The sequence below is a fragment of the Eulemur rufifrons genome, chromosome 30 (assembly GCF_041146395.1).
Source record: "Eulemur rufifrons isolate Redbay chromosome 30, OSU_ERuf_1, whole genome shotgun sequence".
In the NCBI taxonomy this organism is placed as follows: domain Eukaryota; kingdom Metazoa; phylum Chordata; class Mammalia; order Primates; family Lemuridae; genus Eulemur; species Eulemur rufifrons.
The window spans coordinates 18,617,995-18,679,855 of NC_091012.1; the positions used below are offsets into that span (position 1 = coordinate 18,617,995).

Sequence of the window (61,861 nt, forward strand, 5' to 3'; positions counted from 1 at the left end):
CTTTTATTCAACATAGTGCTGGAAGTTCTTGCTAGAGCAATTAGACAAGAGAGGTGAATTAAGGGCATCCAAATGGGAGCAGAAGAGATCAAACTCTCACTCTTTGCTGATGATATGATATTATGTCTAGAAAACCCCATGGATTCAACCAAGAGACTCCTGGAATTGACAAATGAATTCAGTAAAGTCTCAGGATACAAAATTAATACACACAAATCAGAGGCATTCTTATACGCCAATAACAGTCAAGCCGAAATTCAAATAAAAAACACAGTACCTTTTACAATAGCCTCCAAGAAAATCAAATATCTAGGTATATATTTAACCAAAGAGGTGAGAGACATATACAGGGAGAACTATGAAACACTAAGAAAAGAAACTGTAGAATATGTAACCAGATGGAAAAATCTACCTTGCTCATAGATTGGTAGAATCAATATTGTTAAAATGTCCATGCTACCTAAAGTGATCTACAGAATTAATGCAATCCCTATCAAAGTACCATCATCATTCTTTACAGATTTAGAAAAAATAATTATACGCTTTGTATGGAACCAGAGAAGACCTCATATAGCCAAAGCAATCTTAAGCAAAAAGAACAAACTGAAAGGTATCGATTTACCAGACTTCAAGCTGTACTACAAGGCTATAGTAACTAAAATAGCATGGTACTGGCACAAGAATAGAGACATAGACCTTTGGAATAGGACTGAGAATCCAGAGATGAAACCATCCGCATATTGTCATCTAATCTTTGACAAAGCAGACAAAACTATACACTGGGGAAAAGAATCCCTTTTCAATAAATGGTGGTTGGAAAACTGAATAGCTACATGCAGAAGATTGAAACTGTATCCTCACCTCTCACCTCTTACAAAAATCAATTCAAGATGGATAACAGACTTAAACCTAAGACATGAAACCTTAAGAATCCTAGAAGAAGATGTTGGGCAGACCCTTTCAGACATCAGCCTAGGCAAAAAATTTATGAAGAAGACCCCCAAAGCAATCATAGCAGCTACAAAAATAAATAAATGGGACCTGATCAAATTAAAAAGCTTTTGTACAGCCAAGGAAACTATCATTAGAGTTAATAGACAACCTACAGAATGGGAGAAAATATTTGCTCTCTACACATCCGGCAAATGGCTGATAACAAGAATCTATCTAGAACTCAAAAAAATCAACAACAACAAAAATCAAACAACACCATCAATAAATGGACAAAGTACATGAACAGAAACTTTTCAAAAGAAGACAGAATAATGTCCAGCAAACATATTAAAAAATGCTCAACATCTCTAATCAGTAGGGAAATGAGATATCACCTAACTCCAGTAAGATTGGCCTTTGTCAAAAAATCCCAAAGCAACAAATTCTGGCAAGGATGTGGAGAGATAGGAACACTCTTACACTGCTGATGGGACTGCAAACTAGTGCAACCTCTGTGGAAAAGAATTTGGAGATACCTTAAAGAGCTAAAAATAGAAATACCATTCGATCCAGCAATAGCACTATTAGGCATCTACTCAAATGAACAAAAGTCATTCTATAATAAAGACATCTGCACTCAAATGTTTATGACAGCACAATTCATTATAGCAAGGATGTGGAAACAACCCAAGTGCCTGTCAATTCATGAGTGGATTATTAAAATTTGGTATATGTATACAATGGAATATTACTCAATTATAAAAAACGATGGTGATCTAGCACCTCTTATATTTTCCTGGATAAAGCTTGATCCTGTACTCAGAAGTGAGGTATCACAAGAATGGAAGAATAGGCACCATATGTACTCGCCATCAAACTGGCACTGACTGATCAACACTAAGGTGCTCACACAGTAGCGATATTCTTTGAGGGTAGGGGACTTGGGGGTGGGTAAACTCACAACTAATGTATGCAGGGAGCATTGTAGGGGGTGAAACAGCATGTCTCAAAGCATGGTTGGGATGTGGCAAAGTTATAACATGTAACCAAAATGTTTGTACCCCATAATTTCCTGAAATAAAAAAAAAAGTCTCAAGTGTGACATCCAAAATATAAAAAGTAGATAAGGTGGAGTGTAAGTGTAGAGTTTTTTTATGTGACCAAAGTTGTTATCAGCTTAACATAGCCTATTATACCTAAAAGATTTTTTTTTTTTTTTTGAGACAGAGTCTCACTCTGTTGCCCAGGCTAGAGTGAGTGCCATGGCATCAGCCTAGCTCACAGCAACCTCAAACTCCTGAGCTCAAGCAATCCTCCTGTCTCAGCCTCCCAAGTAGCTGGGACTACAGGCATGCACCACCATGCCCAGCTAATTTTTTCTATATATATTTTTAGCTGTCCATATAATTTCTTTCTATTTTTAGTAGAGATGAGGTCTCGCTCTTGCTCAGGCTGGTCTCGAACTCCTGAGCTCAAACGATCCGCCCACCTCGGCCTCCCAGAGTGCTAGGATTACAGGCGTGAGCCACCGCGCCCGGCCCTATTATACCTAAAAGATTTTTTATGAAAGCTTCATGTAACCACCAAGCAAAAAACTATGCAAAAGATAAAAAGGAATCAATACATAGCAAAAGAGAAAATCATCTAATCACAAAAAAAGACAAGAGGAAGAAAGAAACAAAGGATCTATAAAAAAAAAAACAGAAAATAATTAACAAAATGGTGGTAATAAGTCCTTACCTATCAGTAATTACTTTGAATGTAAATGGAATAAATCCTCCAGTCAAAAGACATACTGTGACTGAGCTGATTTAAAAAAAAATAAGAGCAAACTACATTCTTCCTCCAAGAAACTCACTTCTTCTTTAAGGACACAAATAGAATGAAAGTGAAAGGATGGAAAAGATATTCCACAGAAATGGAAACAAAAATACAGCAAGGATAGCTGTAGTTATATCAGATAAAATAGGTTTTAAGTCAAAAACTATAGAATGAAACAAAGAAGGTTATTATATAAAGGGATTGATTCATTAAGAAGATATAATTATAAATATATACACACACAAGAACACATAAATATATAAATCAAATACTAATAGATCTGAAAAGAGAGATGGCAATATAATAATACTAGGGGATATCAATACCCTACCTTCAACAATGGACATCCAGACAGAAAATCATTAAGAAAACATTGGACTTGAATTATACTTTAGAACAAATGGACCTAACAGGCATATACAGAACATTCCATGCAAGAGCAATAGAATACACATTCCTCTCAATCACACATGGAACATTACCCAGGGTAGATCATAAGTTAGAGCATAAAAGAAGTCTTAACAAATTTAAGAACACTGAACTAATATAAAATATCTTTTCTGAGCACAATAATATGAAAGTAGAAATCAATAAGAGGAATTTCAAAAAATTCACAAATGTGCATATTAAACAACATGCTCCTAAATGATCAATGGGTCAAGGCAGAAATTAAAAGGGAAATTTACAAACATCTTGAGAAAAATAAAAATGGAAACACTACCCAAAGGAAAAAAGGTCATTCTGTAACAAAGACACATGTACCCGAATGTTTATAGCAGCACAATTCACAATAGCAAAGATGTGGAAACAACCCAAATGCCCATCAATACATGATTGGATTAGTAAGCTGTGGTATATGTGTACCATGGAATATTACTCAGCTATAAGGAATGATGAAGATACGACATCTCTATGGTTCTCCTGGAGAGAATTGGAACCCATTCTATTAAGTGAAGTATCCCAAGAATGGAAAAACAAGCATCACATGTACTCACCAGAAAATTGGTTTCCCTGATCATCACCTAAATACACATCTGGGAATGACACCAATCGGATATCAGACTGAGGTGGGGGTGGGGGAAGGGATGGGTGTATGCCTACACAATGAGTGCATTGCGCACCATTTGGGGAATGGTCACGCTTGAAGGTGCTGACTCGGGAAGGGGGGGTGGGGAAGGGAGGGATATATACCTACATGATGGGTGCAACACGCACTATCTGGGGATCAGACACGCCTGGAGCTCTGACTTGGGGGGAAAGGCGGTACATGGACAACGTATGTAACCTGCAATTCTGTATCCCCCATAACAATAAGATGAAATAAAAAAAAAATTATTAGAAACCAAATAGAGAACTTAAATATAATAAATGTATTCTTATGGTAAATTGTAGAGGTTGTTACAATTTAGGTGTTTTGTCAGTATTTGACTTAGTTTCAAGTCTCAATGCAGGTATTTCTGTCCTTAATGATATCAGTGCATTTATTCTGTCAAAATTATTTTTGTGATGAGTGAGTTGGACCTAGATGAAAATCAAAATAAATTTTAACAGCACTTTTAAAAATGACAAAATCCCCAGCTATCTTGAAAAATTGCAATGGGCTATAATTGATTTAAATATAACAGAAATTCAAAGCAAAAAAAAAAAAAACTTAAGGAATGAAGAAAAAGCACTTCTATCAGAGAGAAGTTTATACCAATAAACACCTACATAAAGAAAGAAAAATCCCAAATAAACAACCTAACATTACATCTCAGGAACTAGAAAAATAAGAACTAAGCTCAAAGTTATTAGAAAGAAGGCAGTAAAGATCAAAGCAGAAATAAATGAAATACAAACTAGAAAAACAATATAAAAGAACAATGAAACTAAGAGTTAGTGTCTTGAAAAGATAAAAAAACCTGACAAACTTTTAGCTAGATTAATTAAGAAAAAAGAGAGAAGACTCAAATAAAATCAGAAATAAAGAGGCGCTATTACAACTGATACCATAAAAATACAGATGATAAGAGACTGATGTGAACAACTATACATCAATAAATTGGATAACCTAGAAGAGATTAACATATTCCTAGAAATATACAAACTACCAAGATTAAATAATGAAGAAATAGAAAATCCAAACAGACCAATAACAAGTAAGGAGATTGAATCAGTAATTAATAGTTTCACATCAACAAAAAGCTCAGGACCTGATGATTTCACTGCTGAATTCTACCAAACATTTAAAGAAGAACTAAAATCAATCCTTCTGAAACTCTTCCAAAAAATTGGAGGGGAAGAAATATTTCCAAACTCATTTCACAAGGCCAGTATTTCCCTGATCCCAAAACCAGACAAGGACACTACAAGAAAATTACAGGTTAATATCCCTGATGAACATTCATGCAACTATCTTCAACAAAATACTAGCAAACCAAATTCAACAGCACATTAAAAGGATCATTCACTATAATCAAGCAGGATTCAGCGCTGGAAGTAAGGAATGGTTTAACATTCAAATTAAGAAATGTGACACACCACATTAACAGAATGAAGAACAAAAACCATATGATCATCTCAATGGATGCAAACAAAAGGCATTTGACAAAATTCAATATCCCTCATAATAAAAACTATTAACAAATTAAGTAAAGAGGGACTATATCTCAACATAAATAAAGGCCATATATGACAAGTCCACGGAGGACATCATACTTAATGGTGAAAAGTTGAAAGCTTTTCCTCTACAATCAGGAACAAGACAAAGATGCCTGGGTTCTCAATCCTGTTCCAAAGGTCTATATCTCTATTCTTGTCCAGTACCACGCTGTTTGGTTACTATAGCCTTGTAGTATAGATTGAAGTCTGGCAGACTGATGCCTCCCAATTTGTTCTTTTTACTTAAGATTGCTTTGGCTATACAAGGTCTTCTCTGGTTCCATACGAAGCGTATAATTGTCTTTTCTAGAATGATGATGGTGTTTTGATAGGGACTGCATTAATTCTGTAGATCCCTTTAGATAGTATGGACATTTTAACAATATTGATTCTGCTCACATGGAAGTAATACTTACTGGGTGCTGGACTGGAGGGAGGGATGTCGTGGGGGTGGGTAAACTCACTAATAATGGGTGTGGAGCACACTGTATGGGGGGAGAGCACACGTGAAGCCCTGACTTGGGCAAGGCAAAGGTATTATATGTAACCAAAATGTTTGTACCCCCATAATATTATGAAATAAAAAGAAATAAACAAATAAATGAAAAAAGAAAAAAGACAAGGATGCCCACTCTCATCATTTCCATTCAACATGGTAGTGGAAGTCCTACACAGAGCAATTAGTCAAGTATAATAGATAAAAGGCACCCAAGTCAGAAAGGAAGAAGTTAAGTTGTCTGTTTATAGATGACATGGTCTTATATATAGATACCCTAAAGACTTCACCAAAAAATTGTTAGAACTGAGACATTCAGGAAAGTTGCATGATACAAAAATCAACATACAAAAACAGTACCATTTCTATACACTACAATGAACTATCTGAAAAAGAAATCCAAAATACAATTCCATTTACAATAGCAAAAACAAAAATAAAAACGCCTTTGGGAATAAATTTAACCAAGGAGGTAAAAGATTTGTACACTGAAAACTGTAAAACATTGATGAAAGAAATTGGAGAAGACAGAAATAAATGGAAAGATATCCTATGTTCATGGATTAGAACAATTAATATTGTTAAAAATGTCCATACTACCCAAAGCAATCTATAGAATCAATGCAATCCCTATCAAATTTCCACTGACATTTTCTACAGAAAAAAAACAATCCTAAAATTCATATGGGACCAAAAAGACCCCAAATAGCTAAAACAATCTTTAGCAAAAAGAACAAGAGGTATCACACTACCTTATTTAAACATCAACTACAAAGCTATAGTAATCAAAACAGCATGGTACTGTAAAAAAAAAACACACACATAGACCAATAGAACAGAATAAATAGCCCTGAAGTAAATCCATACATCTATACCCAACTCATTTTCAGCAATGGTGCCAAGAACACAAAATGAGGAAAGGAAATTCTCTCCAGTAAATGGTGCTGGGGAAACTGAATATCCCCATGCAGAAAAATCATATTGGATGCCTATCTCACTCCATACATGATAATCAACTCAAAACAGATTAAAGACTTAAGTGTAAGACCTGAAACTATAAAAATTAGAAGAAAGTATAGGTGAAAAGCTCAATGACATTGGCCTGGGCAATGATTTTTTGGCTATGACTCCAAAAGCACAGACAATAAAAGCAAAAATAGACATATGGGATCATATCAAACTAAAAAGCTTCTGCATAGCAAAGCAAACAATCAACAGAGTGAAGAGACAACCTACAGAATAAGAGACTATATCTGCAAACTATACTATTGATAAGGGGTTAATATCCAAAATATATAAGAAACTCAAACAACACAATAGTAAAAAACAAACAAAAAAAAATCAACTTAAAAATGGGCAAAGGCCCTCAATAGATATATTTCAATACATACAATCGCCAACAGGTATATGACAAAATGCTTAACATCACTAATCATCAGGGAAATGCTAATCAAAGCCACAATGAGATATCATCTCACACCTGTTAGAATAGCTATTATCAAAAAGACAAAAGAGAACAAATGTTGGTGAGGATTTGGAGAAAGGGGAACCCTAGTATGTTGTTATTGTATCAATGTTAATTAGTACAGATCATTATAGAAAACAGTATGGAAGTTTCTCAAAAAATTATTAGAAAAACACAACTACTATATCATCTAGCAATCCCATTATTGGATATATATCCAAAGGGTATAATATCAGTATGTTGAAGAGATGTCTGCATTCCCTATTTATTGTAGCATTATTCACAAAGCTGAGATATGGAATCAACCTAAGTGTCCATCAACAGATGAATGGATAAAGAAAATGTAGAGTGTGTGTGTGTGTGTGTGTGTGTGTGGTTATTACGTGTGAAATGTCTGATTTCCTTAAGTATTAATTATGACAGTTGGTATCTCCGACATTTCACTTTGACACTTCTTGTTTTATGTTTATTGTGAAGGTACATCCTCGATCTTTTGAACGCACATTTTTTGACTTGTGATTATCCTTCAGATTTTTTTAGAGCAATTTTTGTGAAATCATGGATAAGTCAAAAATTCGTGTTATTTTTGAATGAGTTCCATCGTGGAACCAATGCAGCTCAGACAGCTCAAAATATCAATGAAGTGTTTGGGAAGGATGTGGCTAATGAATGCATAGTACGTCGATGGTTTGAGAAGTTCCGTTCTGATTTTAATCTTTAAAATGAGCCACGTGGGCGAACTGACACCAAGATGGGTAATGATGAGCTCAAAGCTGTAGTGCAAGTGAATCCATCTCAACCTACGCGTGAACTTGCAGCAAGGTTTGACATTACTATTCCAACAATGTTGGACCATTTGAAACAAATTGGCAAGCTAAAGAAGCTGGATACATGGGTAACACATGAATTAAATGAGCATCAGAAGAGAAATTGTTTCAAAGCTTGCCTTTGTTTGCTGTCACAACATAAAGGTGAACCATTTCTACACTATATTGTTACATGTGACGAAAAATGGATTATTTTTGACAATCACAAGTGTTCGGCACATGGTTGGATAAAGATGAAGTGCCAAAACACAGTGCAAAACTGAATATTCATCAAAAAAAAGCTAATGGTTTGCTTGGTGATCCAGCGCTGGTATTATCCACTACGGCTTCATGAAACCTGGTCAATCGATTACAGCAGATGTCTACTGCAACCAATTGGATGAAATGATGAGGATGCTTGCGATTAAGCAGCTGAGATTGGTCAACAGAGACAGGCTAATCCTCTTGCAAGACCATGTCACAAAAAACAATTCTGCTCAAACTATAGCAGCTGGACTTAGAAACTCTGTATTCACCAGACCTTGCACCAACTGACTACCACTTCTGCTAGGCTTTGGACCACTTCTTCCAAGGAAAGATAGTAAATTCTCAACAAGCTGTGGAAAATGCCTTTGGCAATTTCATGACCACTTGCTCTCCAGGCTTCTTTTCTGCTTGCATAAACAAGCTACAGTTAAGATGCCAAAACTGTGACAACAGTTTAGGTGCATACTTTGATTAATTGTACTGCTTCTTGTTTGAGATACAATAAACTACACTTTTGATTCGAAATCGGACATTTCATATTTAATGACCACACACACACGGAATGGGATACTATTCAGCATTAAAAAGAAGAAAATTCTGTCACTTGTGACAACATGGATGAACCTGGAGGACATTATGGTAAGTGAAGTAAGCCAGGCACAGAAAGACAAACACAACATAAACTCATATGTGGAATTCTAACAATGTTGAACTCATACAATCAGAGAGTAAAATAGTTGTCACCAGAGTCTGGGGGATGCGGTTTTGGGGTGAGGTTGGTCAAAGGACACAAAATTTCTGTTAGGAGGAATAAGTTCTAGAAATCTATTTTACATGATGGAGACTATAGTTGATAACAATGTATTGTATAATATTTGAAAATTGCTAAGAGAGTATTATTTTAGGTGTTCTCACCTCAAAAAAATGGTAGGTAATGCATATGTTAAATAGCTTGACTTAGCCATTCCACAACATATGCATACATTTAAACATCATGTACACTACAAATATGTACAATTTTTACTTATCAATTAAAAAAATTTTTAAAAATTTACACTTTTTTGTGTGTATAATTTTTTTTATTTTTTTATATTTCAGCTTATTATGGGGGTACAAAAATTCAGATTATATATATTGTCCATGCTCCCCCCATCCCCCCCGAGTCTTAGCTTCAAGCATGTCCATTCCCTAGACAGTGCACATCGCACTCATCCTGTAGGTATACACCCATCCCCTCCCCCCACCCCATCCCCCGGAGTCAGAACTTCAAGCGTGTCCATTCCCCAGACAGTGCACATCAAATCAGAGGCATTCATATATGTCAATAACAGTCAAACGGAGAACCAAATTAAGGACTCAATACCCTTCAAAAATAGCAACAAAGAAAATAAAATACCTAGGAATATACTTAACTAAGGAGGTAAAGGACCTCTATAGGGAGAACTACGAAACACTGAGGAAGGAAATCACAGAACATGTAAATAGGTGGAAAACCATACCATGCTCATGGATCGGAACATTGTTAAAATGTCTATACTGCCCAAAGTGATCTAGAGATTCAATGCAATCCCTATTAAATTACCAACATCATTTTTCATAGATATAGAAAAAATAATTTTATGCTTTGTATGGAACCAGAGAAGACCCCGTTTAGCAAAAGCAATTTTAAGCAATAAAAACAAAATGGGAGGTATTAATTTGCCAGACTTCAAACTATACTACAAGGCTGTGGTTATTAAAACTGCTTGGTATTGGCACAAGTGCAGGGACACAGACCAGTGGAACACAACAGAAAATCCAAATATAAAACCATCCTCTTATAGCCATCTAATCTTTGACAAAGCAGACAAAAACATACTCTGGGGAAAAGATTCCTTATTCAATAAATGGTGCTGGGAAAATTGGATAGCCACATGTAGAACACTGAAACAGGACCCACAGCTTTCACCTCTCACAAAAATCAAATCATGGTGGATAACAGACTTAAACCTTAGGTATGAAACTATTAGAATTCTAGAAGAGAATGTAGGAAAGACTCTTACAGACATTGGCCTAGGCAAAGAATTTATGAGGAAGACCCCTAAGGCAATCACAGCAACAACAAAAATAAAAAATTTACTCTTAAGCTGACTCTGAACCACTTGACTGAGAAGAAATTATTACCCCATGTAGTCCATGGGCTGAAGTAGCTGAGGATGTGAGAATTGAGGTAAAGGCAAGAGATTGCTGTCCACTGACCTTTTTAATTTTTATATTTTCACTCTCTAGAATCCACAGCTTTGATCTCAGGAAAATAAACTGACTCAGTCTAAGATGGGCTTACTCAAGGAACTAAAAAATCTAGAAGAAACTCCCTATTCGATCATTATCTATCTCCATATAAAGTGTTCCCAAAAGTCAAATAGAGTTGTCATACAATCAACTAAAACATAAAATTGTTTGAAAACCATGGTCAAGAGGCATGATCGTTTATAAACAAACTGCTCAAAAATACTGTGCACACCAGGTCCATCTTCTTTGTTTAATGTGGCTATAACCAAATCTGACATTAGACAAGAGAGGGACACAAACAGAAGTATTTTCTTTGAATTTTCATGTGCAGATGAAACCCTGAGCCATCTTCTGCTAACAGCCCAAACAAGAAAAGCAACCCAGTGCACATAATACATGAATCAATTTCTCCAGCCTTGGACACTTACAATCTCAAACCAGTACCTTCTCACAACTGGTCATGTAAGCAATTCTCCATGGGTGCATAAGAGTATTTATAGAAAATATCGTTGATTAGCAGGCCTATCTATCCTATGACACTGGTAGTAGTTATAAAATTTCAAAATAAAAAGTATAAAAGTGAAAAATTTTGTTGTTGCCTAGTTTTGGCCACAAGCCTGAAAAGCTTGTACTCTGTAACAACTTCGTAGTTTCACTAAATTTTTATAGCATCACTTGGTTTTGGGTTACAGACAAAAAAGTTTTCCAATTCATTAAGAAACTTTGGAGACTAACTGGACCTCCTGGCTGGTTGCCTTACTTTCACCTAATCCAGACAAAAATGCTTCCACCCAACCCTTTAAAATATCTGAACTATTACTACTACCTTTTCTAAAGTGGCAATTACTAGCTAAGAGGCCTTATAAAAGGAGGCAAGCCAATGTCAAAAACCAGGCCATGCAAAATCAAACAGGTTATGAGTGAGGTGTTTCAAACCCCTCTCTTTCAAGGTGTGACCCTGACCTTGGATTAACTTTCTAGCTTGGTTTCCCTGGAAACCTGATGACGGTAGACCATCAGCTGTGTGATTAGGAGAGCCTGCTTTTGGTACAACGACCTGGGAGGTATCCCTGTCCAAGCCGGGAGGGCTGTGAGTGAATGTAAACACATGCTAGGAGTCACAGCTAGGGCTCCACAAGTGCAATATACTTACTCTGCTCTTTCCTGGGTCCTGTCCCTGGCCAGGACCTGGGGGGATCCCGTATGCACAGGGCACTGTTAAAGAGGGAGTGGTCCCTTATGGCTTCTAAAGCCAGGGTGACTCCTGCACCCTTTTGTGTAGTCTGTAAGGACTGCTGTGGTAATTTCCACAGAACTGTGCCTACAGCTGCCTTCTGGTATGCTGTCTTGCTTGTCCCACGTCCTTCAGAGTAAACTAGTAACCGATGTGGGTGGCCTTTCCAGGTCTTGGGATTTTGCACAGTTAAACCCAGCACCAGCTGTGATGGGTGCTGCACAAGCACTCGATAGTGTCTTCAAAGGCAACCCCATCCCTCATTAGCACCAAACATGTATAGACATTGTTACAAAAATGGTATGGGATTAGAACCAATGAAGACAAACCTTTAAAAATGGTTTAAGACCTTCAAAGGTATCACTGATCTTTAGGGCTGAGAATAGCAAATACAAAGGGATTAAGTTTAAGTTAACATTTTTACCAAATTTATCTATTTATAAATAAAAGAACAAGGCATCATGATACAGAGGGAGGAAATTTGCTCACAAGGAGATGTGCCTCTTGTTCTGGCTGTGCACTGTGTGGTCTTGGATAAGGTGGTTCTCCCTACAGATGTCACTGTCTTTATATGGAAGAGGAAGAGTAGGAGCAGTAGGGGAAAAATATAAATTTGGAAAAATGTTATATAACAACAGCTAGAGGAAAGAAAACATCAGTTTGGCTTGTGTGTGTTTTAAAATGTCAAAAAGAACACCCAAAATTCTGGGCTTTTAAAATGAGAACTGAAACTTTTTTTTTTTTTTTTTTTTTTTTGCCTGTTGGTCTTAGTTAACAATGTTTCATTTCTCAACATACCTGAATATTCATCAGCCTCACAGCCTCTGTGTGAAACAAGTTGTACCTAACAAAATAATACTCTCAGTTAACCCCAGGTAATAAAATGCTATAATCTTTGACTCCATAATACCATTTTTGGTAATCTATTCTCAGGAAAAATACAAGAAATAAATATAAAATATAAGAAAAAGCCTTACATAAAAACATAAACTGATGACTTATTCACTTATGATAAAGATTTTAAAAACCCAGATGTCTACGTATAAAATGACAGCTCATTATGGTTCACCCATTAGAATACTACTATGAAACTAGTAAAATGATGTTTATGCAATAGCAATATATAATAAGCAAATTTTATGTTAAGTGAAGAAAAGAGGATTAAAATCATAAAGACAATCATTTCAAGTGTTTTAAAAAAAAACCTATGCATAAAAAAAAAGAAATGTTAATGGGGGGCTCAAAATAGAATTTAAAGTCTTTTTTTCCTGTTTTCTAAATTTTCTTAAATGAACATCTGTTTTATAATGCAAAGCAGTTAAATTTAAGTTGCATTTCCAACACATCTGTTACTCAGTATCAAGTTTTGTAGTCAAGCTTTTGCCCATATCCTCTTTTAGTATGCTATCATAATATTAAGCTTGAAAATACCATGTCAAATTAGGATGGTTACGTTATTCTGAAAATATAAACCACTATAACAGAAACAATCTGGCAGAGGCAAAATTTAAATATCTTTCGTTTCATTAATAGAGCCTAATACTATCCTGAACACATATTGGGTGTTCAAAAATATGTTAATTAACTTAATTTTTGTCCTGTAATTCGTATCTCTAAAGAGCTTTGTTTCTTCATATTTCTTGCAATTACCTAAACATTCATATTTAGACTCATAGACTTAAACTAAGACAAAATAAAGATCTTTGGAGCAAATCATTCCTGTTTTAATATTAACAGAGAAATTTTGTACCAATATACTTACCATAATAAAGTTTGAGGAAAAAAATAACACAGTATCTCAGGATGATTACAAACCTCAAATTCTAAATTATAGGAATTTAAAGTTATGAAAGAAAAACTGAATCAAGAAACATTTGGGCCGGGCGCGGTGGCTCACGCCTGTAATCCTAGCACTCTGGGAGGCCGAGGTGGGCGGATCGTTTGAGCTCAGGAGTTCGAGACCAGCCTGAGCAAGAGCGAGACCCCATCTCTACTAAAAATAGAAAGAAATTATATGGACAGCTAAAAAATATATATAGAAATAATTAGCCGGGCATGGTGGTGCATGCCTGTAGTCCCAGCTACTCGGGAGGCTGAGACAGGAGGATCGCTTGAGCTCAGGAGTTTGAGGTTGCTGTGAGCTAGGCTGACGCCACGGCACTCACTCTAGCCTGGGCAACAGAGTGAGACTCTGTCTCAAAAAAAAAAAAAAAAAAAAAAGAAACATTTGGTATCTTTTTGATTAACTTCTCAATTGTTCGCTTATCTGTATTCCTTTCAAAGAGATTTCGTGTTGTTTTCACAAATATAAGTTCTTCAAACATACTAGTTATATGTACAAGTAAGTAAATTACAAACATGTGAAAAGATCCATGTTAACTCTAAAAAAAAAAAAAATCTATTGTCTGAACATTCGTCTCACTCCAAAGTTTGTATGTTGAAATCCTAACCCCCAAGGTGATGGCATTAGGAGGTGGGACTTTTTGGGCAGATAAATCCAACATGAGGGCAGAGCCCAGGGAAGCTCATACATCCCCTTCCTCCATGTGAGGACACAGTGAGAAGGGACAACCTATGAACCAGGAAATGAGTCCTCACCAGGCATTGAATCTGTGGGTTCCTTAATATCAGACTTCCCAGCCTCCAGAACTGTGAGCAATAAATTTCTATTGTTTATAAACTACCCAGTTCATGGTATTCTGTGATAGCAGCCCAAATGTATTAAGACAAAAGAGTAACATGAAAAAACTGCTGTGCCAGTTTTAACATTACTGTTTTAATATCATGAAGTACAAGTACGAAACATTGTTGTACAAGTATACTTTTTATTACATGGAGATGGAATAATACATTTGTGTTTTTACCAGAATCTGTATCACCCAGTACTAGCCACTGTACCAATGGCTTTCCACAGGGATTTTTTTACTATTCCTAGGACGTTTTAATCATGAATAAAAAAGGTCACAACTCTTTTCAAACATTGTACATTTAATATTCCTGTTCAAGATGCTTTGGAGAACTGTTAATAAATACAAAATCACCTTAGCAAAGAGTTTTGAATGGGTAATATTACTTCACGTTGGCCAAGATCTCCCTTATGTTTGTATTGCAAAGACACTGTGCACTTACTAGAGGTTAGAAAAAGTGTTGTCTTAATAGCCCTCTTGCTGTGTAGGAAGGCAAATTACCATTTCCTGAAAAGTCCAGAATATCATAATAGATACTTATTGGTTAAGCAATAATTCATCAAACCCCATTTACAGAAGACAACTGCAATAGAGGACCATTAAATCCCACATGTACCAAAGGAAAACAAATTTACAAATATTCAAACTGCGTTTTCCCTACCTCTAAAATGGTTTAACCACACCAAGTGAGAATAACATCAGCCAATAAAGAAAAAGAAAAAGTAAACTGTGCTAGTGTCCAGCATTTGCTTCTATAGCATACCTCACAGTTTTCGGCCATTTCAGCTAAGAGTTTTCATATGACAGACAAAAATAATGATGAAAAGCAGCATCAACTTTTCTGAGAAATGTGGAAAAAAAATACTGCTAATTTCATAAAATATTTGAAACTTATTTTGTTTGTATAAATAAATAAAATGGTGTTTACATTTTTTAAATTTTTAATCATCTTGCTGTTAAAACATCAAAGTTATGTCAATCTTTAAGGATAAACAGGATATTTAAAATAATGTCTTGAAAACTGAACCACATTTTTAATTTCCAGCATTATGCTTTGTTCTTGGTAGAATCATCTTTGTTTCTTCTTTTTACATCCCAATTATAAACTCTGGCCATATCTGTAAGAATTGTCAAAGAAAATGCAAATGCAATTCTAAAGGTAACATATACAATGACTATACAGTCACACAATGAATCAACAACACAGAAATCATGCATACACAAATACTGGTTAACAACTAGTGTTGTAACACATCTTGCTATAATGTCAATTACTAATTAAATACAGGAATTAAATTCTACCAAAACCAAGTCAAGGCCTCAAATCAACAGTTGTTTAACATATCTAGTCAACTATGGTATCATCTTTAACAAATATGTGCTAGATACACTCTCAGAAGTTTTAAAGATAGTCCTCCATCCATGAAATTTCAAAGATCACTCAACCCATACTCTGCCATGTAATATTTAAATTAGTATAATTATCAATAATTTTATTTCTTACCCTCCCTTTGATATAACAGGGCATTCATTCAGTTTATTAAGCATCTACTGTGTTTCTGACTAGGCACTGTACAAAGCCTTGAGTAAAACAGGTGAAGTTTTTTCCCTCATGGAGCTTAGACTCCAGAAGAACAGTCAGTGTAGTAGAGATTGGATGCCCTAACTCCCTCAAATGTCTGCACACCTTCCTACCTTTTCCAGCATTAGCAGTAACAAATGGCATTTCTCTAGGTTTGTAGGACTCGGAATTTCCTTTCTTGGGCTCCTACAACTATCTAAGTCATTGGATTCTGTTTTTTCTCTCATATTTAATATCTTTTCCTTTCACACAGACCAGCCTTCCTAGGCCCTCGTCATCTCACAGCTGGATGAAGTCTCTACATTACCAGATGATGATCCCTGCACTAGGCCCCAAAAGTCCTGCCTTCCCTCACCAAAGCACTAAACACCTGACACATGCTAAACTGGAGAGAGAAGAGAAAAAGTACAGCTCCTACACTTGAAGAGCTAACAGTTTAGCAAAGGAAAAAAAGTAGTATGTGTAAAGTGCTAAGTATGTATAGAGGAACAACAAAACACCCTGAGAGAATTAGAAGATGTTCAGGAATGTTCTAATGCTTGAAGTGAGATAAGAAGGGTAAAAAGGAGTACCCCAGGTAAAAGGAAGTCATTCCAGGTAGGGGAAACAAAGTGTGGAAATGCAAGGGTGTGGTACATTAGGGAGGTGAGAATAACAGATTGGGGTTATTTGGAACCCAGGGTGCACCGGGGAAGTGCCAGAGCAGGAAGAAGACAGTGGCATGAAGTGAGACTGCCTGGAGATACTTCACAAGAGTGCTTGTATACACACCTTACATCCAACAAGAAACCACTGAAATATCATAAACAAAGTAATAAAAATAAGATGTATGACTTACTAAATTCATGCTGGAGATAGTGTGAGGAGAGACCAAAAAACTACTGAGTACAGGCAGGTTCTGGAGACCCAGAACAAGAGGCCCAAAACATGAGTAACAGCAATGGGCAGAGATTTAAGAGGGAAATTTGACAAGAATCTGGTGATTGGTTCACTCTTGGTAGTGAGGAAGAGAGAAGTATGAAGGATGATTTCCAGGTTTTTGTCTTGGGTGACTGTTACAGGAACTAGGAGGAAGAGACAGGTCAGGGAAGAAAGGCAAAGAGCTTGGTTTCAACATTCCTGCCCTCCCCCTTGACCAGAATATCCCACCCACCTCTACCTCTTCTCTCATCTGATATAAATCATACACTGCCTTTAAAAACAGCCTAAGTGTTCCCATTCCAAGATACACTGAAAAAAAAAGAAAAGAAAAAAAAATGGAAAAAAAAAGAACCTAAGTTTTATTTTCTTAATAAAGCCTTCTTTGAACTAATTCACATCTTTTCAAAATTTTAAATTGCCTTGGTTTTGCATATGTGAACTTACCTATAGTTTGCTATGAAATTATCATTTTGCTGTTTCACATGTACAGTTCTAACAGAGACAGACTTTGTCATTCTTTTTTTCATTGATTTCCATACCCCATATGGCTTAGCACAGTTGCAGAAAAAAGGAGACCCTTAATAAATGCTTGTGAAATTAAACTACTTGACTAGCTATAAAGGTATTGTGAACTAAAATAAAATCTTAAGCCCCCAGTCGACTGAATGGATCCCCTCTTGGCCAAAGGGAACCCCAGAAAAACCTTAAAGCTGAGTTGCCAGCCATGAGGAGAAGGCAGGTCAGACACGTCTAGTTATGCCCCGTCCCTTTTGGAGTTATTTTTTAAAACAATAAGATATTAAATCATTTACAGGCCTGAGGCCATGCAAGAGAACGCTTAAACCACATCTGTAGGCCATCAGTTTACTTAACAGATCACTTGAGTTTGAGTTTCAGTAAATGTCTGACTTGTCTCTGATTAACAGACATCCTTATCTTAAGTTAAAACATTCCAAGCCTTTAGACAAAGCTTCATTTCTTTAACCAATTACAAGTCAAAGAATCTTTCCACCCAGCTATAACCTATAACCCTTCACTTCGAGATGTTCTGCCTTCTTGGGCCAAACCAATATATGCCTTCCAAGTACTGATTTATAATTTTATGTGTAATTCCTGTTTCCCTAAAATGCATAAAACCAAACTGTAACCCAACCACAGAGAGACCACTTGCTCATGGCTTCCTGGGCGTGGCTCTCCAGGCCATTGTCACACACATTCAGCTCAGAATAAACCTCTTTAAATTATTTTACAGAGTTTGGATTCTTTTAAGAAAATGTTTGGAAGAAAACACTCATTCACCAAGTGAATTTACTGTTTCTACAACTTCACATTTCAAATTTATTAATCTATCTATAAACTTATTTAAGTATTAGTTCCAAATACATTATTTATCAAGAAAACCTGCAACCTCACATTAGCCTAAGAACAAAATAAGGACATTCTTTCCAGTAAAGCAATGCAAGAATGTTTTTTTAAAGAATATTTTTCCTTCTCTCCCTCTGCCTTTTATTAAAGAAAGGATACTGACTTCTGTGGTAGTAAATTGATCTCGAAGAAAGTCGAGGTCTTCCTCAAGAGAATCAAGATTCTTTGTGGCAGTCGATAAATTCTTTTCCAATAATGCCTGAGCTTCATCAATATCATATTCAAGCATTACATTAGCCTGAAGAGAGAAAGTCATGACAATTACTCAACATTTACACAGTGCTTTATAGGTTAGAGCAAGTATTGGCAAAATATATTGCTGCCAAATCCAGCCTACTGTCTTTTGTTGTGAGTTAAGATTTATCAGAATCCAGTTACTCTCAAGTCAGGTGTGCTTTCATGCCACAGTGGCAGAGCTGAGTAGTTGGGGCAGAGACCATGTGGTCTACAAATTCCAAAATATTTGACCTTTTACAGAAAGTTTGCTCACCCCTTGGTTAGAGAATAAGTTTACATGCATTGTACCATTTATTCCTCAACTCTGGTGAGGCAAAGTTATCTTCTTTATAGTTAAGAAAATATTCAATGAAAAGTACATCTTTCCAGTCCCAGACCCCCAATCTCATTCTTCAGGGTCAATTACTATTGTTTCCTATGATTTCTTTTCCAGAAATTTTCTATATTTTGGTTACTTTTTACAAGTAAAAACTAGAATATATTTAAAACACCTCATTCATGTCAAAAAACATCCATTATTCATTCAAATATCCTATGCCAAGTATTTCTCCTTAGTTGATTCACTCCTCAAACACTGCCTTCTCAAGCTCTTCACCTGACAGACAGCTCAAGATTGACATGCCTAAAACACAACTCCAACTCACCCTGCAAACTTGGCTCCTGCCCTATTCTTCCCCAGTTCAGTAAATGGCACAGTTATCCACCTTGTGGCTCAAATACTAGGGGTCATCCTCCTTGGTTTCTCTTTCCCTTGGCCCACACTGCATCCGCACATGAGGACAAGATAATTCCATAAATGAGGCTGGTACAGCAAGGAGCTAGCTCTCTGGTAAGAGGTACAGCTGGAGCCCACCTTACACCTCACATGAAGATCACACGTTTACATGGAAATAATGACACCAAAGTACCAGGCCAAGTCATAGATAAATTATTTTGTAAACCTAGGATAAGGACAGCTTTTCTAGGACACAAAACCCAGAAACCATAAGCAAAGTCAAAAGACAAACAATGAAAAATATTTGTAACTCATATCATAGGCAAAAGACTGATTTTCCCAAATATAGAGAGCTCCACAAATCTTTTGTAACCAGCACCATGAAGAAATTTCAATGACCCCTATATATATATATATATATATATATATATATACACACACACATACACACACATATTTTTTAATCCCTTCCGTTAACTAACTACTTGACCTTTTGAGTTGTTTCCCAGAAATGGTAGATTTTCTGCTAGACAAAGGAGTTGAGATTCTGAAAGCCCCTGGGCAGACTACCACACCATTCCCCACAACCTGCCTCCAATGCATAGCCCCTTGTTAGTTACACCGCAACCTACAGTGACCTGAAGTCTATAGTGACCTAAAGTCGCGGAGATGGATTTGAGGCAACTTCTCTCATTCTTCCAATGTAACAGAGGTAAAGGCCTGAAAAAGGGTAAAATGTACTGTAAGTTGTCTCTTTAAAACCACCCCCTACTCTTTAGGGAATTAAAATCTGCATTCCTGCCCTAGGCCAGTAATCAGAGGGGCAGAGGAGTGTTCTTTGTTTTATAGTATTTTAAACCACAGGAGATGGCTCAATGGTGTTGTCCAGGCAAAGGTCATGAGCACCAATAATGTCAACCAGGACCACCAACCATAGTTAAACAACAATAGCCAGAAGCTGAAAACCTTCCTTAAAAGCTCTGTATTTCTGCTTAAAGAGAGGACAATGGTTCTTTAAGAGGACAGTCTGTCATCCTCTTCAATTGCCAGCAAGTTAATAAACTTCACTTTCCTTTTCCTCAAACTACTTATCCTGGTTGTTTTTTTTCTTGGCCATGGAGACAAGTACCAAACTTTCAGTAGCACCAACAAGATGTCTTTCGTATTTAAAAAAATCGTTTCTTCCTTGGCAATCCTCCTTGTCTCAATAATTGGATCTTTGTGTGACGAGCAACAGGACCTAGGCCAAAACCCCCCTGCGATTTCAATAACACTTTAAGCAAAAGGCCAGTAGTCCATAATCCAATAGCAAAACAGGCAAAAAGTATGAGCAGAGTTCACAGTAAATAAAAATAGCTCACAATCATTATAAAAAGATGCTCAACTTCAGTCATATATTAAAAGCAACACAAATTGAAAATAATGTGAACAAACATTGTTCACTTTCAGACTGACATAGATTTAAAAGTTTGAAACACACTGTGGTACCATGAGGGTGACAATATAGGCATTAAAATTTTGGCAGTGAAAATTGGTGGTCCCTATGGAGAGCAACTTGACAATATACATGAAAATCAGCCCTTTAAGCAGGCAATTCCACATACCATGCAGTTACACATTTATGCAGAATCCATATGGACTAGAAGTACTGCTATAACATCTGCGAAAACAAAACCCAGAACCCAAGTGTCCATCAATAGGGGACCTGTTAAGCATATTATGACATATCCACACAATGAACTGTTATGGAGGAATGGAAAATAACAACGAGATGCTTTCCTCATACTGATATACAAAGATCCTCAATACACACTGTGAAGTGAAAACAGCAAACGGCAGAACAGTACACATAGTATGTCACTATTTGTGTAAAAAAGGAGGGGGGAAGGATACAGTCTTATTTGTCTATGTATGTGTAAAATATCTCCGGAAGGATACCAAGAAATTAATGTTAATTGCTTAGGAGGAGAGTATGCAGGGCTAATGATGGGAGATGCGCTTTTCACAGAATATTCTTTTGTATCTTTTATTCCTTTTTTTTACGCTTTTTTTTAATTTCAGCATATTAGGGGGGTACAAAAGTTTAGGTTATATATATTGTCCTTGCTCCTGCCCCCCAATCAGAGCTTCACACGTGTCCATCCCCTAGACGGGGCACATCGCACTCATTATGTATGTATACACCCATCCCCTCCCCTCCACATCCGCCCGACACCTGGTTAATGTTATTCCTAAATGTGCTCTTAGGTGATGATCAGTGAAACCAATCTGATGGTGAGTACATGTGGTGCTTATTTTTCCATTCTTGGGATACTTCACTTAGTAGAAGGGGTTCCAGCTCTATCCAGGAAAATACAAGAGGTGCTGTACCACCATGGATCTTTTGTATCTTTTTAATTACAAACCAGGTAAATGTATTACCTAGTCAAAAACTGTATTAAAAACAACAACAAAAAACCTAACAAATAAAACTCTGCCCCCCAAAAGAAAAAGAAACTAATTTGAAAATGGTTTATCAAACTACATATGGATTATTGTGCGACCATTCGAAAGTGAATGGAAAACCAGCAAAAGGAGGTCAGTTCTGCCACTTCTAAAACCCTTCAATAGCCTCCTATTGAATTTACTATAAAACCTCAATTCCTTACCATAGCTAAAATCACTACCCTTTGTCCCACCATCTATCATTGTCACTCTCCATTGCAGAACCAAAGCCACACTGGCCTGGCCTTCTTTCTGTCTCTTCAAGCTAGGTTCTGCTTTGAGGGCCTCCTCCTACCGCTTTGCATAAGTAGCTCCTCTGGACATTGATCAGGAATAAACAAACAGAACAAAGGAACAGAAGAGAACCCAGAAATATAATAGATCCAGGCAGAAGGCAAACTCAATCTGCAGGGTGAGAAGAGATAATTGAACAAATGGTGCTGGGACCATTAGCTACCCATTTGGGAGGAAATCAAAGTTAACATTCTTCCTTTGTGGTATTTATTAAAATAATTTCCTAGTTAATTAGGACACTAAATTAAAATATAACCAAGCAAAATCAGAGGTTTTTAGGAAGATGATGGCTGCAGTGATTGTTGAATCTCCTTAAGTCTCTTAAAAAACCTACACAAAAAAACATTAAAAACTTGGACAGATATATACCCAAGAGAACTGAAAACATACATCAATACAAAAACTTGTAACCAAATGTTCATTACATTATTCACAATAGCCAAAAGGTGGAAACAACCCAAATGTCCATAAACTGATAAACAGATAAACAAAATGTGGTATATTCATACAATGGAATATCATTCAGCAATAAGTGAATGAAGCTCTGATACACGCTATGATGTGGATGAACCTTGAAAACATACTCAGTGAAAGAAGCCAGACCACAAAAGACCATATATTGTATGACTCCATTCATATGAAATGTCCAGCATAAGTAAATCCATGGAAAAACAAAGTAAATTAGTGGTTGCCAGGGGCTGGGTAAGTAGAAGGAGGAATGGGGAGTATATGTTAATGGGTATGAGGTTTATTTTGGGGATGAGGAAAATGTTCTGGACTTATGTAGAGGTGATGGTTATACAACTCTAGGAATATACTAAAAACCACTGAACTGTATACTTTAAAATGGTGAATTTTATCTTGACAAAGGCGTTTAAAAGAAAGAGCTAGAACAGAAAACCCAGAAAACCAGACAACATCTACAAAAAACTGACTAGGTATGTCTACAAACACTACAATAAGAGCAAGTGAGGACATGTGATTGTCAGCTATAAGACCTGCATGACATGAGTATTTGTATGGGAGTAAACAGAGGAAAGCAATGAGGCATCCAGCAGATGTGACAACTCCAAAATAACCAAGAGGTAGCTACGCAAAACATCAGCAAGCTAACTGGAGGATAGCAGCTACAACTGAGAAGGGCTTGCATGCTCCCAGAGTAGGTGAGCCTGGGGGTAAGGTCTCAAGGGCTGGAGAAATCTAGGTACTACAATCTCACAACTAGCCTTACAACTTCCTTATGCCATAGGGCCTTCAACTGAAGAGAATCTACTGGGAATAGACTCCAAATAGGGACAAAGACAACAGGACAACAGGACAGGAACAGTGGTGATGAAAAGTGAGGGGGGTGGGAAGAATGGTAGTGTAAACAGAGCCAGGGATCCCAGCTGCTATATGTTTTCATTATTTTACATAAAGAACCAAAAAGAAGCTCATTCATCCCTTCTAAAAGTTCAGGAAAATTAATTTTACATAAAAATGACAATAGAAATAGATCAAAGTAAAATCCAATGCAAAGTAATAATAAAACGAGAATAAGGAACAGAAGAACAGTTTTACAGATAACATAAGCAAAACAGAAAGACATAACCACAAAATAGATGAAAATCATAATGAGTTTCAAAACAAGTAACATTAAGAAAATGATACAAGATATAAAAGAGCAATCATTAATCAGAATTAGAAAACGCAGAAATAAGGTGACAGAATTCAGGAAAGAATGAGAAATAAAATAAAAATTTATTTCACAAATGACAACTAAACTGGAAAGAACCCAGAGGCAAATAATTAGACAAATAATGTCTTAAAGTACATAAAAGATGAGAAAATTTCTTAAAATATAAAAAGAAATAAAGATAAAAAATGGATTAAAGTGAAAGTGACAAACACTGAACATAAACAAAAATTGAACATAAATATAATAAGAAACCTCAAAGAAGAAAACCAAAGCAAGGGACCAGAAAAAACTGAAATGAAGTGGAAAACATTTCATTTCAACAAAATGTTCCTGAAATGTTACACACACACACACACACACACACACACACTGAAAGGGTACACTGTATACCTGGGGAAATTGACCCAGAAGTCCTTTTAGCATCCAGGTAAAAAGAACAAGTCATGTATAAAGGAAAAAAAATCTGTTTGTCATCAGACTTTTTGACAGCAATGCTTTATGACAAAATAAAAACTTGAGCTGCAAACTATTCAGAAATGAAAAGTAAAGAAATTACTAGTTATAAAAAGTATGGAATATAGCCCGAAACTATACTCAGAGAAAAAAAAATCATCTTAAAAACCAGAAGAACCAGCTTCAAGATTTTAGGGCATTAGTAGTGGTTGCAGTAGAGAGGTGCTAATCTAATTGGCTGTGCAATAGTTCAACATTACCAGTAAGTAATAGCAAAAGCACATCAGGTGACTCCTCACTAACTTACACGAGACATCACCTAAGGATTCCTAGAATTGATCTGGAATAACTTTAGATTGGGGCTTGAGGTCCTACGTTAACAGCTGGGGAAAGAACCAGCCAGCATAATTTTAGTCGTATCTACAGGTAAGAAACACCTACATCAAAAAAAAAGAAAGACCTCAAATAAACAAGCTAATATTGGACCTCAAGGAAATAGTAAAACAAGAACAAACAAAACGAAATTAGTAGAAGGAAGGAAATAATAAACATAATAAGACAGAAGCAGTAATGGAAAATCCCCCATCAGAGAAAAGGCCAGGTCCCAATGGCTTCACTGCTGAATTCTACCAAGCATTCAAAGAAGAACTAATACCAATCCTACTTAAACTATTCCAAAAAATCCAGGAGGAAGGAATACTGCCAAACTCATTCTACGAGGCCTGTATCACCCTGATAACAAAACCATACAAAAAACACAACTAAAAAAGAAAACTACAGGCCAACATCTCTGATGAACATACCTGTAAAAATTCTCAACAAAATGCCAGCAGAACAAATTCAACAACACATTAAAAACATTACTCATCATCATTGAGTGGGATTCATGCCAGGGATGCCAGGATAGTTCAACATATGCAAATCAATCAATGTGATACATCATATCAACAGAAGGAAGGACAAAAACCATATGACTTTGTCAACAAAATTCAACATCACTTCATGATAAAAACTCTCAAAAAACTGGGGATAGGCCAGGCGCGGTGGCTCACGCCTGTAATCCTAGCACTCTGGGAGGCCGAGGTGGGAGGATCGAGGTCAGGAGTTCAAGACCAGCCTGAGCAAAAGCAAGACCCCGTCTCTACTAAAAATAGAAAGAAATTATCTGAACAACTAAAATTACATAGAAAAAATTAGCCAGGCATGGTGGCACATGCCTGCAGTCCCAGCTAGTTGGGAGGCTGAGGCAGGAAGATTGCTTGAGACCAGGAGTTTGAGGTTGCTGTAAGCTAGGCTGACGCCATGGCACTCTAGCCTGGGCAACAGAGCGAGATTGTCTCAAAAAAAAAAAAAAAAAAAAACTGGGGATAGAAGGAACTTAACATAAGAGCCATATATGACAGACCCACAGCAACTATCATACTGAATGGGGAAAAACGGAAAGCCTTTCCTCTAACATCTGGAACAAAACAAGGATGTCCACTTTTACCCCTGTTATTCAACATAGTACTGGAAGTTCTAGCTAGAACATTCAGACAAGAAAAAGAAATAAAGGGCCTCCAAACTGGAAAGGAAGTCAAATTATCCTTGTTTGCAGATTATATGTTCTTATATCTAGAGACACCTAAATAAAACCTCCACACACACAAAAAAATACTATTAGAACTGACAAACAAATTCAGTAAAGTTGCAAGATATAGCATTGACATACAAAAATTGGTAGAATTTATATATGCCAACAGTAAACAATCTGAAAAAGAAACCTAGAAAATAATCCCATTCATAATAGCTACAAATAAAATAAAATATCTAGGAATAAACTTAACCAAAGAAGTGAAAGATCTATAATAAAAACTATAAAACACTGATGAAAGAAATTGAAGACAACACCGAAAAATGGAAAGAAGAAAAGCAATACAAGATAAACAGAGTGGCATAAAGGGATGCTGACAGACAAGTCAGAGCAGGTCTCTGGGGGAGCTAACAATTGAAGCAGAGAACTCAAAGGATTGAGTGCAAAGAGCACAGAAGGAGAAACTGGAGCCATGCTGGCAAATTCCAGAAACAGCCATGAGGTCACCTCAGCTAAAGCAGAGTAAGTAAAAGAATGGGAAGAAATGATGGCCCAGAGGGAGTGGGGATGGCTTATGGAGGGGACTATATTCTACACCTGGTGACAGGGAAACCACTGGAGTCTTGAGTATAGAAGTGACATGATCTGACATGTTTTAAAAGCATTACTCTAGCAGCTCAAGCAGAAGAGGAGCCAGAACAAAGATTCTGAGGCAGGGCCATTCCCAGCCTGGTCTAGGTCCAGCAAGAAGTCCAAGTATGGCCAAGCAAAGAAGTGAGGCATTAAGTAAGAGAAGTAACAGAAAGTACCAGGCTATGCAAGAACTTGTTAGCCACTCAAACAACTTAGAGTGGCTCACCTCAGAATGAGATGAGAAGCGACAGGAAGATTTTTGGGCAGAATGATGGCATGAACTGACTGAGATTTTAAAGGATTTCTCTGACTGTCATGCTGTAAAGGCTTTAGGAAGACAAGAGCAGAAGTAAGAAAGTGAACTGGGACATTATTATTGGTTGAACTGTGTCCTCCCAAAAGGTACACTGAAGTCTTAACCCCTGGCACCTGTGAATAAGACCTTTTATAGAAATAGGGTATCATAGATTGAATTATGTCTCTCTCACAAAATATATGTTGGAATCTGAACCCCTAGTACCTTAGAATGTAACCTTTCAAGGTAACCAGCTTGAAATGAGGTCATTAGGGTGGGCTCTAATCCAGTATGGCTGGTGTTCTTATAAAACGGGGAAATTTAGACATATGCCGGCACACATGTGAAGAAGAAGGTAGAGATCAGAGTGATACTTCTACACACCAAGAAATACCATAGACTGTCAGCAAATACCAGAAGGTAAGGGAAAGGGCTGGAACAGATTTTCCCTCACAGCCCTCAGAAGGAATCAACCCTGATTCTGGGATTGATCTCAGACTTCTGGCTTCCAGAACCATGAGACAATCAATTTCTGTTGCTTAAACCACCAAGTTTGTGGTACTTTTGTTATGACAGCCCTAGCAAATTAATACAGGTATTATTCCCATAGTCCTCGTAAGAGACAAAGGTGGCCTGGATCAGGGCAATAGCGACAGAGAAGTGAGAAGTGGTTGGCTTCTCAAAATATTTGGAAGAAAGAACCAATGAGGTTTACTGAAGGTCTGACTGAAATAAGAGAAGAGTAAAAGATGACTCAGAGGTTTTTATTCTGAGCAAGCAGGCAAAAGATTCTGCCATTTGCTGAGATGAGGAAGATTGTGGGAAGTGTCAGTCTATGGGAGAAATCAGGATTTAAGCGTTCAAATAAGAGATATAAAACAAAAGAAAGATGAAAAGAGGTGGAAAAGCTCAGCAAAGAAAATGAAGAGAAAGAGAAAAACAGCTATAAAAGACAGTAAAAGCAACAAAACAGAATAACTACAAGGGAAAACACAAAGTCATGGGGAAGAAACCAGAGGAAATAGCACAAAATGAAAACGACCAAATATTTAAAAATGGACAACATGATAGATACTGGCAATGGACAAAGGAGATCCAGCATATGCATATTTATTATTCCCAAAAACGATAATAAAAGAAATGGGACAAAAATCACATTCAAATACACAACAAAAATTACCTTTCCTGAAATAAAGTTACTCTTGAATTTATGAATTGAGACGTCATGCAATTTCTACAAAATCTGAATACAGAAAATCATTCAACATTGAGACATTCACGTGTAGTTTCTATGTTTCAAAGTATTTTAAAAAGCCGTAATGATAAACAATGATTTCTTTCTTTTACATACAGAACTAAGACTAAATAAGTGGTGGAATTATGGTTGTAGAATAAAATGTAAATGTTATACAAACTCTAAAAATATTACAATTAAGAAAAACCAGGAAGATGAACTAAGGGATAGAGAGATGAGTTTCCTTGGGCTAATCTGCCCCACTTTCATAGCACTAGAGCATCTCTCGGGGTGATTGTATAGGGCAACGGCAAGTGGAAACCCTCCCAGTGGGGAGAGCTGGGAGAAGTACACTTGGCTTGCTACTTTGTACGGGAACTTGCCTGAGGTAACAAGACCAATGGACAGCTGGCTGGATAGTCAGGGCACTGAGAGGAGCAAGATAGGAAAATCACAGATGAGGTCTATGAAATCATTTAAAAATTGAAATATATGGCTTAAAAACAATAAACTCTAACCTCAAGGTTTTTGTAATAATCCTTTCCCCCTTAAACTTAGAGGGATCTTTCTAGAATTATTAAATTCTTATGGGGAATAAACATTCATCTGAAGTTCAGTAGTACCTTCTATTTTACTTCTGCTTTTCCTGTTACATTTAAAAGAGGTAAAGCATTTAGCTGGAAGAGAAGTAGGGTTTGGTCAGTTTTATCTTGACTGGGAGAGACTTCAGCATATTTTTGCTGCTATCTTCATTACATTCCTAATTCTAGTCAGCTTCTAATATGAAGCACTTGAACTTTGCCCTTTTATTCCTTCCACAATCAAAGAGAGATGAACACTTTAAACACCTCAAGCAATACTTTGTTACTGAGGGAAAACACACTGGTTTACAAATATGTCAGCTGTGGCTCTACCATTTACTTACCCCCAACCACAGACACACTTTATCAGTAGGAGGAACTGAAGCTTTGCAGTACAGGTTATCTGCCAGTAAGAATCTGGTCTCCAGTGAGTTGGTGGATTCCTTAAAAAAAAAAAAATGACATCATCATAAAAAGGCCAGTTTGATATGAAGTTTATAAAGGAAAGATCACACAGTTGAACCTAAGACATTTAAAACAGCACCATCATGCAGACTAAGGGTAGCAGTAAAAGAAATGAACACTAAAGCCAGATGGCTGGGCATGGACTCTGGCTCAGCTACTTATTAGCTGTATAAATTTGGCACCTCACTTAACCTCTGTGTCTCAGGTTCCTCATCTGTCAAATGAGGATAGTAACAGTCCCTATACCTATGAAGGCAGTGGTAAGCACTGAGTTCTCTCTCTCTCTCTCTCACACGCGCGCACACACACACACACACACACACACACAAAACAGTGCCTGACACACAGAGAAAGTGCTATACAAAAATCAGCTACTACTATTATTTCACTGGTGCTTCATGCCCAACCATTTTCTAAAGTCTCTTACAAAGTTCAATACATATAATAATGTACTAGAAATGTAGTTATTCTACCAGTAAATTAATAAATCATATGCACACACAAAATCTTTTAAATACAATATGCTTATGTGATTTAATCTTTATAGCCTGCTTTTATTTAGTGAGTACTAGATTAAGACATAGAAGACTCTCAAATTTAGTTCTGCCAGTAACTAGCTATGTAGACACTGGTCAGGTGTAACCTCTCTATAACTGTTTCCTCAACTGTGAAATGAAAACCTGAAACAGATAATTTCTAAGATTCTTTCCACCTCTATAAACCTTGGATTTACTCATTACTCTTATAGAGAACAACAACAACGAAAAAGCCTTTAGATGCTACTACCTCAAAATAAGACATTTTCTTTTTGTAACTAAAATAATTTCAAATTGCATTTAACTTTTGCAAACACTAAATGAAAGTAAAGCTACCCAAGTGTGGGCCTTAGAATTAAACCTGACTTTTGGAGGAAGGCCACAAAGCCATGTTTATGACAGAAGCACACTGTCTGTAACATTAGTGTATGTACTCAAGGTGGTGGACTGGATTCTACAACATAGATCAAATACCGGTGATCCAAGAGTCAAAGAAGACGAGTCTCTGCCAAAGTATCCTGGTTTGTTCATATTTACAAACAAAAATGCACTTACTTTTTTCTTCTGCATATATTTTAGAATTTCCAAAGTCTGTTTAATTTCAGGAATCTGACCTTTTAGCCTGTGAATAAGAAAAAGGTTAACTTAATATTTTGCAGGCAATAATAAACATCAGGACACAGTCTTAGCAGCTTTGCATTTTTTATTAATATGTTCTTGAGGACTATTTACAGATATAAAATATTTAAGACATTTTATACCTAAGATTATTAAGATCAGTCTGGACAATGTAGAGAGAACATGTCTCTAAAAAAATGAAAATTAGCTGGGCCCAGTGGCATGTGCCTGTAGTTCCCAGCTACTTGGGAGCCTGAGGCAGGAGGATAACTTGAGCCCAGGAATTTAAGGCTGCAGTGTGCTATGATCACACCACTGTACTCTAGCCCAGGCAACAGTCAGAGCTGTCTCAAAAAAAAAAAAAAAAATTGAAGAGGACACCAAAAAAAATGGAAAGATATTCCATGTTCATGGGGACTGGAAGAATTAATATTGTTAAAATGTCCATACTACCCAAAGCAATCTACAGGTTCAATGCAATCCCCGCCAAAATACCAATGACATTCTTCACAGAAATAGAAAAAATAATCCTGAAATTTATATGGAACCACAAAAGATCCTGAACCAAAAAATAGCCAAAGTCACCCTGACCAAAAATAACAAAGCTGGAGGAATCACATTACCTGACTTCAAATTACACTACAGAGCTGTAGTAACCAAAACAGCATGGTACTGGCATAAAAACAGACACACAGACAAGTGGAACAGAATAGAGAACTCAGAAATAAATTCATGAATCTACAGCCAACTGATTTTTGACAAAGGTGCCAAGAACACACATTGGGTAAAAGACAGTTTCTTCAATAAATGATGTTGGGAAAACTGGATATCCACATACAAAAGAATGAAACTAGACCTCTACGTCTCAGCATACAGAAAGATCAACTTGAAATGGATGAAAGACTTAAATGTAAAACCCGAAACTAGGAAACTACTAGAACAAAACATTGGGGAAACACTTCAGGACATTGGTCTGGTCAGGGACTTCTTGAGTAATACTCCCAAAGCATAGGCAACCAAAGCAAAATCGGGCAAATGGGATCACACATAGCTTAAAAGCTTCTGCGCAGCAAAGGAAACAATAAACAAAGTGAAGAGACAACCCACAGAATGGGAGAAAATATTTTCAAACCACCCATCTGACAAGGGATTAATAAATAGTATATGTAAGGAGCTCCAAAAACTCAATAGGGAAAAATCAAATAATCTGATTCAAAATGAGCAAAGGATCTGAATAGACATTTCTCAAAAGGCGACATACAAATGGCCAGCGGGTATATGAAAAAATGTTCAACATCGTAGTCATCAGAGAAATGCAAGTCAAAACTACAATGAGATATCATCTCACCCCAAATTAAATGGCTTTTGTCAAAGACAGGCAATAACGAATGCTGGCAAGGATATGGAGAAAAGGGAACCCCCCGTACACTGTTGGTGCGAATGTAAATTAGCGCAAACACTATGGAGAACAGTATGGAGGTTCCTCAAAAAACTAAAAATAGAACTACCATATGACCCAGCAACCCCACTGCTGGGTATATAACTAAAGGAGGGGAATTCAGTGTATCAAAAAGATATCTAAAATGTAACCAAAATGTTTGTACCCTCATAATATCCTGAAATAAAAATAAAGAAAAAAGATATCTGCACTCCCATGTTTATTGCAACGCTATGCACAAAAGCCAAGATTTGGAATCAGCCTGTCCATCAATGGATGAATGCGCACTGTCTGGGGAATGGGCACACTTGGAGCTCTGACTCGGGGGGATAGGCGGTACATGGGCAACGTATGTAACCTGAACTTTTGTACCCCCATAATAAGCTGAAATAAAAAAAAAAAAGAAAAGAAATTGTGGCACAGATACACGGTGGAATATTATATACCCACAAAAAAGTATGAAATCCTGACATTTGCAACAACATCAACGGAACCCAAGAACATTATGTTAAGTGAAATAAGCCAAGCACAGAAAGACAAATCTAGCATGTTCTCATTCACATGTGGGAGCTAAATATTAAAAACAATTGATCTCATGAAGACAAGAGAGTAGAATCATGGTTACCAGAGGTTGGGAAGGATAGCAGGGAGTGGGGGATAAGTGGAGATGGTTAATGGGTACAAAAATAGAGTTAGAATGAAAAATATTTGATAGCACAACAAAGTGACCACAATCAACAAGTTAGGGTATACTTTAAAATAACTAAAAGAGTGGAATTAGAATGTTCCTAACATGAAGAAATGATAAATGCCTGAGGTGACGGATACCCCAATTACCCTGATTTGATTCACTCAAATTGTATTCCTGTATCAAAACACCCCATGTACCCTAAGGATATACAACTATTATGTACCCATAACAATTAACAATTAAAAATTTTAAAAGCAGCCAAAGAAAAAGGGGAAAAAACGGATAAAGATTTTATTTAGTAAAACATTTAAGATATTTTTGGATATAAGATAAAAGCATTTAAGATACAAATAAAATATAATTAATAAAATATTCGTAAAATATTTAAGTATAAATATTTAATAAAAATATTTATGGAATACCTATTCCATAAATACCATGCTCTGCTCTATTATATCAAACAGCCCACCATTATTTAGCATTTCTAGAGCAGATCTTACTCTACAGAGGTGGTTCAGTGGTTCTGCATGTGATTGGACTGTACTTCAAATAGATTAATTTTCAAACTAATTTTAAAAATAACACGCATTCAAATATTATATTCTAAATTCAAAACCCCTAAACCCCTATCCAGTGCTGAATGTAGCTGCTCCTGGTGAGTATACTCAGTCCACACACATGTGCATAATGGTTAGCTAAATGCCAGGCAAAGCACGGTGACATCTTCTCAGTGTGTGTACCTGTCACACTGTAAGAAATGTACACTATGACCTGAATGCCTAATACACTGCACCATGATGTAGTACAGTTTAGTGATTCTTTTAAGCTTTGGGTACTTTTTCCTTAACTCTTACATTAATAAATGCTATTTTCTTTTCAAGTTAGGTAACAAATGCTCTTAAAATTATAAATCAGTCACCGGTTTAAACACAGGAGATTAAGAACACAATGATGGGCATGATGAGTCTGATCGTACTCAATGGATAAGTTATATTATACCTACTAGCAAACTAGACTAGTAAATGATTCCCAAATGAAATCAACCTCATTGACAATAAAAATAATACGCTGGGAACACTCAAAATCACTTAAAGAGAGAAAACTATTATACATTTTTTGTCACTGGGGTTTAACTCTTCTTTATGGCAATTAGAAGCTGCTCCAGGCTTTAATGTGTTGTGCATGGAGAAATGTGTAAAATAGTTCTAGGGTCTCTGCAAAATCATAATGTAATTTGTAACAAAACAGACTGAGAATATAAAAACTAAGCTCTGGTTCCTTCAGGGTAAGTTTAACTAAACATTATCAGAGATTAGACTGGTAACAAAATTTAAATATGATAATGAAAATTAACTTACTACACCGTATAAAGGAAGTTACACTATGTGTGTTGGAGGCCAGCACAGCAAATTACACCCTGTGCTACTGACCTGGCAAAATACGTTAGATGAGTGTACTGCTTAAAAAAAAAAAAAATTGTGTCACTATTTAATAATGTAGTCCAGTGAATAATCCAGAAACACTTGGCATTAACTTTTTTACTTAATTTGAAGGCTAATGTTCTGTGAACACTTTACAATTCAATATGGATATTATAGATCACTCAAATTTGCTTAGTTTTGTATATGTTCATATAGGTACATGCCAGAAAGATGTATTCATTCGTAAAATATCTGATATACATACAACATAAGAAGTATGTTCAGATCAAGATTTTTTGTCATATAAATGATTTTTAAGATGCATTTTGAATATATAAATATTACATGTAATATATTATAAAGCACATTAATGAATCTATCAGATGTAGCACTAGCCAACTTAGAAACCAGATTGCCAAGGCCACTGAACATGCCCAAGCAAAACACCCCTCCCCACCCTGCTCCACTCCAAGAGACAGCAGCTTTCTTAAACTGTGTGTTTACAATCCCCTTTTTTTCATTTCCAAACAGTTTCACTATAATTGTGTGTACCCCTAAGCAAAATATTCTTTAGTGTTGCTGGTTTCTGAGCTTAATTCAAATGGTCTCATGCTATATGCATTTTTACAGGGTTGCTTTTTTAACTCAGTTAGGATTCTAAGATTTGTTCCTTCATTTTTACTGTTGTGTAATATTCCATTACAAATATACCACGACTTCTTTATCTATTTTCCTGTCAAAGGACATTTGGATTTGTTCTAAGCCTTTGTTATTTTAAGAAAAATGGAAATCTCTAGGTCCTGGGAGGGCCTAGGGCAGCGGAGGGGAGACAGCAGCTTAGAAGAGAAGTGGATCGATCTTCAAATGAAGAATACAGCTAAAGGAAAATGTTCTAGCTATGTTCCTTTTCTCCCTCTGAACTGCCCTGGCGAATCACATTATCTACCCCATCACTGCCACAGGGTAGAAATATGGCAGAATTGGCCAGTGGAAGTGAGAGGGCCAAGCTGGGAAGCTGAGAATGAAAAGTACTGGCTCCCAGCAGCCCTCTTCTCTCCACCCTCACGCCCTCCCATGACAACAATGAAGATAGCCCACGGCAGAGGAAAAGAAAGAATCCCCCATAGGTGGAATTACCTGGTTGGGGAGAATTATTTGTCTGATGGCTATGCCCTAGACTGTTAACACCAGCAGTATTCCTCCAACCTCTACCCTCCAGAAGTGACTTAAATTACCCCTGCTTCCACATATATTACTGGCCAAAGTAGCTGATATCCCTGAAGGAATCTGAGCTGACAGGGAAAAGAAATGATAACCTGATTATTATCATAAATAAAAAAAATAAAGACAATAAACTCAACCTCTAACACATGAAACAAAATTAACAAATTCCAAAAGATAAGATTATGAATTAGGTATTTTAAGATACTTCAAAGAGAAAAGAAAGGATACTGATAATATGAAGAAGAAACAACCAAAACTAAGAACCAACCAAAACTACTACTAGGTATAAAAAAAAAGTAATAGTTGAAATAAAGAACTCATGGATATCCATCTAACTGCCAAAAGACAAATCACAAAAGACAGAAGGAGAGAAGAAATAATAAAGATAAATGGAAGACAGAGTGTCAACATTCATAAACAGGAATCCCAGAAGAGAAAGAAAAAATTAACAGAAGGTAAAAAAAAGAAATAAAAAACAATAATCACAAATTTCCAAGTAAAGAAAGGCAAAAGATCTCAGATTCATATGCTAAAAAGCAGATTATCACACAGAGAATTATGAAATACTAAAAAACTTTTATACAGTTTAACAGGCAGCAATAAAAGATTCACAATATATATAAAGAAAAAGGTTAGCATTCAAACTACATAGAGCCATCTGCTGCAAAACAACTAGATCATGTAGAAAAAGTTTTGTTGGATAGCTAATATCACAGGGGTAAGGGAAATTCCAGAAGAATAAAAAGGGAAAAATTAGAAAAGGCCTTGAGTTGAACAGTGGGGACTAGCAAAAGGTAGGGGTGTCGCTGAGGGCAGGTGCCCATACCAGCGGCAGACCTGAGCCTGGGCATCTGACTCACAGCTCAGTGAGTGAAGTATAAGACAGATGAAGTGTAGGAACTTGAAACTTGGCTCAAGTGGTCTAAGGCTGGTATCTACTCACAGCTCCTGGCAAGAGTAAAATTCTCTACGGATACAGGCAAACTAGACAGGCATACATACTTACAAGAAGCTGACACACATCAACAAAGTAAGAAGATATCCACACATAGACGAATTATAGTGAAATAACAACAAAAGAGAGAATGATTTTCAAAATATCCAAAAAGAAAAGTTGGTTTATCTAAAAAGGCTAGATTTAAAAACAACGATATTTTGTTTACACAGAACACACTTAAATATAAATAATAAATAGGTTGAAAGTAAAGGAATTGAAAAAAGAAAATGTCAGACAAAAGAAAAGCTGGGATAGCTATAAGTATCCAACAAAACAGACTTTAAGACAATAAACCTTATTATATATAGGGTTAAATTCACCAAGAAGACATAATAATCCTCAAATTGTATGTGCCTAATAAAATGGAATAAACAGTTAAAAGAAAAAGAGCAGAAACTGTTTTGGGTAAGATAAAGTGGCTGGCAGCAGACCAGCATTTCTGCCTCTAGAACCACTCCAACAGCCAAAGAAAATACATGACTCCTCTGTTGGAAAGCAGCAGAGAGCTGCTGAGGTGATGGGAACTACAGGGCTAAGACTGCTGTGAGGAAAGAAACTCGAGAGGTGAATTCATTTCCTGCAGCCACTTTTTCCAAAATAGTATAGGAGGGGCTGTTTCTTTACAGAAGTATGCTAATCAATAAATGAAAAAGACATAAATGAATTAGAATATCATAATTTTGCAACTCAAAATTAATAGACTTAGGCATTGAGCATCATAAAAGAGACAACTAGATACTATTAATAATACCTGCCTCTTAATGGAAGAATACACAAACCTACAAAGCAGTGTTGCCAAAAAAAAAAAAAAAGAACCTGAATATGATCACGACTACAGATCTACCAATTTATATAGTAAATAGAGGACAAAGAAACATGTTTAAAAATCACACAACTTTGAAATTTAGCAACACACTTCTGAATAACCCATGGATTATAGATCTAAATGTGAAAGATAAAACAATATAGCTTTTAGAAGAAAACACAGGAGGATATCTTCATGAACTTGGGATCAGCAAAGATTTCTTAAATATAATATAAAAAGCACTAACCATTAAGGAAAAAGATTGTTGAATCAAACTACATTAAAATTAAACAGTGCTGAGTCAAATAGTATATCCACAGTATATTCATTAAAAAAAGAAACTGGAAGTCTACCATACATAATACATAAAAATAAATTTCTAATGGATTAAGAACTTGAATAGGAGAAACAAAATTTTTAAACTTTCAAAAGAAAACATATTTTATCTCTTTTAACATGAAATATAGGACCGGATTTTTTAAACGATATACAAAAAAAGCACTAAACTATAAAGGGAAATTTTGACTGAAAACATTTAAATTAAGAGCTAATCATTAAAAGAAATCATAAATAAAAAGATTACAAAAGAAACATTTCTGACACATATAAACCTAAAAGAATTTGTATCCAAAATATAAAGAACTCCTACAAATAAAAAAGACAACCAACCCACTACTAAAATGGGTAAAACTCCTGAAGAAAGTTTTCCTTATTTATTGTGTCCAATTCTACCATTTTTTAAAAACACTGGACCAACATTATTCCCATCAAAAACGACTTCCACTTTACTAAGTCCAAGTCCATTCTCAATCCTAATCTTTCTTAGGCCATCAGCAGCATCTGACACAGGTGATTATTCCCTCCTCCGTGACAGCTTTTCTTGGTTCAGCTTCCAGAGCCCCATCTCCTGGTTTTCCTCTGACCTCACTAGCACCTTCTTTCCAATCTTTTTTGCTGGTTACCCCTCTCCTCCCTAACTTCTTACTGTTGCAGTGCCTAGACTTTTGAACATCTTTTCTTTACCTACATGCACTCCCTTGATGATTGAGTTCATCTAGTCCCCTGGCTTTAAACACAATCTCTATGCTGATGATTCCCAAATTTTTATCTCTAGCCCAGACCTTTCCCAAACTTCAGACTCATATATTTGATTGCCAACTTAACATCTCCACTTGGATGTTCAATAGGCACCTCAAATATGCCCAGAACTGAACTCCTGATTTTCCCCTAAAATCTGCTCCACCACACAGTCTTTCCCATCTTCAGATAACGGCAACTCTCCCCTTCCAGTTACTCAGACCTAGGAGGCATCCTCCATGCCTCCCTTTCACATCTCACCTCTAATCTACCAGGAGATCATGCTGATTCCAACTTCAAAATATATTCAGAATCTGACTTCCTCACCACCCCCACTGCTACCACTGTGATCCAAGCCACCAATAATCTTATCTAGATTAGTAAAAGGGTATCCTAACTAACCTCCTTGCTTCTGTCCTTCTTGAGAATATTATAAACCGGCAACGAGAGTGATTCCTACAGTAACAGGGAAAAGTCATATCATGCCAATCCTCTTCTCAAAATACTCAGTGGTGTCTTACCTCCTGACACTCCATCCTTCTTAATCTGCTTTGTTTCCCATCTGCATAGCACGTATCACCTTCTAACCTATTATATAATTTACTTATCTCACTAGAATGTCAGCTCCATGAGAACGCAAATTTGTATCTGTTTTGTTTCCAGATGTATCCTAAGTGCCTAGGATGACGCCTGGCACATATCAGATACATAATAAACACTGATTGCAAAGGCTACAAGTATACAGTGTAATTTTTCCCCCCTATATTCAGTCCTAGAGCATATGTAAAGCTGGAGTGAGTATCCTACTATGCCACAGTACTAGAGTTATTATAGCAATATAACTTTGATACACAAATTTCCCTTTCTCTCCCAGGACTTGGTCCCAAGGCCCATTTTCTTCTCTACCTATAACCTCCCTATAGGTGATCTCAAATCCAATGGCTTTACTCTTCTTTCTAAAATAAAAATCAACTTTTATTATCAATACATACACATACATTGTATAAAAATTAAAAATGCAAATACGCAAACATAAGAAAAACGTTATATTCTCACCACCCAGAGATTACTACTGTTAATACACCTTTAGTATAGACTTTTCTAGGTATTTCGTGCATACGTACATTTTTTTCCAAAATGAGAGCAAACAGTTCATGGTGTTTTCTATTTCACTTCTGTCTGTTAACTCTATAAATCTGTCCATGTCAATGACTTTTCATCTCATCTAATTACTTAGCCCATATTCAAATTTTCTCAATTGTTACCAAAATAAAAAATGAGAAAATGTATCTAAAAACAAACTTTTGTATCTTTGCATAAGTAGTGCCTTATGCTCAGACTACCCTTTCTCGCTTTAGTCTGGCTTCAAACTCATAATCAACCTTTGAAATTCTACACAGCCATCTGTTTCTCTTGGAAGCTTCCCCTGCACCTCCCTACCCAACTCCAGATCATGCCTTAACCTGTGCTAACTCATTACTTTGTACCAAAGCACCTCTACTGCTCTACTTTGTGTGCTTATTTTATTTACATACCTATCATCCCTCCCAGACCACATTCTTATTGAAAGCAGATACTGGACCTTATTTCATACAAAACAGTATCTAGCACCTAGTTGGCATCCCATAAATATTTAACTGACAGAAGAATGCTTGCACATGCACAAAGCAGATATCCATAAATATTTATTACAGGCTGGGTACAGTGGCTCACACCTATAATCTCAGCACTTTGGGAGACAGAGGCAGGAGGACTGCTTGAGGCTAGGAGTTTGAGACCAGCCTGGGTAACACAGTGAGACCTCATCTCTACAAAAAATTTAAAAATTTGGCCAGGCATGGTGGCTGACGCCTATAATCCTAGCACTCAGGGAGGCTGAGCCGGGAGGATTGCTTGAGGTCAGGAGTTCAAGACCAGTCTGAGCAAGAGCAAGACTCTGTCTCTATTGAAAATAGAAAAAAATCATAAAAAATTGGCCAGGCATGGTGGTGCACACCTGCAGTCCTGGCTATTTGGGAGAGTGAGGCAAGAGGATCACTAGAGCCCAGGAGTTTGAGGCTGCAGTGAGCTATGATCATGCCATTGCACTTTAGCCTGGGTGACAGAGTGAGATCCTGTCTCTAAAAAATAAAAATCAATAAAAAATAAGATTAAATTATTATAGTGAATTGATGTTATAAGCTATATAAAATAATATAGGGAAATTGAGAGCAAGGATATCTTTGTCCTATGCCTCTTAGTTATAAAACCTTGGGAAAGTCATAATCTCTCTGTGTCTCTCTTCTCAATGGCAAAATTAGAAGGATAAACCTAGACATTCCAGATGTTATGATCCCAGATGCTTGGGAATAAGGTCTTCAATATTCATTCTATTATGTTTTCAAAGCCATCTTTAGACTGACAATATCAAGTATTGACAAGGATGTGGAACAACTGGAACTTTGTATATTGCTAGTGGGCGTGTAACATGGTTCAGTCACCTTGGAGGATTTTTGGCAGTTTCTCATAAAATTAAACATACATGTACCATACAACTCAGCAGTTCCATGCCTAGATATTTATCCAGGAGAAATGAAAATGTATGTCCACACAAAGACTTAAAGCCAAAAAAGGGAAACAACCCAAATATCTATCAAAAGACAAATAGATAAAAACTGTGGTACATCCACACATAACAAAACACAACTCAGCACTAAAAAGGAACTAATTTACTGATATACATAACACCATGGATGACTCTCAAAGCACACTAAGTGTAAGAAACCACACAGAACAGTAGTTACTATATGCTTCCATTTATATGGAGTTCAAGAACAGACAAAAATAATTTACAGTGAAAAAATAATCAGAACAGTGGTTGTGCGGGGGGGGGGGGGGTGGCGGGGGGGGGGTTGGAAAGGAACATGAAGGAACTTCCCAGAGTGATGGAAACATTCTATGTATTGATCTGGGCAATGCTTACAGAATTGGATATATTTGTCAAAATACATCAGAATGAACATTTGACATCTGTTCATTTCATTGTATGTAAATTATATTTCCATTTTTTTAAAAGTTCAAGCCATGTAAGATTTTAAAAACTTAGGGAACTTTACACTTACCTCCTTTTCTTTTGAGCAAGGTTGAGTTCCATAAACTTATACTTCTGGTACTGTTCATCCAGCTTCTTTAGTACTATATCTGCAGTCTCATTCCCAGGCTGTTTCATGAAAGAATCCACATCTTCCTTTAATACCAAAAATAATACATTAGAAATTTTAGAGTTCATGCCACTAATCTTATTTTGATTGCTTTTTTTAAAAATATTAAAGAAAAATGCTGTTTCTTTTTCTCCAAAGGCTTGTTTTTAACTAAAAGTAGAGGTTAAGTATTCCTTATCCAAAATGCTTTAGACCAGAAGTGTTTTAGATTTCAGATTTTTTGGATTTTGTAATATTTGCATTATACCAGTTGAGCATCCCTAATGTGAAAATCCGAAATCCGAAACACTCCAATGAGCATTTCCTTTGAGCATCACATCAGCACTCAAAAAGCTTAAGATTTTGGAGCATTTCAGATTTTTAGATTTGCAATGATCAACCTGTAGTTATAAAAAGTCAGAGACGATTTCTGACCATGCATGTATATTATATAGCTAATTTATTCATCTTTTACTTTCCTCTTTAATTTTTATTTATAAATAGGGAAAGAATGACCTTGCCTGCTTTATGTATTTAATATGCAGCTCTATGAAAATTACCAACAATCATACACATTGCCTATTCACATACCCTAGTCATAAAATTATTCTACAGGTTGTGTCAAAATTATCAATTTTATTACTTATTTATATGTGTGCCTATGTGTGTGTATATATATGTGTGTGTGTGTATACACACACACACACATATTTTAGAGACAGGGTCTCGCTCTGTCACCCAGGCTAGAGTGCAATGGCACAATTGTAGCTCACTGCAGCCTCGAACTCCTGGGCTCAAATGATCCTCCTGCCTCAGCCTCCCAAAGTGCTGGGATTCCAGGCATGAGCCACCACGCCTGGCCTTATTACTTATTTTTAATTAAACAAGTTCTGCCATAGAAATCATGCTAAACATGGTGATTAGGTTCCCAAGGCAAGCCACAAATGCTTGTTTTGGTATCAAGTGGTTGAAATAAAATAATCTAAAAGGCAAACAGAAATGCAGTAAAACTGACATTAAAATTTTTTACGTATATACCACATGTTGGTCCTTGAAGAAAAGCTAGTTAATTATTCATTAGCTAAGGATCAGGAACTAGATGAAAATATATGGAAACCTAAAGGAGATTCTCCAAGAGACTTCTAATAGTTTACAGACCCTTAGTTCTTCCTTCTAAGTACCTCCAGTTATCTTATTGCTTCTGGGATCTCCACATCATTATTCTTATTCATGTTTATTAGCTATCATAAAATATTTTAGCTGAAACAAGGCAGGAAGGAAAAGGAAAACAAATACAGCAAAGGAGTGAACTAAGAAGCCATCAAGCTAGAGACACAGTAAATGAAATTGTAAAGGTGAGGCTGAGAGTCAATGGCTGAGTTCTGTGTATAAAATGGTGATACCATCGTCCTAGAAGGGTCACTTCAGGAAACAGGAAGAAGGCAAAGTTTCTGGTACATGTTATTAGGAGTTAGATTCTAGCAAGGAGAATTAACTACAGCAGCATAAGATGTGATTAAGAACAGGAGGTGGTTGGTTTGAATCCTGGCCTCACCACTTACTACATATTTAACCTCTCTTTGACCTTAGGGAAGTTATTTAACCTCTCTTTGCTTCAATTTCCTCATCTGTACAATGAAATAAAGATACCTTTTCCTCACTGGGGATAAATGAGTTAGCATGTGTAAAATACTTAGAAGAGTACGTGACACTTAGTAAGTGCTCAACAAGTATTAGCTATAACAGAATGTGCTGTAGGGACACAAAGTGCAGGTAGGTAATATCTATACTAGATGTTGAAAGATGAAGAGGTCATCAAATGGACAAGGATGAAAGGGACAACTCAGGCAGAGAAATAAAACAAATTAGTGCATCAGTGGGGTTGGGGAAAGGGCCAAGTCTGACTTCTAACCACTATGGCACACCGCCTATCATCACAGAAACCTATTCAACATTAACAACATTTGCAATACTGAAAGCATGTTCTCTGTTTCCCATAACAACTCTCTATTGTCATCCCTATTTCAGTTAAAGAAACTGAGGCTCAAAGTGGTAAACTAATATGCTCAAGATGAAGCAGCAGTTGGGAAGCAGAGGCAGGATGCAAAGCCTGGTTTATGCAGAAGACAATGTTCTTTCTACAATACCGTGTCACTCTCATTAGTTTGGAAACAAAAATAACTATGTAAAATTTGGGCTGCTTATCATATCATGTTGGTACAAATTTTAAGGTCTGGAAAAAATAACCCATAAAATTGTAGGGAAAAATATATTTTAAGATAAGACTTTATAAGGCCCTCAAATAAATTTTATCCTCCTGAAGATTTCCAAAACCATCTCTAGCTGAGCACTATGAATGTAGTATTCAAGGTACTATGGAAAGTTAATTAGACATGAGCTTGCACTATGTGTTAGGCACTGTGCTAGGACCAGGAGAAGTGGCACTAAGCAAGAGAACTACCTCACTATCCTCCCAGTATCAGAGTATGCAGGGTAAACAGAGGCACTGGAGCTCCACAGACTGCCCAAGTTCAAATCCTAGATACCTCACTCACATCCTGTGCCACGTGGGGCAAGTTACTCAAGGGCTCTGTGCCTCAGTTTCATCATCTACAAAATGAAGATAATAGTAACTACTACCTAAAGTTCTGTAAAATCATTAAGAAAGTGCCTAACACTCAACAAATTTTATTTCTTATTATTATTAGTTAATAGATAAATGTAAACAAATAAATGACACAGCTCAGGAAAAAAACACAAAATAAAACAATCACAAAGTTAAATCAGCAAATGCAAGTATACAATATAAAGTTTGGTCTAAATATAAGAAATGGGTCTTTTAAAGGATGTAAGACATGGTTATTAAAAAGGCAGAGGTAAGGCAAGGTACAAACCAAAAGAAAATTTCATTAAGATTTTACAGTAGCTCAGTACAACTAAACGGGGAGACAAATGATGCTGGCCTGGAAGGCCAGTCAGAGGTTTTTCTCTCATTATTCAAATAGTTTTCAAATACTATTTCTAGAAAAGCTTGATGGAAGAATAGGGTTAATAGCTTCTACGTGCTTCTCTTTGTTTAGACTTGGGTTGGTCTCTCTGTTTTGTAACACCTCCAAATTGCATCCCCTGCCTCCTCTCTCAACTCCACCCAATTCATTCTCCACTAAGTTGTTAGAATGATGTACCTAAAACCAGATATGATTACATCGTGGTTTTACTTAGACACTTTCTAATGGCAGCCCACTGCCTACTGAATAAAGTAGGAATACTGTATGTATTCCTTAGCAATACATAAAAGGACTTCACCCTCTCACCCTACTTTCCCATCCGTCTCTTCTTCCATCGCCCCCGAGGCAACAGACCTCTGCATTCCTTCAACAGACCAAGTGTCATTCCCTATTTTCATACCGTAGTACTAGCTGTTCTGCCTACTCATTGTAGTCTACGGGTCCATCTATCTGTCCCTCAGGATCTAGGCTGAGTCCTCACCACCTCGCCTTTCCCAGGCAGCAAGGGATGAAATCCCGAGGCAACAGGGGGGTCCTTCAGGCCACCCCGCCCCTCAGCCCCTCGCCCCAGCCCTGCTCCCCAGTCCTCCCACCCCGCGTCCCCATCTCTTCTAGGGCCCTCTTGGACCGCGTTTCTTCCAGGAGGGCCCCAGCAAAGCTCAGTCCGTCCAGGTGCGGGGAGGGAGAGCAGGCCGAGCGTCCCCTCCCTGAACCTTTAGCTCAGCTTCTTTCCTCAACAGCCCAGGCCTGGGTGAGGGCCGGGAAGGAAAAGGAGCAGTCCCGCAGCCTCGGGCCAAAATGCTCGGGAACAGCTTGCCTCTTACCACAAACACAGCCTCAGGGATCCCGAGGTGGAGCCGCCGCCCATTCCCTGCAGCTACTTCTGTGCCACAACCGTCCTTAGCCGCAGCCATCTTGGGGAAGCGAGCGCGCGACTAACTGCCTTCGGGGCCGCGAGCCATCGGGGTCCGTGATTCGCCCGTTCGCACCTGCAGGCCCGCCCCTCCATGCATATTCATTGGTGCGCAGAGAGGAGCCTCCTCTTCTCTTTTGGCCGAGTAAACCAACCCCTAAGTGCTGATTGGCTATTAGCAGGTGAGTGACAAGCGTGGAAAGGCCGCGGAGGAGAGGCTGGAACTGCAGGACCAATACGGACTCCTGGGAAAAGGGGTTTTGTGAGTGGGGAGGGCTAAAGCCCTGGGAATGGGGACCAAACTGGACCCCACTGCGCCCCCAGAACAGGCAGCATCCTCCAGAATGGCCTCTAGAGCTACCCGGTCTCCTCTCGAACACTAGGGAACCTGGAACCTAGACGCCACCACGAGGGTTCAGCCTCTTTGCCTTTCTTGTCCCACCACCCCGGAGAGCTTCCTGCCCCTTGAATGGGGACTTAACTTTGTGTCTGTTTTGGAGAGGAGCCACTGGCTTGATTATAAAATAAATATCCCATCCATAGCACCGACCTTCCCCGAAAGCCACTTTTGATTAGAATCTTGTCTCCCCAGCTCAAACGTTTTCAGAACTTCCGAGTGTACGTACAAAATCCTAAGAACTCTACCTAGGCATCTAGGCACTTGGACTTAGCCAATATCATCCTCCACTACAACTCTTTAAAAGCACGTTCATCATACAGACCTAAGTAATTACTCTTTGGGCTCTTTTCTGACATCTAACCACCGTTTTTGTCCCTGTCTTTGCTTTCACTAGAGTACTTCCCAATGAAGCAGTGCTTCATCCATTTGCACAAATTCTACCGTGAGCATAAGAAGTTATATAGTGGAAAGTAAGTCTCCCGTCTCAGAGGCAATCAGTTACCAGTTTGTTTCCATAGATAATTAACATGATCAAGCATAGAGACATAGATGTGTCTTTATATATGAGGAAGAAATTGTTATCCTCATGTTGTAAATGAGGAAATAAAAGCTCAGTGACCCTGTGCACCTTCTCCAAAATCCTACAGCTAGATATTAGTGAAGCCAGAGCTCCAAACTAGCTCTCCAGTGGTTTCCATGCTATTTAGCTTAAGAGAATGAAGACATGTTAGCCATGACTGACCCTCTCTGGCCAGCAACCTTTTGAACATAATGTCTCTCTTCCTGCAGAGAAAAATAGTGGGAACTCTATTCCCCACTCTCCCCCACCTCAACACCTTCCAGAAAGAAAAAAATAAATTGTTTTTGAAAAGTAGGTAAAGTTTCCACAGAAAAACACCTCTCTCTCTCTCTCTCTCTCTCACACACACACACACACACAGTTTGGTTCAATTTCACTAATCCGTATCTGTATTAAACATTGTTGTAACTAATCAAGGTCTTTACTCCAAAATTTAGAAAAAAAAATTCCAAACCATCACTAATTCTAATCTGGAATGAATCCCTCTAAGAGATACATTATTTGACTCTTACGGCCAAGTTTTTCGGTATAGCTTTGAGCCAAAAACCTTATCAGCTTACTCTTCATGTTTTACTCCTTTACAGGTACAGACAAATGAGTCCCATATTTACACTGCTGAATGTATTTCCCTTCTAGGCTCCTCTTAATTAGAAAGTAATATGCCAGTTTCTTCTGACTCCTCTATTTTCCTTCCTTCTGTGGCTGCAGCAGCAGGAAGAAGCTCCATCCTTCGTAGCAGCTTTTCCAAGAGTACACTGAGTTTATTAACTCTAAATGTGGTCATTTTCTTATCTCCCAGTGAAAAAAGAGAATGTCCTTTTGCCAGATCCAGATCTAGCTATAACCTGAACTGAAATATGATTGTTCTTTAGTAACCCTTCAGTAGCCCACAAATTTTGCAGCTTATCTTTAGATTGCTTTAGTAAGAGTAGTTTTAAAAATGGATTTTTTTTTTTGAGACAGAGTCTCACTCTGTTGCCCAGGCTAGAGTGAGTGCTGTGGCATCAGCCTAGCTCACAGCAACCTTAAACTCCTGGGCTCAAGCAATCCAACTGCCTCAGCCTCCCGAGTAGCTGAGACTATAGGCATGCACCACCATGCCCTGCTAATTTTTCTATATATATTTTTAGCTGTCCATATAATTTCTTTCTATTTTTAGTAGAGGTGGGGTCTCACTCTTGCTCAGGCTGGTCTCGGACTCCTGAGCTCAAACAATCCGCCTACCTCAGCCTCCCAGAGTGCTAGGATTACAGGTGTGAGCCACTGCACCTGGCCAAAAATGGACTTTTAAAGAGGTTGTAGCAGGGCTGGGCACGGTGGCTCACGCCTGTAATCCTAGCACTCTGGGAGGCCAAGGCGGGAGGATCACTCCATGTCAGGAGTTCAATCCCAGCCTGAGCAAGAGCCAGACCCGGTCTCTACTAAAAACAGAAAGAAATTAGCTGGACAACTAAAAATATATAGAAAAAATTAGCTGGGCATCATGGTGGCACGTGCCTGTAGTCCCAGCTAGTTGGGAGGCTGGGGCAGGAGGATTGCTTGAGCCCAGGAGTTTGAGTTTGCTGTGAGCTAGGCTGATGCCATGGCACTCTAGCCAGGGCAAAAGAGTGAGACTCTGTCTCAAAAAAAAAAAAAAGAGGTTGTAGCATATCAGCCTGGACACTTTTAAACAAAACAAATTTAAAGACACATAAATAAGGAAACAGAACACTTTTTTTAAATGTCATTTCATATAGTTGTGTGCTGGTAAATGTTCAACTGATTCTCTATGGAAGGTATGCATTTGTAAATTCTGATACAAAGGATGTGTAACACACAATTTTATAAATTATAATAAAATATATAATACTCTTTATTGTAAATTCCATATAACCAACTGATTCTTACAGGATGCTTTTGTTGATTTTTGCCAAACACTTATATCCCTAGACAACCTGTGGTTGCAATTGAACTGGCATAGTTCTGATATTATTGTTGGTTGATATTTTCATTTAAGTAATAAGAAAAAAAGTAATTCAACAATGATTTTTATATTGGCACTTTACTCATTCATCAACACTGTGAGTGACTTCTTTGCTGAACTGGATAATGGTTTACAAATGCCAGGAAAATAGTGCCCTATTTTTTGTGCTATTCACAATGTAGTGGCTGCAGACATGACTCACTTTTAAGCTGAATCTGCATTAGTAACATTTTCTCCATTGCTTTCTTATGTCTAGAGTGACAAACATAAATCAAGCCCTAGTTTGTAGCATTTGCCAATTTCTGTGGTATAAATATTCCCACCATGGCTGATTTCAAGCCAAGTGGAGTTTGGAAGACACACCTAATACAAAGTACAGATACAATAGATATAAATAACCTCAAGAGCATAGATAACACTCAAATGTAAAAAAAAAGAGAAAGTATTTAATTGTGAGTGTTTATTTTTGTTTTTACAAAAATTTATTTAATTGTAAATTTGTAGAACTTACTTTTGAATGATGGCTGTGGTCAACAACTATCTTGTAAAATTTCTGAAAATTTAACACTCAGTTCTCACAATCTGGTGCAAGCCAACTCCAGTACACCACTGACTCATATTTTGGAAAGCCAGAGTGTCGTGACTTAGTGAATAGCACCTGCAATGTCACAATGATATGCGCTGCAGAGAATGAAGAAAAGAATGTGACATACAGTTGCAGTCCCCTGGAATAACAGGATGACATGCTTAGCATCTTCTACACCTCAGAGGATCAAAAGCTGACTTACATTTGTACAGCCTGGAACTCACAGCAACAACTCTAACTCCATCTCGGCCTGGCAGCTCTGTGCGGGTAACTGGCTCTGTCCCACTCTCCAGGAGCCTCCAAAATCACTCTTAATAGCTGAAAATCCTGAGGCTGGGGGAATGTGCCTCTTTTTGCAGATCCTGGCAGCTACAGTTATCTCCTCCCTCTGGTAAAGAGCCCCAAACCTTCAGAGAGATGCCAGGCAATTCAGAGTATTCTGAGACAGCCTCTGCTTTGACCTTCTAATTCAGACTTTCTGATCCTGACTTGCAGGAACAGGATTAGAAAGTGCAGTTTCTCTAGGAGCTTTGGAACTCCCCTGGAGGGCGCTCAATTGTGATAGTGCCCCAGCATGCAGTCAAGCCTGCCTCTTGGGCCTGTTTCCTGGGAAGTCAAGATTTGTGTATCTTCTATTTCCAGACATCTCAATGGGCCTCCATATTCACTACCCTGGGTTGCTGAGTGTGCTAGTTGTGCTCTCACATCTTGTTCACATTGCATCTTCAGTGTTTTTGTTCTTTTTATACAAGAGAGGACAAAGTTGGATTCTCCCAGAAGGTAAAATGTGGAAATGCAATTTCCTTCTTCTTAGGACTGAAGTTTTTTTTTTATCCAAGGTGATGTGCAGAGGTCCTTTGTTCGAGGGAACTAACCATTCTACAACCCTCCACCACCACCTTACTACCTTCCCTAATGATGGCCCTGGGGACTATCAAATATTATACTGCTTTGTTTCCAGAATCCATTCCCAGGTTTGCCAGTAAAGTGGGCTCTAGAACTTGAGTTCTACTTTAGCCCTGCCAATAACAAGCTGTGCCTCATTAGATAAGTGTCTTCACCTATATGACTCAGTGTCCTCATATGTGAAATAAGGTTTGGACTAAAGTGTCTCCAGTCAATGCTATTACATGTTGATTGTGACCTCTGGTGAGTCATAGAGGCATGTGTACTAATTTTGCATCCCATGGTTGTCACTGGATCCCATTGGATCCCCATGTCCACCCAAGCTCTTCCTTTCCCACCAAACACAATAAAAAGCATGGATGTAAAAAGGTTCTAACTCTGCTTCCATGTTCCTGAATCTCCTTTGGGCCTAATTCCTCAGGCTTCTACATAAAGACCTTCAGTATAAACACTAGTAAATTCTCAGCCAGAAGGTTCCCTGCATAAGAGGGAGGGATGGGGCATTCCCAGTACGATGGTAAAGACTAAGAGCATGTGCTTTGCAGTCAGCTTGGGTGGCAGTCCCAGCTTGATTATTTATCAGTTATAGGATCTTACACCAGTTATTTTAACATTGTGAAGTCTCCGTTTTCTTGGTTGTAAAATATTCATAATAATAGAGCTTTTGGCACATAAGTGGATTAAATGGTATTACACATACAAAATACTCATCCCTGTGTCTGGTACCTAGTAAACCCTCAATAAATATCAGCTACTGTCCTAACAATTGAAGGACCTGCATTTGGCACAGAAAGAGAAATTCAAGGAGACAGGGTAAGGACATGGAGCCATAACTTTATTGGCCTCATGATGGTGATAAATCACACAGCCGGATCATGCCAGGGGAGATCTGCAGGTCCCTCAGAGAGACATCTGTCCTCAATCTCCTTCTTCTGGGGAGAAAGAAGGGCTATTCTTCACATCTACAGATGAGATAAGACAGAGCACCCAGTCTGACTTAGGACTAACCTCTGAAATGCTGGAGCTCTATGATATTGCTCAGCTCACTGGACTTGTTATTTGTGAATATGTTGAAGTGCCATGGGATGTGAAAGCCTATGACCAACTTTTTTCAACTTGTCTCTAAAATGTTCCATGTCACTACCAAAGAAAAGGAGAAACTGAAATGAGTGCCTCTATTGGACAATACATGCTTAAGAAGAGGGACTTTTTTCTTTTGTCTTTACTTCTCTGGGCCTCACACTAAGCCTGACACATAGAAGTTTGGAAATTTTTTATTGACAGTGTGAATCAATCAAGCAACAAATGTTTGTGGATCATATGCAATGTGCTCAACACTGAGGTGGTAATGATAAGTTAGACTAGAAGAATCCCACACAGTGTATAACTGGAGATAATAAATCTAGTTGAGTGCTAACACACTCACATGAAAAGTCACTTAGCTGACCAAGACAGTCAATGCTAAGTGTCAGACACTAAGTGTGGTAGGACCCCATCTTGCATGAAGAGTTGCCTTTGTCCACAAATTGGTTGGGGAGATACTTTCCAGCCTAATATGGACTCAGGGGTAGAAGAGAATTCCCACTGAGCTCCAGGTGAGGCCTAAGCCAGCTGCCTCCTCTATCACATTAGTTTGCTAGGGCTACTATAACGAAGTACCGCAAACTGAGTGGCTTAAACAATAGAAATATATTGTCTCACAGTTCTGGAGGACAGAAGTCTAAAATCAAGGGGTCAACAATGCCACTCTCCCTCCAAAAACTCTAGGGAACTATTGATTCTAGGTGACTCTGGTAGCTTCTGGTAGTTCATTGGCTTGTGGCAGTGTAACTCCAGACTTCACATGGTCTTCTCTCGGTGTGCATATCTGTTTCCAAATTTTCCATTTTTTATAAGAACATCAGTCATTTTGGATTATAGCCCCCCACCATTCCTATACAATCTCATCTTGATTACATCTGCAGTAGCCCTGTTTCCAAATATTGTCACATTTTGAGGTACTGGGGATTAGGACTTAGCATATGAATTTTGGGGGAATACAATTTGACCCACAACATCTACCTACATAAATCCCCAGAAAAGGGAAAGACAGTCCAAGACCCAAGCATTCAACTATAGAAAGATGAAGCCCCTAGATGTGGGCACCAGACTGAGATGTGGGAATAGCACCAGTCTTCAATCTAGATGAGGTCATAGCCAATCTTCTTTGGATGGGGACATGGTAGGAGGTAGGGATGTGTCACTATAGCATGGTATATTAGAAAAAGTTCTGGATTTGGAGCCAAGGAAACTTGGTAATCATCTAACCTCTTAGGGCTTCCATTTCCTCTTCCTAAAGAGGGTTCTGAATTGCTAATTTCTACAGAATTCATCACTGTTCACATACACTGGTCTGTGTTTATTTGTGACACAGATGATATCTCAAAGATAATAGCATGTGAACATGCTACACTTTCAAGAGAAACCAAGCCAGCAGAGACCAAGTGTATGATGAAATCTCTAGGCCAAAGTGAGTTTACGTTACTCAGGAACCACACTCTATGCCCAACACAGGGAGTCATGAGCAACCATTGCCCTCTGCTTCCTGTTTCTTAGAGAGTAGTTACACCAATTACGTGCTGAGAGTCGGGAAGGTCCAATCAGGAAATACCATGTCAGCAAAATGATGCTACCAGAGTCTCAATGAGGACAGGAAGGAGGTAAATTGTCACTCATTGGCAGGCTCCAGGGGATGAAGCCCTGAGTTGTTACCTAGGGGCCTGGCTCCAGATTAGATGAGAGTCATAACCAGATCTGAAGCAGCCCCTACAGGGGCCAAACAACTGGAGAACACATGGTGTGAGGCAGGGCCTGTTATGTTGCTACTGAGGGTGCTGCTTGAACTCCTCACCCACTGTCTCTCCTCAGTCCTGCAGCCCCTCCTCCTCCCTGAGCAGGTTCCTCAGGGAGATCAGAGGGCCCATAACTGACACACATGGTGGTTAGATGTCAGAAAAGAGCCCAAAGAATAATTTTTTTGGTTTGAATGACACATGTGCCTTTAGGAATCTGTTAAGGAAGGGGCAGGATTGGAAGACTAGGGGCAGGTTAGGTGAAGTATTAACTATTAAAATAAGAGAAATAGAGTACATAAGCTCTAAAACATTGCATTGAAGAATCTCAAGAGTATTGAATATCCAAGTGAATGTTTATTTTACGTGGAAGATGTGGATAATTCAGTTCAGCCTGTAGAAAGATCAGTTTTTTTCACTTCTGAATCTGAATCTCTTTGCTTTGATACCTCTACATCAACTGCATCTGAGTGAAAGAAAGATAAATATGTAAATCTTAAATCATTTCTACATATTTTTCTTTGTTATAAAATAATTACAAATATTTTAATACAAAATTCTGGTCATTTTTCTCATTATCTAATACCTGAAGTTTTGTCGGGCATCCTAAAACAGACAGTCAGGGATCAGGGGGCCCAACACATCAGAAGACTGAAGGAAGAAACCTTATAAAGCCTTCTAGAAAACAATAATCTGAGGCAATGGACACTAGGATCATGACACTCTCCCATATGCTTTAGCTACACTCATCCATATTGCCATTGTCTGCTTCTGCTTCTTTGCTCAACCTATTCTCTCTGCCTGTAGTGCCAAATCCTGTCGTTGAAATCCTCCTTATCGTTCAATACTCACCGCCTTGAAACTTTCCATTCCTGAATGAACTGTTCCCTCCTTTGAGTTCCTGTGGTGCTTTGTGCTTCCCTCTCTAATTGTCTGTGTATGTGTTTGTCTGGAGCATCTTTTCCCTATTCCATTGACTGGCTGTTTATTTTTTAATCTTACCATTCAACTTAGGTATCAATTTTTTGAGAGGTCATCCTTAAAACCTCCAGGCTGAGTTAGCTGCCTCTCCAGTACTAATTACACTTCAGTTTGTTGATTGAATAAATAAATAAATTACTAAAAGGATTGATGAATACATATAAGAACCCAGTTGAGGTTTAACAACACAGGTTGGTAGAGGTCTGTACCAGGTCTGCACAGTTTGGTCTCTTTTTGTGATGCTGAAATTGTTAGAATTAATTTTTCTTCTATGAGAGACCAACAGTGCACAGAAGATGGATATGTTGTAAAACTCCATTCTAACAGTGACTGCTCATCTCTACCAAGGTTCTAAACAATGACAGCTCAAACATACCTGATGTCTTGGGGATGGAGCAGGAGGATTATTGGTCTGTAAGCCTCGTTGGGTATAAATCATAGGTTGAGGTGCCAATAGAGAAGGACCTCCAAATGGAATTGGAACCTATAAATTTGAATAGAAAAGAAAAAAAAAGTGAAAACTGAATTAGTATTTAATTGCTCTCCTAATACAGTAGTACCAGGAGAACAAGTAGCCCTCTAGAATAAATATTATGAATGAATGTCAACTGAAAGGAATGCTAAATGACAAATACAAACAAAAACAGAAAAATAGATCTGTGAGGAGCTGCTAGTAATAAAGTGTGTGGGGGTGGGAGGGGGTAGGGAAGACCTAAAGGATAGTTCTTGAAAAGAAGGGATGAATTAACCACAAAGTAAGGCCTACAAAAGACTCTTTACTAGAAACAGAACTCCAACATCTCAAGGCCAATAATACTCATGGGAAAGACAAGGGAAGTTTGTCGGTAGACATGGAACATGTTAAATATATACTAGATATATGTATTTTTGATGAAATAACTTTAGTACAAGTATGTGATTTGATATGATCATTTAAAGGTTAAATGTGAAAGACATGTAGGAATTTTCTGGGTGAAAGTAGTGAGGAAAGGGCAGGCACATCTGGTCAAGGGGAAAGTGGAGCTAGAAAGGCATTTTTTTTTTATTTCAGCATATTATGGGGGTACAAAAGTTTAGGTTACATACATTGCCCTTACCCCCCCTCCCCGAGTCAGAGCTTCAAGCATGTCCATCCCCTAGACGGTGCACATCGCACTCAGTATGTATGTATACACCCATCCCCCCCACATCTGCCCAACACCCAGTTAATGTTATTCCTAAATGTGTTCTTAGGTGACGATCAGTGAAACCAATTTGATGGTGAGTACATGTGGTGCTTATTTTTCCATTCTTGGGATACTTCACTTAGTAGAATGGGTTCCAGCTCTATCCAGGAAAATATAAGAGGTGCTATATCACCATTGTTTCTTATAGCTGAGTAGTACTGCATGGTATACATATACCACATTTTATTTGATATCTCTCTAGTTTGTATCATTTTTCCAGTGACCCGATGAGCTCAGATTTTAAAATATATTCAGAATATGAAAGAAAGGCATTTAATGAAGAAAAATATAAGGAAGTTGCACAGACCCATTAATGTAAGACTCTGACCATCACCATCCCCTGTTTAAAGCCATTATATGGATCCTCACCGACTATAGACAGTATATATACTCCTTGGCATGGTTTATCAAGCCTATTGCTTCTCTATATTGATCTTTTCCCTCACAAGTTAAGGAAATATGGGCTTACTTAAGGACAACTTGGTAAATTATTAACTGATTAAATGACTCATAACCAAAGCCTAATGATTAATGTGTTGACCTGCTGGGAAGTTTCTGGTGATATGCTGCAGGGCTATGTTCTTGGTATTCTTGTTCATCTTTATCTAAGTTATCGGTGAAAACGTTGTAGAGGGCCACCTACACCATTGTCCTTCAATCAATGTGGGTCCTTCAATCCACCTGGATCCACAGTTTATTCATGCCTGAGGAGTGGGGTTCCCACTCTGTAGTCAAGCCAGTGCTGGGGTCTACTTTGTACCTGATTCCTGTCAGCTTCACTCGCTGGGAAATGAGCTCTATTCTGTTCACTTTTATTTAGAAAGAATCTGTGAAATAACCAGGCTCTTTATATGGCCCTTCATAGTTTTCACTATTTTTACCTCAAGCCCTGTTATACTGATGGATGCCCTTTGGTTACTGATGCCTAACCCGGAATCTGCCATACCCCTTTTGGGACTTGGACCTTGACCACCCATCCTTTCCCATGGAGTATCTCTACTCCTTCTACCTTATTTTCTCTGAGCTTGGGTTTACTCTTACTTCTAGCATACATGCATATCCAATACCATATCATACTCTAATCCTCTTCTGAGGATTAACTGGTAAACACAGTATATTATTATAGAGGTTATATAGAGAAGTCAACAAAGGAGACAGAAAAGAGGTATGAGGTAGAAGAAAATCTAAGTGAATATAGTATTTACAAATCTAAAAAGGAAGAGTGTTTCAAGAAGCATTCCTCTTCCCTTGCTGGCCATTACTTTTGTACCTCCTTTGCAGGTTCCCTCTCATTTCCCTTCCCTGTTAATGACAGATCACCCTTGGGCCCAGTCCTTTGACTTGTGCTCCTGTCTCTACTTATGCCTAGGTGATCTCATCCAGTATCACAGCACACTCTTACTTCAAGGCTCTTGCACTGACCATTCCCTCTCCCTGGAATGCTCTTCCACTTGGCTTGCGAATTCCCCTCTTTCAGATTTCTACTCAAGACTGAGTCACCTTTTCAATAATGAGTTCCCCCGACCATCCTATTTAAAATGAAAACATACCCTTAATTTTTCTTCTCTGCTGTAATTTTCTTTATAGCACTTGTCACCTTTTTTGTTTATTGTGTTCCCCCATTAGAATGTACATCCCACAAGCACATGGGTTTTTGTTTCTTTTAATTATTGCTATATTGATATGCACCTAAACAGCACCTGGAACATAGTAAATGCTTAATGAATATGTGCTGGTTGAGCGATAGGGTTGAATAAGACAAGGTCAGAGAAGTAGCTGTTAGATTCAGTCACAGGAAGTCATTGGAGACCTTCATGCCAGCAATTTAGTAGAATTGTGGGGGCAGAAGTTACATTAAAGTAGGCTGAAAGTGAACTGGGGAAACCACCTCAATGTCTGTTAATAGAGGCATGGAATGTTCCTGCCTTCCTTCAAGAATATTTACTGAGCAGCTCTATGCCTAGAATGAACTAAGCTAGGCAAGAGTGCCAAGAGATGAAGGCAGACAGGCGGCATAGAAGATCTTAGCTTTTGTTCTGAAAAAATGGGGGGAAGTTGCAGCAGTGTTGCTTGATCTGACTTACACTGTAAGCCAATCACTCTGGCTGCAGTGTGGAGAATACTGTAGGGGTCAAGGGCAGAAGCAGGGAAACCAGGCATGAAGCTATTGCAGTGATCCAGGTGAGAGATGATGGCTTAGAAAAAGTTAGGATGCATTCTCAAAATAAAACCCATAGCATTTGCTCATGAATTGGATGTGGAATGAAAGAAAGAAAGGTGACAAGGAGGACTTCAAGGTTTTTGACCCAAGCAACTGGAAGAATAGAGTTTCCATCAGCTGTGATTGGGAAGGCTATTGGTATAACAGCTTGGGGGAGATCAAGGATTCAGTTTTGGACATGTACAGTTCATGAATTGGAAAACTTAGTGTTGTTAATATAACCCTACTACCCAAGATGATCTACAGATGCAAGGTAATTCCTATCAAAATCCCAGAGTGTTTTTTTAGCAGAAATAGAAAAAAAAATTCTAAAATTCACATGGAATCTTAAGGAACCACAATTAGCCAAAATAATGTTGAAAAACATGAACAAAGTTGGAAAAGCTCATACTTCCTAATTTTGAAAGTTATTAAAATGGCCGGGCGTGGTGGCTCATGCCTGTAATCCTAGCACTCTGGGAGGCCGAGGTAGGAGGAATGCTTTGAGCTCAGGAGTTCGAGACCAGCCTGAGCAAGAGTGAGACCACATCTCTAAAAAAAGAAAAAGAAAAAAAAAAAAAACAAAGAAAGTTACTACAAAGATACTGTAATCTAAACAATGTGGTGCCAGCACAAGGACAGACATATAGTCCAATGGAATAGAATAGAGAATACAGAAATAAACCCTCACACATATAGTCAATCAATTTTTGACAAGGGTGCCAAAACTATTCAATGGGGAAAAAACTGTCTTCTCAATGAATGGTGCTGGGACAACTGGGTATTAATATGCAAAAGAATGAAGTTGCAGCCTTACCTCATACCATACAAAAATTAACTCAAAATGAATCAAAGACCTAAACTTAAGTGCTAAAACTCTAAAAATATTAGAAGAAAAATACAGGGGAAATTTTTCATGACATTGCATTTGGCGATGAATTCTTATATGATACCAAAAGTACAGGCCACAAAAGAAAAAAAATAAATTGGACTTCATCAAAATTAAAAACTTTTCTGCATCAAAGAACACTATTAAAAGAGTAAAAACCATAACCTAAACTTTTGTAGCCCCACAATATGCTGAAATAAGAATAAAAAAAGAGTAAAAACCAACCCATCGAATAGAAGAAAATATTTGCTAAGAATTGTATATCTGATAAGGAATTAATATCCAAAATATATAGAGAATTCATACAACTCAACAACAAAACAACCAAATTAAAAAACAGTCAAAGGATTTGAATGTAAACTTCTCCAAAGATATACAAATGGCAAATAAGTACATGAAAAGATGCCCTTCATTAATCATTACAGAAATACAAATCAAAATCACAATGAGATACCAGTTTACACCCATTAGTATGGCTATTGTTATGAACTCAATGTTCGTGTCCACACTCCCCACCAAATTCATGAGTTGAAATCCTAACCCCTAATGCGATGGTAGTAGGAGGTGGGGCTTTAGGGAGGTAATTAGCTCATGACTGTGGGGGCCTCATGAATGGAATTAGTGACCTTATAAAAAGGACCCCAGAGAGCACTCTTGCTCTCTTTCTGCCATGAAAGGTTACAGCAAGAAGTCTGGAAACCAGGAAGAGGACCTTCACCAGACAACAAATCTACTGGTGCCTTGATCTTAGACTTCCAGAACTGTGAGAAATAAATTTTTCTTGTGTAAGCCACCTAGTCTATGCCAATTGGTTATAGCAGTTTCAACTGACTACGACAGATATCATCAAACAAAAAACAAACAAGCCCCCAAAAACCAAAACACAAAAATAACAAATGGTGAGGATGTAGAGAAACTGGAACCTTCATGTATTGCTGGTGGGAATGTAAAATTGTACAGCTACTGTGGTAAATGGTATGGTGGTTCCTCAAAATATTAATCATAGAATTACCACATGATCTAGCAGTTCCACCTCAGGGTATAGACACAAAAGAACTGAAAGCGGGGACTCAAATAGACATTTGTGCACCAATATTTATATCAGCATTATTCACAATGACCAAAAACTGGAAACAACCCATTTATTTCATCAATAGATGAATGGATAAACAAATGTGGTATATCCATGCAAGAGATTATGGACCCACAAACAAACCCCCAAATAGTCAAAGCAATCTGAAGCAAAAAGAACAAAGCTAGAGGTATCATCCTGTCTGATTTCAAAATATATTATAAAACTATAATAATCAAAACAGCACGGTACTGGTATAAAAACACATACATCAACCAATGGAACAGGATATAAAGCCCAGAAATCAACCCATGCATTTATGGTCAATTGATTTTCAACAAAGGTGCCAAGGATATACAATGGGGACAGGACAGGATTTTCAATAAGTGGTGCTGGATTCCACATGTGGAAGAATTAAATTGGACCCTTATCTCAAATTTTTGTCATTTCCAAGATGAACCTGGAAGACATTATGCTAAGTGAAATAAGCTAGGCATACAAAGAAAAATACTGCATGATCTCACTTATATGTGGAATCTAAAAAAGTCAGTCTCATAAAACTAGAGTAGAATGGTGGTTACCAGAGGTGAGGGGTAGGAAGGGATGAGAAAAAGAGAGATATTGGTCAAAGGGTACAAACTTCCAATTAGACAGGAGGAATACGTTTTAGTGATCTATTGCACTGCATGGTGACCACAGTTAATAATAATATAGTATATATCCCCAACTTGCTAAAACAATAGATTTTAAATGTTCTCACCGCAAAAAAATGATAAGGAGGTCAGGTGATAGATACGTCAATTCGCTTGATTGAATCTTTCTACAATGTGTACATCCATAAAATATCACATTGTACCCTACACGTTCTTTTCCATCAGGTGGAACTATAGCTCCATCATGGCAGGAACAACAACAAAAAACATGACCCAAGTGCCCATCAATCCATGAGTGGATTAATAAAATGTGGTATATGTATACTATGGAGTTCTACTTAATTAAAAAAACAACGGTGAACTAGCACCTCTTATATTATCCTGGATAGAGCTTGAGCCCATCCTTCCAAGTGAGGTATCATAAGAATGGAAAAACAAGTACCACATGCACATGTACTTGCCATCAAATTGGTACTAACTGATCAACACTAAGGTGCTCACATGGTAGGAATATTCACTGGGTGCCGGTCAGGTGGGAGGGAGTGGGGGTGGGTAAATTCACAACTAATGGAGGCGGAGCACACTGTGCGGGGGGGAAGGACACGCTTGTAGCCCTGGTTTGGGTGAGGCAAAGGCATTATATGTAACCAAAATGTTCATACCCCCATAATATTCTGAAATAAAAAAAAATCTCTATCTTCCACCACTAGAGACCTTGACTTGTCTCAATCACAGAAGTGGGTGGTTTCTGACCAGGATACTGGAAAATATCAGAGGAAGCTGTTTATGAACTCCTTGGGTCACTGACACCCTCTGTCCCCCTTGTGAATGGGAGGATCTAATCTTGAGCACATCAAAGATGCTCCATAAAATTTAAGTAAAGACAAAGCCTTATAAAGTTAACAGTCAATATGTTCAGGGTGCAATCCAAAATCACTTGGCATATAAAGAATCACAAAATCTCAATGTGTGTGGAAAAGAACAATCAACAGACACCAATGATGAGATGACACAGATGTTAGAATTATCTGATAAAGATATTAAAGTGGCTATTATAAAAATGATTGAGTGAGCAATCATGAACACGATCGAAATAAAAGTTAAAATAGAAAGCATTAGCAAAGAAATAGAAGATCTAGAAAAAAACAAATAGAAACTTTAGAACTGAAAAATATAAATAACAAAATACTCAATGAAAGGGCTCAAAAGCAGAATGGAGATGACAGAGCAAATATTAAGTGAACTTGAAGATAGACCAATAGAAAGTATTCATCCTGAAGGACAGAAAAAAAAAAAGATTTGAAAGAACCAAACAGAACCCTGGGGACCAGTGATACAACATCTAAACGTCTAATATTTGTGTTATTGTAGTCTGAGAAGGAGGAATGAATAAGTGCAGTGCTTCTGAAAAAGTATTTGAAGAAATAATGGTAGAAAATTTCCTATTACTCCCAAGTTTGGCAAAAGATATAAAAATGCAGATTCAAGCTGAATGGGCTCCAAACAGGATAAGCTCCCCCCCAAAATCTATGCCAAGATACATCGTAATCAAACTTCTGAAAATGGGAGACAAAGAAAAAAATCTTTAAATCAACCACAGAAAAATGATACAATACCTATAGGGAAACAACAATTCAGATGACTGTGGATTTTTCATCAGAAACAACGGATAACAGAATAAAGTGGCACATTTTTCAAGTGTCAAAAGAAAAGAATTGTCAATCCAGAATTCTATATCCAGTGAAAATTTGCTTTAGTATAATAAAGGTAAAATAAAGCCATTTTTAAATGAAAGAAAAATAAGAGAATTCATAGCCAAAATTGCTAATACCAGAATTTCCAGTGTTGCTAATGAAAGTTCTTCAGGTAGAAGGGAAGTGATACCAGAAAGAAACTTGGGATATCAGGAATGAAAGAAAGAAGAGTAATAGAAATGCTAAATATCTGGGTAAATATACTAGACTATTTGTCCACTCTTGAATTCTATAAAACACGTTTGATGGTTGATAGCCAAAGGTGTAAGACTGTCTGATGGTGTTTTTAATGTATTATATGTAAATGTAATTTATAGACAATTATAACATAAAGGAGAAGTAGACAAATCCACAAGCATAGCTGGAGACAAAATACCCTTCTCTGAAGAATGACTACACAGAAAATCAGCAAAGATACAGAACAATGCAATCAACCTACAGAATCTATTTGACATTCACATAACATTTCACCCAACAGCAGCAAAATACAATTGTTTTTAAGTGCTCACGGAATGTTCATTAAGAGAGGCCATATCCTGTGTCATAAATAAAAACTTAACAAATTTAAAAGAACTTAAATTTAAAGCATACAAAATATTTTCTCTGACCACAAATTAAACTAGAAATCAATAACAGCAGGATAACAAGAAAATTTTTCAACACTTAGAAATTACACGATACACCTCTAAATCATCTAGGGGTTGAAGAGAAACTATAAAATAT

The 61,861-nt window shown here is 37.6% G+C and overlaps 1 protein-coding gene across 4 annotated transcripts; it reads right to left on the bottom strand.

Annotated features, from left to right (window-relative positions):
- Positions 1–14,668: 14,668 nt before the first annotated feature.
- Positions 14,669–53,830, bottom strand: VBP1 (VHL binding protein 1). Of its 4 annotated transcripts, none has more exons than XM_069463406.1 (6): positions 53,721–53,830; positions 41,099–41,223; positions 30,282–30,348; positions 29,070–29,168; positions 18,648–18,786; positions 14,669–15,738 (listed from the first exon to the last, which is right to left on the bottom strand). In XM_069463406.1, the coding sequence occupies exons 1-6, from the start codon at positions 53,781–53,783 to the stop codon at positions 15,668–15,670; spliced, it is 564 nt and encodes a 187-aa protein (XP_069319507.1). In that variant the 5' UTR covers positions 53,784–53,830; the 3' UTR covers positions 14,669–15,667. The 4 variants fall into 4 exon arrangements, with proteins under 4 accessions (XP_069319507.1, XP_069319506.1, XP_069319509.1 ...); XM_069463405.1 differs by lacking the exon at positions 53,721–53,830 and adding an exon at positions 45,009–45,294; XM_069463408.1 differs by lacking the exon at positions 53,721–53,830 and adding an exon at positions 45,009–45,160 and having other exon boundaries at positions 41,099–41,219.
- Between the last annotated feature and the right edge of the window lie 8,031 nt (positions 53,831–61,861).

Excerpts from the sequence above, each read along its gene's own strand:
- VBP1 (XM_069463405.1), bottom strand. The coding sequence starts at position 45,098 with ATGGCTGCGGCTAAGGACGGTTGTGGCACAGAAGTAGCTGCAGGGAAT. Across the intron at positions 41,224-45,008 it reads TCCCTGAGGCTGTGTTTGTG|GAAGATGTGGATTCTTTCAT; the intron begins GTAAGAGGCAAG and ends TTGGTATTAAAG. Across the intron at positions 15,739-18,647 it reads ATTTACTACCACAGAAGTCA|ATATGGCCAGAGTTTATAAT; the intron begins GTATCCTTTCTT and ends CAATTCTTACAG.